The sequence below is a fragment of the Neofelis nebulosa genome, chromosome 18 (assembly GCF_028018385.1).
Source record: "Neofelis nebulosa isolate mNeoNeb1 chromosome 18, mNeoNeb1.pri, whole genome shotgun sequence".
NCBI classification, from domain to species: Eukaryota; Metazoa; Chordata; class Mammalia; order Carnivora; family Felidae; genus Neofelis; species Neofelis nebulosa.
The window spans coordinates 4,441,884-4,512,085 of NC_080799.1; the positions used below are offsets into that span (position 1 = coordinate 4,441,884).

The following is a 70,202-nucleotide window of genomic DNA, read 5'->3' on the forward strand; positions in this document are numbered from 1 at the left end:
CTTTTAAACTAAACTACCTCAAATTTCTTCTGTTGCCATGCAAGCTTACTTGGGGGGGGGAGGGGGGCTCCTGCCAGGCTGGAGGGCTGTCCTGTGGTCCTGAGCTCAGCACTTGCTTTCTTGTCCCACTGGCATCATGTCAGGTGATCGTGTAGAGAAAAGAACACGGTTTTGAAGCTGGGCTCAGCAGGTGCCCCTTCACTGTGTTCCTTCACAGAGAGACCACAACTGCCCTGTCGTCCCTTGGAGGGCTGACATTATTTTCTCCCCATACTCTGCTCACAAGTCCACGATTCAACTAGTTCACCAATTTTGACAGGAGTTCAGGAGTTACAGCAGTTTGATTCCTTTCACGTGACAGGGAATTTACTTTTTTGTCATGATTACCACTGTGGCAACTGAGGGGGCAGGGGGTTACCTACTAGTTGAATTTCTTCATGGCCTCTGTAGCATTTAATTTGGGGAATACTGTAACACTGTTGTGCAATGGGTCACACGTTTGCCCTACATTAAAGGGCCTACCTGGGTGGACAACAAAACTGGGCATGATTTGGGACGGAGTAAGGGGCAGTGGGTGGAGTTTAGCCCTCAGGTGTAAGTGAGCTCGCGTTAATGTCTCTGGCATATTTAAGAGACTTTAGGGAAAAAATCTGAAAAGTTAACTGACCCCAAGCTGAGCAGCAGTAAATGTGGGGATGGTGCGGGGGGGGGGGGGCAACCCCCTGATGAAAGAGGCAGGCTCTGGCTGGCATGGGAGGGGGGTCACGGCCTTGCCTGACCGCATGCCTAGTGGCTAAGCCCGACAGACTGGAGAGAACCGGCAGCTGCCATGGGGGACCGCACCACCGAGCCCCAACTTTCTGATGACTGCACGTTACGCAAGGCGTTCATCTGTTTACACTGCAAGCTTTGCCTGGTAGGTTAAATGGGAAATCAAATCACGTGCACATAGTCTGCTCCATCCAATGTCATTACTCATCCCCTCTGTGCCACTGAGCTCAACCAGCCCTCTTCCCTCCCCACACCAAGTCCTCATCCTTTTTATGATGCAAAATTGGGCTGTTTCTTTCACAGGCACTCATTTGTGCTGTTAACAACAGAGTATCTGTAAAAAAAAAAAAAAATTTTTTTTTAACATTCATCTTTGAGAGACAAAGAGAGACAGAGCGTGAGTGGGAGAGGGGTAGAGAGAGAGAGGGAGACACAGAATCTGAAGCAGGCTCCAGGCTCTGAGCTGCCAGCACAGAGCCCGACCCGGGGCTCGAACTCAGAATGCGAGATCATGACCTGAGCTGAAGTCGGATGCTTACCCGACAGCCACCCAGGCGCCCCAACAATGGAGTATCTTACATTTGCTGAAAGGAAACCTTCTAAATACGATTTCCCATCAAGTCAAACTCACCGTTTTATGTATTTACCTCCAAGTAAGATCACCTCTATGACAGTAATGCAGAAGACGCATCCCGAATTCAGAACGTGAAAAACAACTTGAGAAAATAGGAAATGTTTACACACATTAGTTCTTTATTGGAAGAGGCGGTTCGGACCCATTTATATATGCAAAAGGGAAGGATGACAAAATATGTAATGGCTCTGTCACCTCTTCAAATATTTTACTTAAAATATACTTTATATTAAGCTTTAAGGTCACAGTGTAGGAAATCTCTGTAGTTGCCATTAAAACTACTCTAAGGAGTATTTCCTGCTCAAAATTATGCAGGACTTCAAGATAATATACATGCAGAAAAATACACATATCTTAAGTGCACAGAACACTCAAGATATTGAGCACCCAGATTTAGAAACAGTATTACCAGCACCAGATAAATACCATTTTCAGCCTTGCCTGAGGCTAACGGATATCCTGATTTCTAACTGCATAGAAAGTTTTTCTGTTCTTATACTTTATGTAGGTGGAGTCATACAGTATGTTTGCTCCTGTGTCTGGATTCCCTCGTTCAGCTCTGTGAAACTGAGCTATTATTGCAAGTACTTCTAGGTCACTTGTTCCTAATGTTCTAGTCTTCTGCAGTGAATTATACCACTTGGGTTCGCTCATTCCACTGCACGCATGCCTTCAGAGAATTGTTTCTTGCAGTTTTATGCCAAGAATACTCTAGTATGTCCTTTGGTTGTCATGAATGCACAGATCTGCGAGGTTTGGGTTAAAAGGGTACATGCATGTTCAAAAGTGACAGCTTTCCAAAACGGTCATACCAGTTGGCAATACCTCCAGCAGGGCACGCTTCCCACGGCTCACATCCTTGCCAAAACTTGATCCTTTTTCATGCTTTTCATTTTAACCATCTCAGAAGGTGGGTGGTAGTTCCACATGGCATTTTAAATGTGCGTTTTCCTGATTACTAATAACGTAACTGTTAATGATTATCCTCTGGATATCCTCTTAACTGATGTCCCCAATCTTTTTGCCCATTTTCTATTTTTTTCTTGTTGATTTGTAAACGCTCCTTTTAAACTTTTTTTTTTTTTTAAGTTTTATTTATTTTGAGAGAATGTGGGAAGGACAAAGACAGAGAATCTCAAGCACTCCCTGCACTATCAGCATGGTGCCCTATGCAGGGCTCGAACTCACCAAACACGAGATCATTACCATGTTCACAGAGGCTGTCCAGCCCACAAAGCCCCAAGTACTTATTATCTGGCCGCTTCCAAAAACATTCACCAACCCCTCCCGTATGCTCAAGTCTGCTGTCGTATGTTGTATATATAAGTATCTTTTCCCTCTGTTTCTTGCCTATTTGCTTTCTTAGTGGGGTCCTTTTGATAAACAGAAGTTTCAAAAAATTAATATATCCAAATTAACTGATTTTATTTTATAGTTCAGTGACTTTGGGATCTTCTTTCTAAAAAAAGTTTTTTTAATGTTTATTTTTGAGAGAGAGCACAAGTAGGAGAGGGGCAGAGAGAGAGGGGGAGACACAGAATCAGAAGCAGGCTCCAGGCTCTGAGCTGTCAGCACAGAGCCGGATGCGGGGCTCGAACTCACGAGCCGTGAGATCATGACCTGAGCCAAAGTCAGACGTTTAACCAACTGAGTCATCCAGGTATCCCCAGTGACTTTGGGATCGTAAGAAAAATTTTGCTTGCTATAAGGTTACATATAGTCTACTAAGTTTTCTTCTTAGAGCTTTATTATTTTACATTTCATATTTAGATCTGCAATCCACCTCAATCCACATTTCTATTTTCTATTAAGTTATTAAACGCAATGGCAACACATTTATGAGAAAGAACATCTCTTCTATTACACTGGATTATCATTTTCATCAAAAACCAAGTGACTGTATTATGTATGGGTGTTTCTGGAGCCTTTATTGTCCCAATGGTCAATTTGTTTATGTATGTGCCAATACTACACAATTCTAATATAATCTCTATGGCTTTATGACAGGTCTTCTTTGATATCAAGCAATGTAAGTTCTTCTGTTCCATCTATTCCAGAAGATATCCTTGACTATTACTGGCCTTCTGAATTTTCATTTGAATTTGAGAATTAGTTTAATTTTGATAAAAAAATTTACTAGGACTTTTAAGATTGCATTGAACTTATGAATTAATTTGGGGATAATTGAGATCTTTTTTTTTTTTAATTTTTTTATTTCAACATTTTTTATTTATTTTTGGGACAGAGAGAGACAGAGCATGAACGGGGGAAGGGCAGAGAGAGAGGGAGACACAGAATCGGAAACAGGCTCCAGGCTCTGAGCCATCAGCCCAGAGCCTGACGCGGGGCTCGAACTCACGGACCGCGAGATCGTGACCTGGCTGAAGTCGGACGCTTAACCGACTGCGCCACCCAGGCGCCCCAAGAGATCTTTTTAAGACTGTCCTGGAATCCATGAATCGTATAAGTCCCTCTCAAGTTTTTTTTTTTTTTTTTCCTGGATATAGTTTTTGAAAATATGGTGTTGGGTAATTTTCCCTCTAGGCACTTGAGGATTTTTGATGCTATTGTTGAGTGGTATTGCTTTTAAGTTTTTCACTTTTTATGTTCACTGCTGGTATGTTAAAACATTTTTTGCATCATGACCTTGTATGCACGGACCTTGCTAAACTTACTCATGTGTTTCCTCAGAATTTTCCATGTACAGAATTATGTCATCTGCAAATAAAAGTGTTAATTCTTTCTAATCCTTATGCTCTCTGATTACTTTTATTCCCTTACTCTCTTGGCTAGGTCTTTCTGAATACAATTAGTGACAGGAAATAACCTTTTTTTTTTTTAATCTTGGGAGAAAACTTCGCATATTTCAGCACTAGGCATGCTGCCGTTTTGTAGTTTTAGACACTCTTCATCCAAGGAAGGAAGTTCCTCTCAAATCCATAGTTTGTGAAGCACATAAACGAATGTTGACTTTACCACCACATGACTTTTCTGCATCCTAGATTACTTCTTTCCATGTGATGTAGTCCAGGAATTAATTTTTGATTATTAAATGACCCCCTTTGTGTTCCTGGAGTAGTAAAACCCATTGATCGATGTTTTATCCTTTTGCCAACATCCATCTATTCTGTTGGCCCAGAACTGGGTCATGTGACCACTAGAAACAAGTTACTGGCGGTCCGAATAGAGTTCTCGTGACTGGTTTACACGAATCAGGATTCACACTCTATGTCATGTGAAGAAACGGCGGATACCCAAACTCTCCCAGCAAGGAATGAGGGGAGAAAGGACACTGAGTTCATCAACTAAAGCTGTCTGACAGAAACCTGCATTTGTCCCAAAATACTGGGAATAAGCAGTGCAGAGAAGAATGGCATAGTATTCAAATCAAATCAAAGTAGAGATGAAATTTCTGAATCACGTGGTATCGCCACATGGCTCGCTCAAACCCATGCAGGATGGCATGAGACTTGTGTGTATCTTACAGACTACACAGTGCAAGGCCCTCTTTCACTGACACAGACTTAACTCCAAATCATCTATGCATAGTTTATGAAAATAGTACTTTAAACTTTTTTTGCTCAAACGTAGTTGAAAACGTTATAAAAATCACGGGCTTACAATTTATTGATGGGCATTCATGAAAAACCCATTTGTAAATACCTTCAAACAAATAGAAAATTATGTATTTAACTATCTGGTACTTATCAAATGTTTCACCAACAATATACAATCCCGTGTTAGTACATTTTGCCACCTTAATACTCAAATTAGAATACTGCCTTTTCCCAAATAATTCAAATCCAAGTTTGCATAGAATTACTGATAGAACACATTTTTAAAACATGATAGAAACTGCCATATATGTACTGTCCTCATTATAAGCTCCTGATGATTTTATACAATGGTTTATTCAGAGCTGATAGCTTCTGGTATCTTCCCTATAAACATGTGAATTTACATCAGAAATATGGCTTTCAGTATAACAATTTCCAAGACAACAGATTTTCCCACATTCATTACTTAGATCTCGCCTTGGTGTGATTCCCTGATATGTAAATACAATTTGAATCCCAAAATAAATATTAAATAGTTATCAAGTTTCATGCTTGTATAAATTATCTAGTGTCCAATGAGTTGTAGGGTCTTGCTTTGAAGGCTCTGTTTCTTCTTGCATCCTTAGGGACTCTTCTCTGTGAAAAACATTAGGTGAAGATGAATCCAGTGCCTGAAGAATTTTCCCCATTCAGAAGCACGAACTCTCAGACACTGATCTTGGACTCCTTGTTAGATCTCGATATACTCAGAGGGCTCTGACTTCACAGGAGATCCCCCACAGCCAGTACGTTCACACTCCCTCTCCTGTGAATTCTCTGATGGCTATTGAAGGCTGACCTGTGGTGGAATTTTTTCCCACACTCGTTACATTCGTAGGGCTTCTCTCCGGAATGAGTCCTGTAGTGCACGGTGAGGTAGGACTTCTGAGAAAAGACTTTTCCACATTCGTTACATTCGTAGGGCTTCTCTCCCGAATGGCTTCTATAGTGTACAGTGAGGTTCGACATCCGAGAGAAGACTTTCCCACACTTACTACATTCATAGGGCTTCTCTCCCGAGTGGATCCGATGGTGGATAGTGAGATAGGACTTCTGGGAGAAGAACTTCCCACATTCATAACACTCATAGGGCTTCTCGCCCGTGTGCACTCTTTGATGTCTAAAGAGGGAAGAGTTATGGGAGAAGGTTTTCCCACATTCGCTACAACCATAGGGTTTCTCTTCCGAATGACTTCTATAATGTATAGTGTAGTAGGACAACTCAGAGAACAATTTCCCACATATGTTACATTCATAGGATTTCTCCCCTTTCGGAAGTGACTGGTGCCCACTGAAGGCTGAACCGTCAAGGAAGATTTTCCCACATTCGTTACATTCATAGGGTTTCTCTCCTAAAGGAGCCGGAGGATGGTCGGTGAGATAGGAGAACTGAGAGAACTTTCCGCATTCACTACATTCGTGGGGTTTCTCATCTGTGTGTACCTTCCGATGTCTAATGAAGGCTGAATTTAAATTGAAGGTTTTGCCACACTCATTACATTCATAGGGTTTCTCTTCTAAATGACTTCTGTAATGGATGGTGAGGTACGACACCCGAGAGAAGAACTTGCCACACTCACTGCACTGATAGGGTTTCTCTCCTGTGTGTGTCCTCTGATGGGTAATGAGTGTAGATTTTCGGTAGTAGGATTTCCCACACTCGTTACATTTGTAAAGTTTCTCTCCAGTATGCGTTCTCTGGTGGTCACTGAGGGCAGACTTGCGGGAGAAGGATTTCCCACATTCATTACAGGGGTAGGGTCTCTCTCCTGAATGATTCCTCTGGTGCAAGGTCAGATGGGTCTTTTGGCAGAAGGTTTTCCCACATTCATTACATTCATAGGGCTTCTCGCCTGAATGAGTCCTCAGGTGTTGGGTGAGATGTAGCTTCTGACAGAAGGTTTTCCCACACTCATTGCATTTATAGGGCTTCTCCTCCAAGTGGGATCTCCGATGGACGGTGAGGGTTCCCTTTTGGCTGAAGGACTTCCCACATACATTACATTCATAAGGTTTCTCTCCCGTGTGGGCCCTCTGATGTATGATTAACTTTGACTTTTTACAGAAGGATTTCCCACACTCGCTGCACTCAAAGGGCTTCAATTCCATCTGTGATCTCTGGTAAACATTAAAATTTGACATCTGGATGAAGTCTGACCCGGAGTCATTCCATTCATAGGGCTTCTCCCCCATATAAGCTCTCTTATGAGTAAGGAAAACAGCTTCGTTGTCTAAGGCTTCCATGCATTCACTGTATTCAAAGGGTTTCTCCAAAAGATTAACGTTCTGAAGAATACTTTCTGCGTTTTGAAAATAGCCTTCCCCATTTTGGTTACACTCATAGGGTTTGTCTCTGTGGTCCATCTTTCCGCACTCGCTACATTCACTGGGTTTCTTTCTCGCATAGCTGCCGTCACTGATGATTAATTCTGAAGTCGATTCTAAATTCTTTCCACATGAGACACAAGTGTGAGATAGGACGCTTGAAGGAACAAGGCTTGTTTCCACATTATGTGTTGTATCAAATGCATCCTCTCTCTCCTCATTTGGGGTTTTGCTGTTGGTAGAAACAGCCTGCCTTGAAATGTCATCTCCATTTTCTGGGATTCTCTCTATCAGGTCATCAACTTTCCAGACTTCTAAAAAGGAATAAAATTAAACAAACCTTGTGAATCTGAACACAACAGGTACAGAACGGGCTGACTCTGGCTGTATGGCCAATCTCTGCAATAAAATAGTCACAAGTGTACAATCGTCTGTTCCCCTTTGTTTGTCCTACAAGACAGGCACACACACACATACACACACACACAAATACGCACACATATGGGGATGGGGTAGACACAGGAAAGGGACAAGTGGGATAGGACTGAGAACTATAGACAAAAGGGAGAATAAATTCACACCGAATAAAGTACCTTTATTACTTCACAAACTATGTTCAAAACTTTGGTAGAAAAGGTGAAATAAACCTTTCACCGACATTTGATGAGCAGAGGGCAATGTCACTGAAAGAGCACTAGATTAGGGCGGACATGGGGGGAATCTGGAGCACATCGGTCAGGCGGCAGAAGAAGAGTAATTGATGTACGAACACTCAAAGAAAATAATCAAGTATGGTCTACGTTTGGAAGCAAGAGATCACCATTTACGCTAAACTGTAACATACTGCTTCACACTTAGATTACCATGGTGACGTTCTCACTAGCCCAGACCCTTCCAAAATTTTTGCCTTTCTACTCTGTACATAAATCCAAATAATCATTCTAAAAATTCCAATCTCCTCATCTTTAGAGACAGTCCCCCACCCCTGTCCCCCAGTCCCTCTCCCCTGGGAGTCTCCGACTCCCCAGCCCTGGTTCACCTTCACCTGGAAGGAGAGTTCCTTCCAGGCACAAAACTGCCTGAAAGAAATGCAAGATGGACCCGATGGCAAGAGACCCGGCCGCTCAGATCGGCTCTCTGAAGTGTTCTGACGGGCTTACGTAAGCCTAACTGCACTTGTTTGCACAACAGAGCGTGGCGGCTAAGAGGACAGAGATGAGGCTACCTTGATTCAAATCCACCACTACTGGCTGGGACTTGAGCAAGGTATTTAACTGTGATGCGGCTTCACACAGCTGAAATATGCCCAGACCACCGGGCTGGGAAAGGACCAACTTAGTGCGTGCAAATCGCTCAAAATAGTATATGAAACAAATGCCCATCAATTTCCTTTCAACTTGCCGACCTCAATTTCCTAAAACCAGTCATGTCCCTGACGTAACACCAAATGAATCCGGAGAACAAAGAGTTTCCATACACGCAGGTTTCATTTTGTACAAAACCTTGAATGTCAGATTTCTAAAGTGGCCCCCACAGTATTAACTTTTATTTCTGCGTATCTTACAAGTTTTTGGAGCCTCTTGAGCTATTATCATTAGCGGCTCTCATCCACAATCAGTGCAATGGCCGACAGTTCTGTGCTCAGAAATCTACACCATCCCTGGCCCCAAAGCCCCAAATACCAATAGGAAAAAACAGAGAATTTATCATTCACCAGTAAGATTTTGCAATTACCTGGATTCACAAATATACTCAAAGTAGCAATTTGCTAGTCTTCCAAAAATACCTCCTGCTCCAGGAAGCCAGGCTATGCCCACTTATTCCCAACCACCAGCCTGTGCTCATGCCCTTGTTCATTCAATGTGGCTTTCAGCGCTGGCTACACTCAAAACCTATCTATGCTTCAGGGAAAGCTCTAAAATATTTATTAAATCTTGGGGCACCTGGTGGCTCAGTCAGTTTAAGTGTCTGACTTCAGCTCAGGTCGTATCTCACAGTTTGTGGGTTCAAGCCCCACGTCGGGCTCTGCGTGGACAGCGTGGAGCCTGCGTGGGTTTCTCTTTCTCTCTGCCCCTCCCTCACCCATGCTTTCTCTCTCTCTCTCAAAATAAATAGTAAGTATAAAGTTGAACAAAGATCAAAATGGCTGCAGTCGGGGCGCCTGGGTGGCGCAGTCGGTTAAGCGTCCGACTTCAGCCAGGTCACGATCTCGCGGTCCGTGAGTTCGAGCCCCGCGTCAGGCTCTGGGCCGATGGCTCGGAGCCTGGAGCCTGCTTCCGATTCTGTGTCTCCCTCTCTCTCTGCCCCTCCCCCGTTCATGCTCTGTCTCTCTCTGTCCCAAAAATAAATAAAAAACGTTGAAAAAAAAAATTAAAAAAAAAAAAAAAGGCTGCAGTAATGCCTCCATGAAGCTCAATTTTTTTTTTTTTTTTTAGATTTTATTTTTAAGTGATCTCTATACCCAGTGTGGGGCTCAAACCCACAACCCTGAGATCAAGAGTTGTGTGCTCCTCTGACTGAGCCAGCCAGGTGCCCTGAAGCTTCATTTTAATTTTTTTTTTAATTTTATTTTTTAAACATTTATTTTTGAGACAGAGAGAGACAGAGCATGAATGGGGGAGGGTCAGAGAGAGAGGGAGACACAGAATCCAAAACAGGCTCCAGGTCCTGAGCGGTCAGCACACAGCCCGACGCGGGGCTCGAACTCACGGACCATGAGATCATGACCTAAGCTGAAGTCGGACGCTTAACCGACTGAGCCACCCAGATGCCCCATTAATTTTTTTTTTTAATGTTTACTTGTTTTTGAAGGAAAGACAGAGAGTGAGCAGGGGAGGAGCAGAGAGAGAGAGGGGGAGACAGAATCCGAAGGAGGTTCCAGGCTCTGAGCTGTCAGCACAGAGCCTGATGTGGGACTTGAACTCACAAACTGTGAGATCACGACTTGAGCCGAAGTCAGATGCTCAACCAACTGAGCCACCCCCCGAAACTCAATTTTAAAGTAACCTTCTTCCTGTCTTCCTCTCCTTTCTTCTCAGCCCATTCGGGAACCTGTCACCCCCCCCCGAAGACTAGCGATGCTGGCAGCATGTACAGTTCTGTCCAGACCCGCTAGATCCTGTATTTCCCTATAAAACCGCCAGTGCCCTGCTCCTGGCGGGCTTGGAGTTTTGAAGGCCACAGCGTGCTGCAGCCTCCTTTGGCCGGCAAAGCGACGCAACTACTGTTCCTCTTTACCCCGAACTCTGTGTCTTTGTTGTATTTTGGCTGCAAAGCACAGAGGTCCGTTTTCAACAATTTAGGGCCTGCATTCAGCACCACCAAACAGAGCACAGGTGCACCCTCGGCGGAGCAGCTCAGGGAGGGGACAGGTTTTGGTGGCTGAGTGCACAGAGGAGGGAGTGAAATGGGCAGAAAACCAGCCCAAGGCATTTCATAGCAAGGAAGGAAAGACAGAAAGAATGAACGTGAGAGTCTCAAGCTAATTTTTCTCCTAGACTTCTGAACGCCAGAAAACAAAGGAATTCTGTGCTACTGGGGGGAGGCTAAGTTACTAGGGGGGAGACGGAGGTAGGAGGAAGGCACCGGATCCTTAGCACAGGCTCACGCGGAGGTTCCCCACAAGTGCAAATCAAATGCAAAAGGAAAGCAGCCTGCACGGGCGCCTGGGCTCAGAGCTGCCTTCAGTGACTCCCAGGGGTCTGGGGCCACCATGTTTAAAACCGTAACATGCTCCTGACGTACCTGGACGACTCCGACACGGCAGGTCACCTTCCACTACCCACGGCTCCTCTCCCTGCTCCAGCTTGAGGATCACTTTCGGTTTGGTGCTGTCGTACCCTGTGAGTGAGGAATGGAGGCAGGCTGGGACCAGCTGCACACCTTTCAGGTCTCTGAGTCCAAGATGCTGCCTCGGAGGCTGCCTGATCGAGTGCTCGGTTTTGCACCTTAGCAAAATCCAGACGTTTCGATGGAGGATTAAACAGACAAATAGCCTCCCGGGAGCCCAAAGAGAGTTAAATGGTCCTATCATTTATTTCTTCAAACTTGAGGGAAGAAAATCACTAAATTGGCAGGCCCCCGACCCCGCCCCCCAAAGCAGCAACCGGACAGCAGGCTCTCCTCACCCACGGAGACAAGGTGGCTGTAGTTCTCCAGCATCACGTCCCGGTAAGTGGTCTTCTCCTCCGGCTCCAGCTGCTGCCACTCCTCCTGGGTGAAGTCCACGGCCACATCCCTGAATGACACCGGTCCCTGTAATGAGACGGTGATCGAAACCGGTAACACGGAGGAGATGTGTGGGCACAGGAGCTGACCAAGTTCGCCAGTAAAATGAACTATGAACACTGAAAATCTGACTTTATGTCACGGATTGTACAATAAAACAAACCATACTGGAAATATACTGTCTTTGGGTCCTTTTTATTAAGTGTTTGTTTATTTTTGAGAGAGAGAGAGAGAGAGAGGGAGAGAGAGAGAACAAGCGGGGGAGGGACAGAGAAGGAGACACAGAACCCGAAGCAGCGTCCAGGCTCCGAGCTGTCAGCACAGAGCCTAACTTGGGGCTTGAATCCACAGACCGTGAGATCATGACCTGAGCCGAAGTCAGACGCTTAGCCGACTGAGCCACCCAGGTGCCCCTGTCTTTGGTTCCTTTAACTGCCCCCCTAAAAACCAAACCCCCAAACCAGAAAACCAATGGAGTTCCCATTCTGCCAGTGGGCTGAGTTTTGGGGGACGTGAGGTGAGTAAAGCTCCTGACAGGGCAACACCACACAAATGGACAAGCATTGGATTCCCTGGCCTTCTCTCCGGCCACCTTTCCTAGCGGGGCCTCCGGCCCCCTCTTCACAGGGTGCGCATAGGGCCCGTCCACGGTCTCCTCCTTCCTGCCTGACGCACCTCCTGCTTCAGCTCTTTCATCTTGGACTTTGACCCTCACGGGGGCTACCTGGGGCCACCCGTGTGGCTAAGTGTTCTACTTCCTCCCTGTGTTGGTCCAAGCAGCGCATCTCAAATACCCCTCTCTTGCAGCGACACGGTTGGTTGTGCTGACGAACGCCCGAGACGTCAAGGTGAGGTCTATCGCAGGGAGAGTGCCTTAACAAACCTTGAATGTTGGGGCACCTGGGTGGCTCAGTCGGTTAAGCGGCCGACTTCCGCTCAGGTCCGTGGTCCGTGAGTTCGAGCCCCACATGGGGCTCTGTGCTGACAGCTCAGAGCCTGGAGCCTGCTTCGGATTCTGTGTCTCCCTCTCTCTCTGCCCCTCCCCTGTTCATGCTCTGTCTCTCTGTCTCAAAAATAAATAAATGTTAAAGAAAAATTAAAACAACAACAACAACAAACTTTGAATGTTATGCTGCCAGGCTTGGCGTCACAGGTGTGGTGGGGTACTGCACGGGGTTCAGGGGGAAAGATGCGGACATGAAAAAGGACCAATGCCTATGGGGCGCCTTGGTGGCGCAGTCGGTTAAGCGTCCGACTTCAGCCAGGTCACGATCTCGCGGTCTGTGAGTTCGAGCCCCGCGTCAGGCTCTGGGCTGATGGCTCGGAGCCTGGAGCCTGTTTCCGATTCTGTGTCTCCCTCTCTCTCTGCCCCTCCCCCGTTCATGCTCTGTCTCTCTCTGTCCCAAAAACTAAATAAAAAAAAAAAAAAAAAAAAAAAGTTGAAGAAAAAAAAAAAAGAAAAAGGACCAATGCCTGAAAACAGACAGCATCAGTACTGAACAGGTTGGCAGGGAAGAACAGGGCAAATAGACCAAGACCCTTCTCCAGGACCACTTTTCCTTTTTTAATGTTCATTTATTTATTTTGAGAGAAAACGCAAGCAGGGGAGGCACACAGAGAGAGGGAGAGAGAGAGAATTCCAAGCAGGCTCCACACAGCACAAGGCCCGACATGGGGCTCGAACTCACGAGCCGTGAGGTCATGAACTGAGCCAAGATCAAAAGTCAGACACTTAACCGACTGAGCCACTCGGGTGCCCCAAGGACAGCTTTCTGACGATAAGAGTTGATTCCAATTCAGGAGAGGACGCCGAAGGTACACAGTCACTTTCCAGCCTCGAAAAGAAAACGAAATCCTCTCAAAGTCCAGTTCAAAGCAACATAAAAACAGAGACTGTTACCTAGAGCAGGCGTCTCTGAGGAGACTCCGGAGATGTGGGGTCGAGAAGAGGAGAACTGAGAGCTGCGGAACACAGAGCTGCACGCAGGGCACAAGTTGGGCACCACAAGAGAGGACGGTGGACTCTAATGGAGCCCTGGAGCATCCCCAGGCCCATCGGGAGGGCCCGGGGTTTCCTGTCGGCAGCGGAAGTGAAGGGAAATTAACCACAGGCCTACCTGAGCAGCCTGGGTGGCTCCCGGTGTTCAGTGCACACAGCAGCCAGATGAGGGTCGGATGGTAAGAACGCTCTGGCCGCGGGCACTGCGGCCACACACACTTCAGAGCCTCTGTAATTAGGGTGGCCACACGCTCACCGTCCAAACCAAAAACTTCCGTGTGGGGTAAATGTTAAACCAGAAGGAATACAGGTGCAACAAGACGGTCTCAGGCAAACCAGGACAAACGTGAGCTCCATCCGTGTTGGACACGGATGATTTTCCTGAGGGCAGTGTCTGTCAGCACAGAGCCTGATGCAGGGAAGGCGCGGCCTGGAGCCTGCTTCTGATTCTGTGTTTCTCTCTTTCTCTGCCTCTCTCTCTCTCAAAAATGAATAAACATTTAAAAAAAAAATTCTTTTCTAAATAGCATTACCAGGGGCGCCTGGGTGGCTCAGTTGGCTATAAGTATCCAACTCTTGATCTTGGCTCGGGTCATGATGTCATAGTTCGTGAATTCAAGCCCCATGTCAGGCTCTGAGCTGACAGCGTGGAGCCTGCTTGGGATTCTCTCTCTGCCCCTCCAACTCTCTCTCTCAAAATTAACTAAACAAATAGAATTACCATAGGATCCAGCAATTCTTTTGAGTGTACGCTTGTAAGAACTGAAAGCAGGGCCTTCAAAGAGCTACTTATATGTTCACAGCAGCATTACGTACCGTCGCTAAAACATACAAGTAACCCAAGCGTCCACCGACAGGCGAAGAGATAAGCAAGATGTGGTCCATATGTACAACGGAGTCATCCTCAGCCTTAAAAAGAAAGGAAATCCTGGCACCTGCTCCAACATGGATGAACTCTGAGGACACTATGCTCGTTGAAAATAAACCAGTTACAAAACGACGAACAGTGTGCGAATCTACTTAAATGAGCAATCACACTCAGAGACAGAAAGGAGAATGGCTGAAGGGGCTGGGAGAGAAGGGGAGTTATTATCTGATGCGGAACAGAGTTTCAGTTTTGCAAGATGAGAAGTATTCTTGAGATGGTTGATGGTGATGGTTGCCTAACAATATGAATGTACTTAATGCCAACGAACTGGGTATCTTAAAATGGTTAAAACAGTGAATGAATTTCATGTCGTGTGTAATTTACCACAATAAAAACACTGGAAGAAAAAAATGAAGTGATATCTACCTAAAACACGTATTGCTAATCCACTAACTTCTAGAGCTCCGCAGACTTCCCCTCCACAAGGGAAAGCGCAAAATGGGGTCATTAGGTGAATATATTCACGTTAGCTATTAGGAATTTTTCTCTCAAAAATTGAAATTAAAAAAATCAAGAATTCTCACCAATTGAGGAAAAGCGAGTAAGTAAAAGCTAAGCATCAAGGTGAGCTGGTCAGCAATAATGGAATCAATTTCATAAAGGAAACGACTTACAATTTTTCCACTGATTTATATTTTTTAACAAATTAAGCAGGATATTGCTTCCATAACATGAGAACATTCTCCTAAAAACAGCCATCACAAAATGCTTAGAGATTAAAGACCAAATTGTTGAATTTTTTTAAATCCTGAAGGAACAGGCTTAAAAAACAAATGGGACACAAAATATATAATCTAGGAAATCTCTCCAATAACTAGAAATAGAAATGATGAGATAAAGCTTGCAATATGAAAGCCAAATCTGACAGATTTGACATTTTCACAACGAACGAGAAAAAAAAAAACAAAAAACAACTGAAAATGATACCTGAGCTGAAGAATCAAGTAAGCCTTCGCATCAAAAGGGGCCATCCAATTCGCAAACAGGACTACTGGGAGGAAAATACAGATCTAGAAATTTCCTGACAAAATACCCAAAGTGGAAAAATTAAGGAAAAAAAATCCTAAAAAGTTACAAGGGTGGAAAAAATACCCTTAGGTACCCCTGGGAACTGCCATTCTACTTCTCACCTGAGAAAAACCCACAGAGAACTGCCCACTGCTTGCGAAGGAAAAAGGATTTCGAACCCAGAACCATATATGAAGCCAAGCTATCACTGAGGCGTGCAGACATTATAAAGGTATTTGCAGCGAAGCAGAACAACTGATTTATCAAAGGGAACACTTTTTTTTAAACACTCGAGATACCCTTCCACCCCAGCCCGAACAGGGGGTACAGAAGCCCCAACGGAGGAGGGAAGAAGGTTTCCAGAGTTGCTGCCAGGAGTAGTTCGGGCGACCGTGAACACTGAACTCGTATTTCAGAAGAGAAGCGCTCAGCAAATGTGCCCCACGGCCCTGCTACTTACAAAGTCTTCATCAACAAGGGTTTTTTTTTTTTTTTTTTTTTTTTTTTTAATTTTTTTTTTTTTTTCAACGGTTTTTATTTATTTTTGGGACAGAGAGAGACAGAGCATGAACGGGGGAGGGGCACAGAGAGAGGGAGACACAGAATCGGAAACAGGCTCCAGGCTCCGAGCCATCAGCCCAGAGCCTGACGCGGGGCTCGAACTCACGGACCGCGAGATCGTGACCTGGCTGAAGTCGGACGCTTAACCGACTGCGCCACCCAGGCGCCCCCAACAAGGGGTTTATATCACTTACAAAGTGTGCATCAACAAGGGTTCAAACCACACTGATCCGGATGCCACGGCTGAGACTGCCCAAGACTGCAGAGTTGAGCTGACTGGCCACCCAGAGCAGGGCGTCCCAGCTGGTCCAGGCCGAGTGAGCCTGTGAACTGCCATGGAGAGTAAGAACCTTCTGGGTCCTCAGTCCACACGGCAAGGAGTACCAGGATCAGAAGACCGATCGATCAATAAATAGGATAGATAAAATTACACGGTATCTCTTACATCAACACAAACATCCACAACGAAATATCAGCAAACAGAATCCAACACCAGACTGAAACGGTAACATATAATATCTAAGCAGCACTTACTCCAAAAATACAGACCTGTTTAATCTTTGAAAATCCACTGACATAACATGCCATTATAATACAGCTAAGAAAAGACTGATCTCCACAAAGATGCTGCAAACACCTGACAATATTTGAACTACATACGTGATTAAAAAATTCCTCACGAAAACAGAAATGGATACTTCACTAGCACGGACTTGCATACACGCACACACTCTTGTACCCTGATGCGCAAAGTACGTGTGATATGTGCATACACGTACCCATCTCAATCACACACAAGCACATGTATGCTTTTTAAGTTTACACAGATGAGGACACGCACACACATGTGTATTTATGGAGACTTCTCACTTCTAAAATCGGGGTTTTACTTAATGGACAAACACTAGACTCATTCTCAGTAAGATCGGGAATGGGGCAAAGTGCTACCTCCGATTGGAGAAAAACAATCAGAGGCATAACAATCAACAGAGAAAAAGTGAAACTATTATTTGCAGGTGATACACTACACTTAGAAAACTCAGAGTCGGGGCGCCTGGGTGGCGCAGTCGGTTAAGCGTCCGACTTCAGCCAGGTCACGATCTCGCGGTCCGTGAGTTCGAGCCCCGCGTCAGGCTCTGGGCTGATGGCTCGGAGCCTGGAGCCTGTTTCTGATTCTGTGTCTCCCTCTCTCTCTGCCCCTCCCTGTTCATGCTCTGTCTCTCTCTGTCCCAAAAATAAATAAAAAACGTTGAAAAAAAAAATTAAAAAAAAAAAAAAAAAAAAAGAAAACTCAGAGTCAAAAGCAAAACCAACTCAATGAAAGAATTCTGTTAGATGACAGGATATAAAATCAACACACAGAAAGCAACAGCCCTCAGGGTGCCTGGCTGGCTCAATGGGAGGAGCTGGCGACTCTTTATCTTGGGGTTGTGAGTTTGAGCCCCAGGCTGGGTGTAAGGATTACTTAAATAAACTTAAAAAAGAAAAAAAAAGAAAGAAAAAAGAAAATCTCAAAAAAACAAAACAAAGCCAAAAACCCTCGTTCCGTAAAAAGAAGCGTACAGTTTACAGAGCAACAGAAAAGATAAAACTGTTAGTAAGAAATGTATAGAGTGTTATGCTAAGTGAAATAAGTCATACAGAGAAAGACCGATACCATATGTTTTCACTCTTATGTGGATCCTGAGAAACTTAACAGAAGACCATGGGGGGAAAAAAAAGTTAGAGAGGGAGGGAGGCGAACTATAAGAGATTCTTAAAAACTGAGAATAAACTGAAGGTTGGCGGGGGGTGGGGGAAAGGGGCAAGTGGGTGATGGGCATTGAGGAGGGCACCTGTTGGGATGAGCACTGGGTGTTGTAGGGAAACCAATTTGACAATAAATTTCATATATTAAAAAAAAAAAATGTGTAAAATCTATAGCAGGAAAACTTGAAAAACAGTCCCGAAAGACACAGAGGTACGCTTGAACAAATGGCATGACGCTTTGTTCCTGCACAGGTCAACTCAGCAACACAAAGATGCAAGTTACCCCCAATTACTTTACAGATGTGTGATCCCAACAAAAAGATCAAGAAACTTTTTTCGTGTGGGGCCTGGGTGGCTCGGTCGGTTGAGTGTCTAACTTCTACTGAGGTCGTGATCTTGCGGCTCGTGTTTTTGAGCCCTGAATTGGGCTGTATGCGGTCAGCACAGAGCCCACTTCTGATCCTCTGTCTGCCTCACTCTGAACTTCCCCAACTTGCACTCTCTCAAAAATAAACAAACATTTAAAAAAAAAAAAAAAAAAAAGCTTTTGCCTGGAACTAGGCAAGCTGGCACTAAAGTTCACATGAGGGGAAGAAATCAAGAACAATTAGGAAAATCTCCAAAGAAAGCAGCAGTTTAGGGGGCCTAACCCTACCAGTTTTAAAACACAACCTTCATGGGGCGCCTGGCTGGCTCAGTCAGAAGAGCATGAGACTCTTGATCTTGGGGTTGTGAGTCCAAGCCCCACATTACTTAAATAAATATTAAAAAAAAAAACAACAAAACACCCCAACCTTTATGAATGAAATGGTGTGGTTCAGCACGAGAATGGAGCCGTGTCTGTGACGTAGAGCACCAAGTCTAAAAACAGACTTTACAATGATCCACGGAACTGACTGCAATGAACAGTGTTGGAGTGACGGTGGACAAAACAGCATCCGTATCTTACACCATAAAAGAAAAAAGTCCAACTGATCAGTGATCTAAATGTAAAATATTCAGCAACACAGAAAACAAACACAAACTATGGGTGAATTTCCCCATAACCAGTGCGGGGAAAGGTTCCTAACTATGACTCAAGATACTGGGACTGCTTCCAGCCAAGATGAAGAAGGACTGGCTTTACCCTCCCTCCTGAAAGGACACCAAAAAACAGAATATACAAAGCTGTGGTCTCCAAGACGCTGATCTTGAAGCAACGATCTTGGACAGTAATCAGAGACAGGAAATAAACAAGGTGAGGCCTGTGGTTACTGCCTTGAGAGTTTCCAGCCCTGCAGCAGGGAGGGAGAACCCAAACAGAGGTGAGGATAGTTGACACACTGGGGAAACAGGTAGGAAAGTATAGCCCGTACAGAAAATCATCAATCAACCAAAGTGGGCCCAGAGCGGACACAGATGTTATAAGCGCCAGAGCACAACAAAACAGTTTATAACGGATTCCTTATGTTCAAAATATCTGAGTAGGAGCAGGGAGGATATAAACAAAGACTCAGACTGAACTTCTGCACATAAAAGCTACATGTCTGAGATGAAAAGTACAGCGGACTAGATGAACACACTGCCGGAAAAAAAGATCAGTCAACTCAAAGCACAGCAACAGAAGCTTCTATAAGATGAAGCACCCAGAGAGAACAGAGTTTGAAGAGAATGAAGAGTGTGAGTGAGCTGTGGGACAACTTCAAGTGGCGGAACATACAGGTAAGAGGAATCCATGCAGGGCGGATGGACGGGGAGACGGGGGGCATAGCTGAAGAAATACGATCAAAAATTTCTCACAGTTGCCGAAAATCATAAACACACAGATCCAAGAAGTTCAAGGAGATCCCCAAGCACAGAGACATGAAGAAAACAATACCAAGACCTCTCACAATCAAACTGCTCAAAACCAGAAACAAAGAGAAAAGTTTAGGGGTGCCTGGGTAACTCAGTCAGTCAAGCGTCTGACTCTTGATCTCAGCTCGGGTCATGATCTCCCAGTTCGTGAGTTCGAGCCCCGCCTCGGGCTCTGTGCTGACAGTGTAGAGCCTGCTTGGGATCCTGTTTCTGCCTCTCTCTCTGACCCTTCCACCCCTTCCTCTAAAAATAAGTAAATAAAACTTAAAAACTTAAACGCAGCAAGAGGAAGGAAAACAAATAAAAACCAGGTTATATAAAGAGAAGGGAGGTGAGGAGGACATCATATTTCTCTTGGAAACAACGTAAGCGAGAAGACAGCAGAGGAACAGGTTTGAAGCACAGGAGAAAAACCAGCATAGCTCCCTTGACATAAAAGCCAACGCAAAAATAAAGGCGTTTTCAGACATACAAGGCCTGAAGGAATTCATCATCAACTAGAAGAAGAGGTGACGGAAGTCCTTCAGGCAGAAGGAAAATGACAGAAAATAAGAATCTGGATTTTTTCAGAAAAAATAGTAACTATGCTATTCTCCCTTATTCTTTAAAAGATAACTGTTTACATAACAATCACAATGTACTGCGGGGTTGATCCTGCCTGTAAAAGCAAAATGCAACAACAGTTTAAGGACCCAGAAGGGACAAATGGAAGGGACCATAAGCTTCCTGCATGCTAAGCAAAAGAGAACATCACTTCAAGAGAAACTGTGATGAATTAAAGCTGCATACTACAAACCCTAAAACACCCACTGAAATAAAAACCGTGCTATAGCTAACAACCCCACAAAGGATGTGAAATGGAATCATAAAAAAAATTCAATTAGTCGAAAGGAAGGGAGACAAGGAAGAAAGAGGAGACAAAGCTGATGGGACAACTAGAAATCAGAGACAATGGACTACAACCTAGCCAGTTATGCCAATAATTGTATTAGGTGTAAATGGCCGAAGCAGCCCAATTAATAGAAACTGTCAGACTGGATTAAAAAAAAAAAAAAAAAGCAAGACCCCACTATGTGCTGTCTACAGAAAATGCACTTGTTAAAAAACTGTTTATTTATTTATTTTGAGAGAGGGAGTATGTGTGCATGAGCGGTGGAGGGACAGAGAGAGAGAGAGGGAGAGAGAGAGAGAGAGAGAGAGAGAGAGGGGGGGGGGGGGGGGAGAAAATCCCAAGCAGGTTCCACAATGTCATCACAGAGCCAGACAGGGGGCTCGAATTCAGAAACTGCAAGATCACGATCTGAGCCAAAATCAAGAGCAGACGCTTAACTGGAAATAAAAAAATTGCTATAAAGGAAATTACTGGGAAAACTTGTTAAATCAGAAGGTGAACTATAGATTCGATAAAAATATTATATCAAAGTTACATTTCCTGAATTCAGTATCTTTGATCTCAGGAGGCACAATCTGAAAAGGGACATGACAGATGACATCCGCTCTCAAATGGTTCAGAAAAAAAATACATATATACACAGAGATAATAAAGCAAATGTGGGAACATGTCAAAATCTGGAGTATCTGGGCAAAAGGAACACGGGAGTTCTTTGTACGATCCTTGCAACTATTGTGCAATTTGAAGTTTTTTCAAAATAAAATGCTGAATAAAAGCGAAAGCTATTAAATATATAGGGGATGTTTCAAAAGACTCAGAAACCAATCTGAAGAGATTCCTCTGGTCAAAGACAGATCCACCTAGACACCAAATAGAGTGACAACTTCAGTGTACTGAAAAACTTAAAACCCGTCTAAACCCGTGAGCTAATGATAACAAAACGAAACACGCAAACAAAATTCCTGTTGCACAGGAGCCTACTCAATATTGTGGAAATTATCTTTTCTGTGTGAACCACAGAACGATTTGAGAGATGCTTTCCTTTAGAAAAGTATTCTAGCTAGTAAATGAAGAAGAAATGGTAAAGCGGCATGTATCACCTTGTCTCCCCTGAAGAATTGGCAATGAACATCAGCCAATGGAGGTTAACATCACACACACAAAAAAGACAGGCTTAGAACATGGCCTCCAGGAGAAAGTAGACAAGGGTCATGAGGAACAAAGTCTTGCCAAAAGAACTGAACGTAAGTGGGTAAACTTCCCAAGCTAACTACCAATTTTACAAGACTTACTGGGAATTAAAAAAAAAAAAAAAAAGCGTGAAAGTTAAAATGACAGCAACGTGATACAGACCATGGGAAACTAAGGATAAACCCGATTTCTTCAAAACATAAATTACAAAGTAACACAAGAGACACACGGGGAGCTACTATTGAAAGATTTAAAAGACAGGGCGCCTGGGTGGCTCTGTCAGTTGAACGTCTGACTCCTGGTCTTGGCTCAGGTCACCATCTCGATCGTGGGATCTCGTGAAATCGAGTCCCATGTGGGGCTCTACAATGACAGCATGGAGCCTGCTTGGGATTCTCTCTCTCCCCCCACCCCTCTCTCTGACGCTTCCCCACTCAAGATCTCTCTCTTTCTCTCTCTCTCAAAAATAAATGGATAAACATGAAAAAAAAATTTTAGGGGCACCTGGTGGCTCAGTCAGTTAAGCATCCGACTTCGGCTCAGGCCATGATCTCACAGTTCATGAGTCTGAGCCCCATGTTGGGCTCTGTGCTGACAGCTCAGAGGATTCTGAGGCATTCACACAGAGGATTCTGTGTCTCCCTCTCTCTGCCCCTCCCCGCTCACACTCGTGTCTCTCTCCCTGTCAAAAATAAATACACATTTAAAAAAAAATTTAAAAGACTTATCGGCCAGCCACAACATGTGGACTCTTACGCGTATCCTGATTGAAAAAAACAAACCCAAAACATTCAGAAAACTGTGAACCTCTGAACACCAGATATTATATATTAAAAAAGAGAGATAATGTGGGCTATCTCCACCCCCTCTTTCAAAGACTCCTCATCAGCTCAAGGTATTTACAGAAATACTTCAAGTGACTTGTTTTAGAGGCCAAGAACCAAGAGACACCAGGAGAAAGTATCCGTTTGTAAGTAACAGGTCAACAGCAAACACATCGTGATGTGAGGTAAGGGCTGGAAAACGCCCAACGGATTTGACTGTAATGAGGTCAATGCTAATCTTTACCACCACATTCAGGAGAGTGGTGAGGACAAAACCCAAACGCTGAGGATTGAAATGGAAACAGACGTGAGGACACATTTACTAGAGAATACCTTCCTGTACCATTTACGGCACAACCCGAATAAACAGTAACAGAAGCATCTGAAGGATGAACAGGCCAGGGGCGCCTGGGTGGCGCAGTCGGTTAAGCGTCCGACTTCAGCCAGGTCACGATCTCGCGGTCCGTGAGTTCGAGCCCCGCATCAGGCTCTGGGCTGATGGCTCGGAGCCTGGAGCCTGTTTCCGATTCTGTGTCTCCCTCTCTCTGACCCTCCCCCGTTCATGCTCTGTCTCTCTCTGTCCCAAAAATAAATAAAAAACGTTGAAAAAAAATTTAAAAAAAAAAAAAGGATGAACAGGCCATTTCCTCAGGACTTCGCTTTTACCCCTGGATTAAACAGTAGCAGGGAAAATATGTCTGGCTGGATCACAGCATTTTGGTGCATGTCATTTCTCCCTGGGCAGGCCCTCAGCTCAGATAAGCTACAAGTATAAGCCACGTGTTGCAATGACATTAAAGGTTGTTACTGGGAAAGCTATCCCTGGTTATTTCAATTTTAACAAGAAAATTTTTTTCAAGTCTTGGGAAATCTTTAAAACCCACAAGTAACAAACTGGGTTCTTCTTACAGTCAATACAAGTCACGTAATGGGCAGTACTCTTCCTTTTCTGTAACTGTCAGGAACATCAGTTACATTTGTAGCTATAGGGGCACGAGGACGGTCCAGTCAGTTAAGCCTCTTCCGCTCAGGTCATCATCTTCCCGATCTCGCCGTTCGTGGGTTCGAGCGCCATGTCGGGCTCTGTGCTGACAACATGGAGCCTGGGGCCTACTTTGGATTCTCTATCTCCTTCTCTCTCTGCCCTTCCCCTGCTCAAGCTCTGTCTCTCTGTCTCTCAAAAGTAAACATTAAAAAAAAAAAAAAATTAAAAAAAATATTTGTAGCTCTACCCCCACAGCCCTGAAGTAGCCCACCATCTACACTCATAAACTCAACAAGGACTCTGGGTGCCGATCCAAATCCTAACAACTTTATTTTACACGATGATGTCTTTTATTTATTTCTACATTCCCACTGTAAAATCTGGAACCATATAAACCTCCTAAAATGCATTAAAAAAACAAGTAAGAGAACATATACAGACATAGGAGAGCTCACCTGGGACTCATTCATTTTCTACTGCTCTTGGAAATGCGTACAGACTGTTAACAGTGGACCTAGGGAAGGAGAAAGAAATAACAGAAGTCATGGGTAATCTGGCCTGCCCAGGCAGGAACATCCTGCGTAGTAACCGCCAAAGAAAAGCTCATAAAATGACACCCTGTGAACACTTACAAGGAGCTAAAGACGTGATAAAGGTGAAACACAAAGCATACCTGTTACTCCCACATATCAGGAGATGTTTGGTTTTAAGTTTTTTAATGTTTGTTTATTTTTCAGAGACACAGCGTGAGCAGGGGAGGGGCAGAGAGAGAGGGAAACACAGAATCCAAAGCAGGCTCCAGGCTCCGAGCTGTCAGCACAGACCCTGATGCAAGGCTCGGATTCACAGACCATGAGATCAAGATCTGAGTTGAAGTTGGACCCTTAACCAATGGAGCCACCCAGGCACCCCACAGGAGATGTTTAGATGGGTTACCCTCGTTGGTTAATATAAATATTCACTTTTTCAAATAGTTTGCCTTCATTAATGTTGCCAAAAAAAAAAAAAAATCTCCCCTTACACCGTTTACAAATTTTCTTACTGTGTCTTCAAACTGTTTAAAATCAAAGTATCCAGAGGGACAGAGAATATTAGCTCTCCAAAACGGGGCAGATGGGCATCGTCAAGGCACGATTTTGTTTTTAAATTATCTAACTTAACTAGGTTATCACTGCACGTAAGAAGAAAACTTTAACAGAGTGGAAGCACATTGGCGCAGGAGTTGAGTCGCATCCACAATCCCACCCATAGACTCGGTCACCCTGCAAGAGCCACCTCCCTTCTCAGGCCCAACCTCCTCCTCTGTCACCCCAGCGGCCGCGGCGGCAGCAGCAGCAAACCCTCGCAGGCTTGTCCTGCACTACACTGGCGGATGCCACAGGGCAGAGCCCAGCGCGGTCGGCACACACTTAGATCACACAGCACAGGTGCTCAGGGACGCTTAGAGACCCGCTTGGAAGCCAGAGAGGGCGGCACGGGAGCAAGGGGTATCACAGAACGGACACAGAACGTCCGCAGACCACGCGGGGACCCCCTGCGCTCCCAGGAAACCTGGGCCCCACGAGTCCCGGGGAGAGCCCATCCCTCCCTGGCCGCCGCTCGCGCCCTCGGTTTGCGGCGCGGCCCACAAGATGCACAACCGCCTGGAGACCCGAAAGCCCACGACCTACCTCGTCGGGACCTGCCGAGCTGCCCCGAGGCTCCCGAGGGCTCCGGAGCTGGCGCGGCGCCTCCCGGGGCCGCCGTTCCCGAGGAGCCGGATCTGGGCCTCCGGGACAAATTCACTTCGGGCCGACGACCGTCCCGGGGCCCGAATCGGCCGCCTGGGGCCTCGCCGTCCCGCGAGCCTCGGCCGAACCGCCGCGGGTGCAAACGGGCCGGGCCCGGGCCCCGCCGCCCTGCACCGCCGGTGCCGCCGCCCGGCCCCTCCGGCCCAGCCCGCGGGCTCCGGGGCTCGCGCTTGGGGGGTCTCCGCTCGAGACTCCGCCCGGCCCGCACAGCTCTGCGCCCGCTGGGTGCCGGCCCGGACGGACGGCGCGCAGCCCCGCAGGCCCCGGGGTCCTTGCCCGCCTGAGGCCGAAGCCTGGGAAGCACGGCCAGCGGTGACCTGGGCACGGACAGGAAGCGAGAGCGGCGCGGCGGCACGGCGCGTGCGCGAACACGCACACAGGGCGAGTCGCACATGCGCAGGACGACGCCGGCGGTGCGCCTGACGGGAGTCCGGCTCGGGAGCGGGACCAATACCCGGACTCTGTTTCCCATAAGTCTAAGCGCCCACGTGTTAGGGGACGTCTCGAATGTCTCCACCCTACCTGGTGCTTAAGAGGGCGCTGTGTGGAGGGGATTGACCGCCTGGACCTGGGACCCAATTTTCCATTTGTCTTCGCTTCTGTTAGGGATTAAGGGAAGGTGTAGCCTAGAGTAGCGGGCTGTGTTTACGTCCTGGATCCCTGGTCCTTTGCTTGCCCTGAGATCTTTCGTGTTGGCACTGAGATTCCCCACGAACAGGAGGGGACAAGGAAAGGGTGTACCATGTGCACGTCACTGAAATATTAGAAGTTTCACTGAAACGCTGGGATACAATTAATACCCAGCCATGACATAAAGTAATAGTATCTATGGGCACATGGTTTTTCCAAGAGGGAGAAGAAAATAGAAGATGTAGCTTGTCCAGATTGCACAACTAATGCGTAAAGACTGTAAAACAATCAGGAAATACACACAAACCGAAAAAGAAGAAGAAGAAGAAGAAGAAGAAGAAGAAGAAGAAGAAGAAGAAGAAGAAGAAGAAGAAAGATACCTGAGATCTTACCTGTCAAAGAGAATTAAGTTTATGTTAGGTTAAAACGTCATTTTTCAAAAATTGGATAAGGACGATGATTTATCATTATTATTATTATTATTATTATTATTGTGAAATTATATAACCATGTTCTTGGCCAGTTGTTTCTTAATGTTTCATAGTTCATCCTAAATTCACCTGGTGATCTGGGTGCCCATCCGTGCTAGTTGTCTCTGTTCAAAGGATAAAGCAAACTATTCACATTTCTCCAACAACAAGGTAGTTACAGCTCAAAGCAAGGTGCCTAGAGCCCATGCTTAACGACCTCCCTGCCCCCTGTGGTGACAGAGAGGGACAATATCTTCCTAGAGGTTTACATTTCAAAGAAATGTCTCCCAGGTCCTTAAGAAAAACCTTCCTGGGTTGTAATGCTGGCAAGATAATTATTTAGCTTCTAAAGATACTTAGATACATATGCAATCGACAGAGGTATTTATATTTCAAGTTTTCTCAAGGCAATGCTCTTTTAAATGGTAGTAATAGGTACTGATGCATGCAAATGAGTGGTCACATAACCCATTCCTGATTTCTCTAGCTGAGCTGTTGCATCAAACTAATCCCGCACAAAATGCGTGCTTCTCCCAAAGCTTCTCTTGGCAGTGACTACTTAGCCAGGGACAGTCTTTCCCAGCTCTTGTTGCTATTAAATGTGGCCTGTGCCTGAATTCTCACGAACTGAATGCTGGAGTTTGAGTGAGGTGACCACACCTCACCTGGGCCTGAGCCAGGAGAACCTCCAGACACATTTCTTCCATGTTCTTTTCCACTTTCACCAGGTAAAGGATGGAAGCTTCGCTGAGCTTCTTGGAGAAGACAGGCAGAGTGCCCATCCGCCTGGCCCAGCCTCCAGCTCTTGCCTCCCCTACACGCACTGACTGGCTCAGTCTTCAGCCGAAGACTGGGATGCCCTCCTGCCTCTCTCCACTCTGGTTCTCTGCCTGTGAACCCTGGCTGCCATGGGCGCCCCAACACGCAACTCTGTCCCTGCAACTCAGAGACCCACTGGGCTCCCCCACTCCCCCTCCCCTGTACCTTGGCCTGGACACTCTCTGGGTGGCAAACTGGACACTCTCAAGGCTCACCCCTCTCTCCAAATGGCTAAAACCTGTCATTTCATATACCATATATTTCCGCCTTCTAAAAATGTATGTAAGCTGGGAGGGCAAATCTGGACCCTATGTTTCCACCTGGGCCAGAAGCAGCAGAACCCTGCCTTTCAATGTGGCTTCACTTATTAGTGTTGACAATATAAAGCTTTCTATTTTGGGGTGGAGACACCTGGGTGGCTCAGTTGGTTAAGTGTCCGACTCTTGATTTCGGCTCAGGTCATGATCTCACAGTTCATGGGATCAAGCCCCACGTGGGGCTCTGTGCTGACAGTGCACAGCCTGCTTGGGATTCGCTCTCTCTCCCTCTCTCTCTGCCCTTCACACATTCTCTCTCTCAAAATAAATAAACATTAAAAAAAATAAAGCCTTCTCTTTCTGTATTTGTATAAAATACAAATATTTTCCCAATTCATCATCAATCTTCCTAACTTAATCTTTTACTTTCATTTTCTATCACACGGACATTATTTTTTTGTGTTCAAATCATTCAGGCTCTCCTCACATTTCTCATGTGTTGACATTGTACTTGAAGAAGCCCTTCCCACCCTTAATTTTCTAAGTTGTGGCCTGTGTTTGCTCCTGTTTGTTTTCTTTTCTCTGCAATGTGTCAATTTTATTAAGATACCAGCACCCATCTTCAAGATTTCCAAACCATTCTTGAAGTCTTTCACCCACTTTTTCCCGAAACTAACATATTCACCGTGACCAGGAAATGTGAGAGGCTAAGAAAAAAGTTCAAGTTTCTCATTTGTTTGAAAGAACTTGTTCTTCTTTGAAGCCTCGGGACATGCCTTGCTTTAATGGAATGGTCGCCAGAAGTGTCAGGACAGTAACTGTCAAATCTGAATTCCCTCTTATTCAAAATACGGGTTGGATCAGTTTACAGGGAAGCTGTAATGAAGTAAGACCGACCAGGTGGCTTTAACCACAGAAGTGCATTGTCTCCGGTTCTGGAGGCTGGGAGTCTGAGATCCAGGCGTGGACAGGGCTGGTTCCCTCTGAGGGCGGTGGGGGCGGGTGTGCTCCATCTTCTTTCCTTGGCTTGGAGGTGACCATCTTCTCTCCATGTGTCATCACATTGTCTTACCTCTACTTCAGTGTCTCTGCGTCCAAATTTCCCCTTTTTATAAGGACGCCACCCATACTGAATTAGTGCCCATCCTAATGGCCTCATTTTTTTAGACTTGATTTCCTCCGTAAAGACCTAACCACCAAATAAGATCACATTCTGAAGTACTAGGGGGTTAGGACCTCAACACATGAACAGGGTGGTGGGGATAGGGGCACACAATTCACCCACAGCATTCGTGTACCCGGTCACATCAAATTCACTACAAGTGCTTTCTCACTGCTTTGCTTATGCTGTGGGAAAGGCCCTTAAAGATCATCTTATCTACACCTTTTATTTTATAGATGAAGAAATGGGGGCTTGGAAGGAGGAAGGATTTGCCCAAGGGCACATACTAGTTTATAATAGAACCACTACTTTCCCATTCCCCATCCCCACCTCCATCTTTTGATAGGCACATCATACTAACTGGCTTATGTCCTCCAGATTGTCTGGGCAGATGGAGAAGAGAATGGGATGAACGGGATATAGGACTTGAATCAGAGCAGTCGAGGTGAAACCTGGGATCCTGCTTCAGTCTTTTGAGTTTCACATCCTTTGTCTCTCAAAGACAAAACTCAGGGGCGCCTGGGTGGCTCAGCTGGTTAAGCACCTGACTCTTGATTTCAGCTCAGGTCATGATCTCATGGTTTGTGAGTTCGAACCCTGTGTTGGGCTCTGTGCTGACAGCATGAAGCCTGCTGGGTATTCTCTTTCTCCTCTCTCTCTGCCCCTCCCCCAATGTCTGTCTGTCTCTTTCTCTCTCAAATAAATTAATTTTTAAAAAAGACAAATCCCAGAACCCTGTCTTCTCAACTCAACAAAGAAAATGAGACAATCCTCCTGAAAATGCCTTATAAAGGATAACTCTTTATCTCAAAACAAGATTTGAAACCATAAACGGGCACATTGGTGTGTAGATAACATTTTATAGCACTTAAGAGAGGCAATGATATCAGACTACAACTAACATGATTTTAGGACCCACTGAGAGCGTGTCAGACATGGTGGAGGGGAGCATAAAAGTTAAAGACCAAGGGGCGCCTGGGTGGCTCAGTCAGTTGAGTGTCTGACTTTGGCTCAGGTTATGATCTCCCGGTTCATGGGTTCGAGCCCTGCATCAGGCTCTGTGCTGACAGTTCAGCTTCAGATCTGTGTCTCCCTCTCTCTCTCTGACCCTCTCCCATTTGCACTCTGTCTCTCTCTCAAAAAGAAATAAACATTAAAAATCTGTAAATAAATTTAACACAGTGTTTAAAACTTGACATGTAATTGTTTAAAAAAAAAAAAAGTTAAAGACTTTAATGATTAGCTTCTGACACCAGATCTTAGAGGTCAGTATCAAGAATCTCATCCCATCTCCCCATCCCAGACACTCTGTGTCGTCTTCCTAGGGGTTTCTCTAGGTCTTACAGGTCACAGGAGGGAAGTACAGAGACCATCACTCACTAGAGAATGACAGGCCAGGGTGAGCAGCCCCTGACGAGACAGGACTTCCTAGTGGAGAGAGCAGTTTTTCACCAATACATGCACAGTCACTCAGGATGAACTCTGCTCATGGGTCTATGTATCCAAATCGGCACCCAGGCTGCTGGACAGGTTGTCACCAATAAACTGGCCAGAGGATTGAAGGCTGGTTCCAAAGGACCCCTCAGCCTTGGACTCAAGGCCTGGCCGTGGTCTTGGCATGTCAGGTATAGATCATGGCTTATTTCATGCAAGTGTGGCTTTGCTTTCTTTAGGACACCCATTGCCCTGGGGCGCCTGGGTGGCTCAGTCAGTTAAACATCTGACTCTGGATATTGTGATCTCACTGTCACGGGATCAAGCCCCATGTTGGGCTCTGTGCTGAGCGTGGAGTCTGCTTGAGATTCTCTCTTTGTCTGCCCCTCCCCCACTCACTCTCTCTCTCAAAATAAATAAACTTAAAAAAAAATAAAAAAAGGATCCCTATTACCCTGACCTGGGTGGCATGTCCCACAGAGAGATTTCCAAATCTGAATGTGCATCAGTAAATAAGTTAGGGGCGCCTGGATGGCTGAGTCAGTTAAGTGGCTGACTCTTGATTTCAGCTCAGGTCATGATCTCAAGGTTCGTGAGTTTGAGCCCTGTACTGGGCTCCGTACTGATGGTGTGGAGCCTGCTTGGGATCCTGTTTCTTCCTCCCTCTCTGCCCCTCCCCAGCTTGCTCCTTCTCTCTCAAAATAAATAAATAAACTTTAAAAAGTAAAATAAAAAACAGGGGCGCCTGGGTGGCGCAGTCGGTTAAGCGTCCAACTTCAGCCAGGTCACGATCTCACGGTCCGTGAGTTCGAGCCCCGCGTCAGGCTCTGGGCTGATGGCTCGGAGCCTGGAGCCTGTTTCCGATTCTGTGTCTCCCTCTCTCTGTGCCCCTCCCCCGTTCATGCTCTGTCTCTCTCTGTCCCAAAAAAAAAAAAAAAAAAAAAATGTTAAAAAATAAATAAATAAATAAATAAAGTAAAATAAAAAACAATAAGTTAAAGTGGGCCCTACCCCAGTTCTGTTGAACTAGAACCAATGAGGCTGGATCCGGTATCCGTATCTCAGTTACTTTCCCCATGTGGTCCTCACGCCAGAAGGACTGCATTTGCAAAGCACTTCTGTTTCATCCTGCCAGTATTTCTGCAGTAGCTACAGCCACTGTTATATTAAACTGCCTCCACGGGGGGAAGAGACAGAGAAGAAGTAACAGTTTGCTCTTCCCCATCTGAGCTGTTTAGCCCATTTTTGGGCAATGTACCAACAGTGTATCTTAGGATGGGAACTGCCTAACTGTGGAACATCCAGACAAGGTGGTGGGGGAGAAAGGACTACGCAAACTGTCTTGAAGAATCCCCTTCTTCAAAGTAATCCAGGCTTTCATGGCACAGAAGAGAAACCTGAATAGGGACAGAGTATCTGCCTTCTAGTATTGGGAAGCTAGCTTCATCAGGAGGAAGAGTGGCCTTCCATTTTGTTATGGAAGGACCCAACCAGCTATGATGGCTGAAAGCATCATGAATGAAATTTAAGTGCAAACTGGCTTCCTAGGAGTTGAACTTCTCCAGGGATGAGTCATGTGTCCTTCACACAGCAGTGCCTCTTCCACCAGTGGGGAGCTGTGGGAGGGCCCCAGGCCCAAGGATACTGTGCAGGAACCCCAAGGCTGTCTGCATGTTCTCTGAGACCTCGTCCGAGTCTGAAAGTTGATGATCGCAAACAAAGGAGACGCTCAGTCCCTGTGCCTTGGATCAACTACTTTCTAACGATCTCGGCCTTATTCAGGTAAAACCGACAAAAAGTGGAAAGATATTTAAAGTGTGCATCCAGGTGATTTGATATATGTATCCACCATGAAAGGATTCTTCCCATCCAGTTAATTAACATATCGATCACCTCACATGCTCACCTTTTTTGGGGTTAGAACACTTAAGTTCTTAGCAAATTTCACTTATACAACACAGTGTTATCAACTGTGGTTCCCATGTTTTATTTGAGATCCTTAGACCTCATTCATCTTATCACTGAAAGTCTGCACCCTGGCAAACCTCTCTTTTACCTTCTGTTTCTATGAGTTTGACCTTTTTTTTTTTTTTTTTAAGATTCCACACATAAAGGATACCACGCAGTATTTCTCTTTCTCTGTCTAGCTTATTTCACTCAGCACAATGCCCTCGAGGTCCATCCGTGTTGTCACAAATGGCAGGATATCCCTCAGATCTCCATGCATGTACCTTACACCTTCTTTAGCCATCCATCCGTTGATGGACACAGGTTATCTTGGCTATTGTGAATAATGCTGCAGTGAACACAGGAGGGCAGACATCTCTTTAATATCCTGCTTTCATTTTCTCTCGGTATATACCCAGAAGTGGGGTTGTGGGATCATATGGTAGTTCTGTGTTGAGAACCCTCCACGTTGTTTTCTGGGTGAACTGATTTGACTTCACTTATGCCTGGGTGGGGCTAATTAGAAATACGTAAGTGATGAAAATACAAAATAAAACTCTAGGCCCATCCTGAATAACAGATGTGCTTCTCATCAAAGTTCAAACAGCGGATGGAAAGCAGGACTCAGAGCCAAGATGTGGAAACGACCCAGGTGTCCATCAACAGATGGATGAACTAAATGCGGTATGTAAATACATATGTGTATCATATTGTTATCATATTATTATGAAAGGAACACGCAAAAACATGTAGACACACGATGGCTATTACGCATCCTTAAGAGGAAGGGAACTGTGACATGCTATAACATGGATGAGGCTTGAGGACATTTTGCTGAATGAAATAAGTCAGAAACGAATGGACAAACACTGCATGCTTCCATGATGGGGGGTACCTGGAAGTGGCCGTGTCCATAGAGACAGAAAGTAGGATGGTGGTTGCCAGGGGCTGGGGCGGGGTGGGGGAAGGTGGGGAGGTGGTCCTTACCGGGTGCAGAGTTGCAGCTTCAGGCAAGATAAAAAAGTTCTGGAGACGGATGGTGCTGAGGGCAGCGCAATAGCACAATAATGTATGTGTGCCTCATGCCACTGAATTATACCATTAAAAATGGTTAAAATGATGAATTTTATGTTATGTTATTTTACCAAAGAAAGAAAGAAAGAAAGAGGAAGGAAGGAAGGAAAGAAAGAAAGAAAGAAAGAAAGGAAGGAAGGAAGGAAGGAAGAAAGAAAGAAAGAAAGAAAGAAAGAAAGAAAGAAAGAAAGAAAAAGGAAGGAAGGAAGGAAAGAAGGAAGGAAGGAAAGGAAGGAAAGAAGAAAGAAAAGAAAGAAAGAAGAAAGAAAAAGAAAAAAAGAAAGAAAGAAAGAAAAGGAAGGAAGGAAGGAAGGAAGGAAAGAAAGGAAGGAAAGAAGAAAGAAAAGAGAAAGAAAGAAAGAAAGAAAGAAAGAAAGAAAGAAAGAAAGAAAGAAAGAAAGAAAGAGGAAGGAAGGAAGGAAGAAAAGAAAGAAAGAAAGAAAGAAAGAAAGAAAGAAAGAAAGAAAGAAGAAAGAAAAAGAAAAAAGAAAGAAAGAAAGAAAAGGAAGGAAGGAAGGAAGGAAGAAAGAAAGGAAAAGGAAGGAAAGGGAAGGGAAGGGACAGGAGGGAAGGAGAGGGGAGAGAGGGTAGGTGAGAGAAGGGAGAGGAGGGGAGGGGAGGGGAAGGGAGGGGAGGGAAAGGAAAGGAAAGGAAAGGAAAGGAAAGGAAAGGAAAGGAAAGGAAAGGAAAGGAAGAAAGGGCAAGTCTCAGATGCCCGGGTGAGAAGCAGAGGTAGGAGGTAGGTAGGAGGAAGGAGGTTCAGACGACGCTTCCTCTGATACCACAGGGACAACCAGTTGGCCATCCGCATTACTACATCCACACTTTCATGCGTCTCCCCACTTCAATAAAACAGATTCTGTCCTGGCGATTTTTCCATTTAGTCTTCTTGTGCGTGTGCCATTTTCTTCTTAGGATACACAAATGGTAGTGAAATTTCTGGGTCAGGAGTGATACACATGCTCACAAACTTTAGCTGCAGACCGGAGCTGATTAATGGCAACTGACAGGCAGGTTTGGAGCGACCCATAGACTTCAGAAACTGTAGACACCATTTGAAGCGTGTGTGAGCACGCTTCAAACAGTCTCCCCAAAAAGTCTCTTGGGCTTGGTAGAGCATGAGTGTCCCTCCAGCCCAGAATCGCATCAGTAAACATAGTGTCAGTAAACATCGAGCACAGGAGCTCTGTCAAATTCGGCATTTTGAACTAGCTTTTAACCCAACAAATCAATGTCCCTGGGACCTTCTTTACATACTGATTTCACTCTCACAAGGTCTTACCTTCCTGCTAAATTTCCTTGTTGGCTTCCTCCCTCTCCCGCCAGACTGCGCCTTGAAATAGGAGTAGAGGGGTGGAGAGAGTCTGACATGGTTCAAGTTCAGCATGGAGGGAGCCTGGCATCTGCTGGAGAGTGGTCCAGACTCTGGAGGACAGTTCTGGAGGACGGTCCAAGGCTGGGTTGGTGGCAGGAGATATCCTTTACCCCGATCTCCAAAGTGGACACCTGTCTGGCAGTTACGCGTGTTTTCCTTCAAACTGGTTGCCAGGCTGGAATGACCGATGACATCAGAGGCTTCTGACCTTCCTGATTGGAAGGATCAAACTCCATACTGCTTAGCAGCGGAGGTGGACAACAGCATCTTCTCAGAGCTTTTCTTCACTTCCAGCTTTTCCCCAGCTTAGAGAAGTGATAACGGGCTTGTGTTCAGCCAGAATCCAGAAGAGGAGTTTGAGCAGAACACAATCTAAGTTTTCTGGAAGGGAAGAAAGAGTTTGGGAGAAATCATGGCCGGTTGTCAACCGTGTTCCCAGTCTGAGGACCAGAGCCCACAGCCCAGCTGCTCAGGGTACCCCCTGGAGGCAGTAAGGGGTGAAGAAATCCCAGGACCATCAGGTGAGGAAGCAGGAGGAAGAAGGGACTTGAGAGTGTTGACTAGGAAGGAGGAAGGGGTACAGAAGTCAGAAAGGAGCATGTGAGTAGGGTTTGTGTGACAGGAGAGATTCAGAGAGCCAGGACCTAAGGACAAGGATATCCCCATGGAAGGAAAACCTGGGGGGCAAGGAAGGAGGGTCAGAAGATGAGATCCTCAAATGAGATAAAGGAGGAGAGGAAATTATTCCACTATTCCATTATTCCAATGGGAGAAATTAACTATAATGAGGAAGAGTTTCGAGGACAGGGGATGGAACAGTGGCAAAGATGAATGGGGGCAGGTGGATATCAACAAGGCAGAAAGATGGAAAGATGGTTTGGGAGAGGCCAATAGTCTCTGAGGTCGGAGAGAATGAGGGGAGGTTTGGGTTGCGGAGGGGCTTGGGTGACCAATGGCTGAATCCCAAAGACAGAAGCTTTATATTGGAGCCTGGTTTGTTCACTCAGCCCCCTGGGTAGACCCCCATCCCCCGCCTCCCTCCCGTGGTTGGAAGAGGAGAAGGGAGGAGTCAGAGGAGGAGACAGCCCCAGGGGCTGAGGACATCTGGGTCGTGGAGACGCTGTGTGGACTCAAGATGAAGTTGAAGAGACAGCGGTTGTCTTCAGTGCTGCCTGAGCACCATGAGGTTTTCAACAGGCTGCTGGGTAAGCAGAGCACCCTCCAATCCTATCCTTTCTTTTTTTTCCTTAAAAAACAAGAAACTTCCAATGCCTACACTTTTCCAATGGAAAAGAATTCTCTGCTAGCTGCTGAGCTCTCTCTCCATCCTTGGAGGACCCCATATTGATCCTCATTAGGGACACTTAAAAACGACAGAGGATTAGGTGACACTTGGAGAAAGGTCTGTCTTTGGGACAAGAAACCTTGGTTCTGGTCATGCCCCTGGGACATCTCAGCTCTTAGTGGCCTTTTGAAACTAAATGCCATCATCTGTGTGAAGGGGGATGACAGGCCATCTTTGTACCCTGAGGTCACTGTCAAATGAGAAAATGATGGTGAATGACTCTATGGTCTCTATGGTCCCTGCAGCAGTACGTGATAATGACAGAGCACCACTGTTTACTTAAGATCTGAATCCTTCCTCTCTCTTGGCCACCCCACAAGGATACCACCATATTTTCTTAGCCAGGGAGTGGTGGTCTCTCACCTCTGCCCATCAGCCTCACCCTTGGCCACATCCTACAAGCTCCCTCAGGGGAAGCATCATTCTCCTCTTCACTCTGGAATGTTCCCACACTAACCCAGTTCTGGTTCCCAACCTAACACATGCCTTCTTCCACAGAAGATCCTGTCGTTAAAAGATTCCTGGCCTGGGACAAAAACCTGAGGGTATCTGACAAGGTATCGTCTGTCACTCTCCACTAAGATGTACTCCTGCTCGCTCCAACGTCTGTCCCGGGGCAGGCGGATGCCTTCTGAACCCTCAGCTCTCCTTCTCTCTCCAACCTGATGCTGCCTACACTTCCTTCCAGGCGCCTCATGGTTTCTTGCAGGTCCTCTGGGATCTGAACCCTTGTTGTGGCTCTCTGGCTGTTATCACCTTAAGTCCCCTCTCCTCTCAGCTCCTGGGAGCTCCCCTTTGCTCCAGCTTATCAAAGACCCTCCTGAGGCTGGCTATCCTAAAGACAAGCCCCCAAAACAGCAGAGCGAGCCACCCTGGGAGCACCAGAAACTCTCCCCTTGACTTCCTGGGTTTGCAGCCAACCTTCTGATACCAAATAAGCAGGTTCAGCCGACATGTGGGAGCATGAGCACCTGCTGAGGCCTTCCACGTCCTGCCCCCACTCTTCTCCCTCCCCTAGGATGTGATCCCTGTCTTATGGCTTTTTTCCTCTCCCCATCAGTATCTCCTGTCTATGGTCATAGCTTACTTCAGCCGTGCTGGCCTCTTCTCCTGGCAGTTCCAGCGAATCCACTTCTTCCTAGCACTGTGAGTATTTTGCCTCGGCCATCAGTGCTACTCAACACCCTGTGACGATGGAGGGGAGAAGTGGGACTCTGGCCTTCATCTGTTGTTTTCAAACTTATTTATTTATTTTGAGGGGGGAGAGCCAGAGAGGGAGAGAGAGAGAGAGAATCCCAAGCAGGCTCCACGCTGTGGGCACAGAGCCCATCGCGGGGCACAAACTCACAAACCACGAGATCACGACCTGAGCCAAAATCAAGAGTCAGATGCTTAACTGACTGAGCCACCCAGGCGCCCCTCATCTATTTTTTTTAAACCTGTTTGTAACTGATTAGTTTTTTAATCTGTTTTTTTTAAACTGTTTATTCTGTGTATGAAAACGATAGGATTATAGCATAGCGTTTTTTATACTTTTCTTTCTAAACACAAATAACCCTAACATCAGTTAAGAGACTGAAGAATAGAAAACATAAAGCCATCCGAAGGGGAGAGAAGGAAGGAAGTGTACTGCCCTGCCCCAAGCCAAGAGCGAAGCCCAAGTGACATCCATCATTGTCTTCCTCTCCGCATTCCCTGCACAAATGCTTCAGTTCAGGCCCTCAGCACTCAGCACAGACCTACCGTAAACACTCCTGCTGGTGTCTTACAAGGCTGTCCCCAAGCCAGCGGGTGTTATGTGCCTCAAGTCCTTCCAAAGCACCCTTCTCTTGCTTCATCTTCCAACTTCGCCGGCCAGTGGCGCTCTTGGGCAAGGCCAGAGCTCCCAGTTTGGATCCAACCCTCTCCACCCAACCTGCCAAGTACCTTTCCCTCTGTTTCTATATTGCGTTTTCTGTCTAGCTGATTTTACACATGCACCTGAAGAAAATGACCTGTCCTCAAGGTTGATTCCAACTCCCAAATCTTCAGATGCTCCCCTGACCTGACTTTTGTACCTGAGTAGCGCTTCTGTTAAAATCTTAGCCTCATAGGGCACTGAGGTGACTCAGTCAGTTGAGCATTTGGCTCAGGTCATGATCTCATGGTTCAGTTGTTTGAGCCCCACATCCGGCTCTGTGCTGTCCCCACAGAGCCTGCTTGGGATCCTCTGTACCCCCATCTCTCTGCCCTTGCCCCACTCACATTTTCTTTCTCTCTCTCTCTCAGAAATAAATGAACATTAAAAAAACATTTTCAGGGAGCTTGTGTGGCTCAGTTGGTTAAGCGTCTGACTTCGGGTCACATCATGATCTCGTAGTATGTGAGTCCAAGACCCATGTCATGCTCTGTGCTGACAGCTCAGAGCCTGGAGCCTGCAGCCTCCTTCAGATTCCATGTTTCCCTCTCCCTCTGCCCCTCCCCCACTCATTCTCTCTCTCACTCCCCGCCCCCTGTCTGTCTCTCTCTCTCTCAAAAATACACATTAAAAAACATTTTCAAAAAATAATGCTAGTCTTATGGATATTTTGGACTATAGTTATTTAAAAAATATATTTAATGTTTATTTTTGAGAGAGAGAGAGAGAGAGAGAGAGCATGAGCAGGGGAGGGGCAGAGAGAGACAGAGGCAGAATCTGAAACAGGTTCCAGGCTCTGAGCTGTCAGCACAGAGCCTGACGCGGGGCTCTATCTCACAAGGTGAGCTGTGAGATCGTGACCTGAGCCAAAGTCTGATGCTTAACTGACTGAGCCACCCAGGTGCCCCTGGACTATAGTTATTTCTTATCCAGCCCCCACACCCCCTTCCCCAGTCCCATTAGACTAGACACCTGTTGAAGGCAGGTCTTGTCAAAATACCTCCACACTCTCCTCTCCAAACACTCAACACAATCCCTTCCATTCTGCAAATGTTTAAGTTATTTTAAACCAATGAGGTAATCAGTATTGCACTTGACCATGAGAGAAAGCATTCATTCATTCACTCATTCACTCATTCACTGAACAAAAACTCCCCAAGTGTATCTTATGTGCCAAGGACCATGAGGCGATGAGAAGAAGGATGGGGAGAATGCATGTTGAACTAATGCATCCACATGAACCAAGTCCTACATTAGTCATTTGGTAGGAAAGCCACTTTCTGCAGAAATAGAGTGGACTCAGCTCCTGGCCGCAGGAACTGTGTATGTCCCCAGTCCACACAGGGAGACAGGTGTGTGCACAGACACGGTGAAGGGCAAGGGGCGGGCATGGGGTTGGGAACACAGGGCAGGACGTGCCCACCGGCTTCCCTGCTGAGTTCTGTCTTGTCATCACGGTGGGAGACGTCTCTGCCCAGCAGTGCCTTCCTGGTGACTGGGTGGCATCTGGAGACATTGGGTAGTGAGCAGCCTGTGTCCTTTCTGGGAAGCTGAGCTTGTGTGTGTGTGTGTGTGTGTGTGTGTGTGGTGGGGGGGTCCTGCCTGTCCTGCTCCTGACCAGCAACCTGACATCTCTCTCCAGCTACGTGGCCAATGATATGGAAGAAGATAACCAGGCCCCCAAACAGGCCATCTTTTCATTCCTGTACGGGAAGAACCGCTCCCAGCGTCCCTTGTTTCACAAACTGCGGTTTCAATTCATCCGATCCATGGGCTGGAAGACCAGGGTGTCCCGGGAAGAGTGTGAGGAGGTGGGTGGGATGTGGGGACTTGGGGGGGTGGTGCCCAGTGGGAGACAGAGGGGAATACGGAGGGACACGGGATTCGGGATGAGAAAGAATGAAAGCCTGGACGGTGGCAGGGAGGGGAGCCTACCTGGAGGTTGTCTGCTCAGGGGGCCGTCTGTCTTCCAGATCCAGGCTTTTGATCCAGAGCTGTGGGTGTGGGGGCGAGATCGCACCCTCATGCCCTAGAGTTCCCGGGACCACGGAGGCCTGAGGTCATCGGCCTGAGAGAAGGTAGGTCTGTGTCCTCAAGGGTACAGGCAGAATGATTTATTGTCCCCTTAGGAACTCGGAGGAGTCTAATTGCTGGACGCATGCTCATTGCCCCCCATCCCACACATCAGCCTTCCACACGCTGTGAAGTGGGGGCGGCCACACAGCCAGACGCTGACTCACGTCCCAGCCACGAGCTGACAACCACACACCAGGCACGACCTCAGGGAGATATGTGGGTGCCAGACCTCAGGAAAACCAGTTTGTCACAGAGGCATGGACTTGGCTGAAATAACTGCATCCAAAGCAATTGGGCCTGGATGAGAGTTTTGACGACATGTTGATTTTTTGTGTCAAATAGGAAAGTTTCTAATTTTTCTGTATATTATGTTTTGACTTTCTCGTTTTTTTTTTTTTATTTTTTTTTTCAACGTTTTTAATTTATTTTTGGGACAGAGAGAGACAGAGCATGAATGGGGGAGGGGCAGAGAGAGAGGGAGACACAGAATCGGAAACAGGCTCCAGGCTCCGAGCCATCAGCCCAGAGCCTGACGCGGGGCTCGAACTCACGGACCGCGAGATCGTGACCAGGCTGAAGTCGGACGCTTAACCGACTGCGCCACCCAGGCGCCCCATTGACTTTCTCGTTTTAACTCATTTTTGGCCTTTAATCCCTGAGAGACTATTAACTCTAGGGATTTACTTACAACAAAATAAATGTCTAACAATACGATATTTGATGGAAACAGCCTACCTGTCCAGTAATAAAAGATAAATTATGACTAGCTATGTCTTCATCCAAATTTGCTTTCGAGCAAGTTGCTTATGGCCAGACCACATATGTGTTCTTCACCTCACCTGGCCCACTTCCAGAACAGTCTCTTATCTTGTTCAATCACACGTTTCCCCTCAGGTTTATGGTCAAGGAAGTTTGTCAGAACGAGTGAAGGTTAAGGAATACCAGTTTCAGCATGGCTTATTGTGATCGACACATAGTGACAGATTTGGGCAGAGGATTAAGTAAAGATGTGGTCCGAATTGTGCGAACTGGCTCTCTTAGTCTGTTCAGGCTCCTATAACAAAGTACCACAGACTTACGAACAGCAGACACTTCTTTCTCACAGTTGGGAGACTGGGAGGCTGAGAGCAAGATGCCAGACCGTTTTCTGGGCTGCAGACTGCCACCTTCTCACTGTGTCCTCACCACCTTTTCGCTGCGTCTTCACAGAGCGGAAAGGGAGAGCTAGCTCACTGGGGTCTCTTTTATCAGGGCACTAGTCTCATTTATGAGGCCTCCACTCATGACCTAATCATCTCCCAAACGTGCCACGTTCTAACACCATCACCTTTTGGGTTAGGATCTCAACATGTTAATTTGGCGGGGGAGGGTGGACACAGGCACTCGGGCCATATAGCACTGACCAAATTTAGGACTAACTGCTTTGGTTAAACATTAGGATTCAGGGTTCAAATGGGAGGTTAGGCATCTGGTCTCATGGTTCATGATGTTGTTGTGTTGGTGATGTTTGTAGTATGGTTATTAGTTCAGACCGTAAGAAGCACAAAAGGACCAAGGTGAGCATTGAGTCTAAAGCAACATTCTCTCCTGTTTGTATTACTCCCTGAGAAGAATCACCTAGAGTCCTGGCTACAGCGCATGTAGATAACTGGGCCTGACCTTCACCATAGTAAGACATTTTTGGAGGCAGGGTCCCCAAAGACCAAGGATCAAAATTGAAAATGAACTGAGGTTTAGAATGAAGGATTAAAGATAAAAATGGATTTATAAATCAGCCTAAACTCTGATTACAATTGACTGGGAATGTGAATAATCTTTTCTAACTGGAGACTTGCCTCCTTGCAATCAATCGGACATCCTCTTTTTCTCTCAATTTCAGAGCCCAGGGGAGATGCAGGTTTTCAGCAGGAAGTCCATCCGGATGCTAATGACAGGCCTGAGGAAGGAAGAGAGGAGTCTCTTGTACAGATAATCTGGAAGAACCTAGAACCTTCTAGAATGAGCTGAATAGAGTTATCACACTGTACTCCTAGGAGTTGGGGGCACGTCTAGGAGTCCATGGAAGGACAATGAGAAACCGGGGTTTTGTTCAGGGTCTGTCCCTTCCCAGGGCACCACCAAATATTTCAGATTGTTTTAATTCAAATCTCCTCTGAGGTAGAAGTTGGAGGGCCCGTTTTTTATGCACTGGGACGCAGATTAGGAGGGAAGTACTTCAAAAATGTAAAATTAGAGCCAAAGGATTGTTTGTGATAGATAGCCTAACAATATGCCATAAATTTCATTGGTTTATTTTGAAAGTCTTGCCCTTAGAATGATTATATTTATTTTTATACTCTATGTTTATGTATTTATTTTAAATAGTTCTGAAATAGTCATACGTTTCAAAACATGCTGTTCCTACAAAGTTTGTGATGAGATTACAGGTGTTACATATATGTAAATATAATTTTCTTTACATTTTCAGGATAGGTCTTGTGTTATTATATTTATATAATATATCAATTATAAGCAGATGGATAGTTCTCTCAAGTTCTTGTAACTACATTTTTAATTGACATTTACTCTTCATTATTCAACTGTGAGAATTCAGTTGTAATTTTTTAACTTGCCTTGATGACATATTTGTATGTTATTTTAGATTATTAAAGAGGATACCACAGTGTGTATCTTGGGGAAACATAATAAAGATAAAAAGTCTTCTTACCTTCATGATGTTCATAGTCATCCCAAGTCTGCCCTACCTGTTTGCTGTCAAATGATAATGTTGCTTAATGGGGTTGTGATCACTCAACCACATTTCGTAACTCTGAAAAATAATTCTGAGTTATTTTTCACATGGAAAAAAGCAATAGAAGACAAGGCAAATCCTGAGCTAGAGTTCTAAAGCCGGAAAACAAGGAGAAGATACTGAGGGAGGAAATGGGGAAGAAAGAAGGAAGATAGTACTATGGGGACCTAGATCTGAAAGTCACAATGAAGGCAAGGTGACTCAGCAAGATATGCATTCCCAGAGATGGTCCATGGCAAACACACTCACAGGTGCAAGGGAACACACGCAGTGTTCATTATTTTAATCATAAGGGGAGTCCTTTTCACAACCTACAATTCCAGTTTACTGTGGTAGAAGGAAGATCCTTTGTGATGAAAAAGGAACAACTGAAAAGAAGTGAAAGTTTTGGAGAACTTTCTGAGAAGCATGAGAAGGTAAGAGGGGCTAAAGCTGACAAATCAGATAGGCATGGAGAAGAAAGAGCTAATAACACGAATCCTGAATATTGGAGGAAACCATCTAGGGACGTGGTAGCACCAGAGAATACTGGGACTGTCCAAAATACCAAGCTTCAGTGTCCCCAGGGCACACCACCCTCCTGGCACATAGATGTATATCACCAGTCAGGAAGCTCACCTGAGCCTTGGTGACCAGAGTTTGTATTGGGGTTTCATTATGCAAAGTATGATTAATTCTATCACTGGCCATACATTGAACTCAATCTCCAGCCCCCTGCCTTCCCCCAGAGACTGAGCTGATATCATGTGGTTCAAAGCCCCAACCTTGTTGGTCTTCCTGGCATGGCTGGCTCCTATCCTGAGTCACCTTGTGAGCATAAACTCAGTTTTGGTCCAAGAGGCCCATGATGAGTAACAGACACTGCTAGCATTCAGGAAATTCCAAAGATTTAGAGGCTCTCTCCCAGGAACCAGGGACAGGGACAAGATAAATTCTTTTTTTTATTTTTAATTTTTTAATTTACATCCATGTTATTAGCATATAGTGCAACAATGATTTCAGGAGCAGATTCCTTAATGCCCCTTGCCCATTTAGCCCATCCCCCCTCCCACAAGCCCTCCAGTAACCCTCTGTTTGTTCTCCATATGTAAGAGTCTCTTATGTTTTTTTCCCCCTCCCTGTTTTTATATTATTTTTGCTTCCCTTCCCTTGTGTTCACCAGATAAGTTCTTTATACAACACGCTGGCCATGGTCAGGGGTCTGGCAGAACTCAGGTGGTCAGGGAAGGTAAACATTTTAGGACAGATATATCATGGGAGATATTTGAGACACTGAAGAAATAAGGATTGAAATAATGGGGTACTCAGGGATTTGGGATATCTTAGGAGACATGAGAAATTAGGAGATGAATGTAGTTGTCTATATAGGAGCAGCTAATGACAGTGAGCAACTGAATAAAGAGAGGCCAAAGAAAAAATGTGTGGGGTGGGGGTGCAGTGCTGGTAAATGAGATCAGCTAATAAGCATGGAGCAATTTCAGAAAGTGAAACCACCAAGGCAAGAAGAGCCACAAGGACAACAGCATCAAATTACAGCAGCTCTAGGAGAGGGACAGCATTCAGACGTCGGATGCAGTTGATGGACTGAGGGCAGCAGAAAGACTAGATTCACCAGACATGGAAACAAAGAGGAGAAACAGTCTGACAGGAACAGCTTGGAAACAGATATAACTTATGAGACACCTAGGAATTAAAACATATATTTAAGAAGCTCTAGGTCTCTGCAGGATGGTAGGTGAGGGCAGATTAGGAAATCGCTAAAATGAAACAGCTGAATGAAGAGACACAAGAAACAGGACAATGGATTCAAACAATAAAGCAATAACAAACAGGCAAGAAAACAGATGGTCAGGTAACTGATGACAGGGTGAGATTCGGGAGTGTTTGGGAAACAGAGAGCATGGTGCAGAGCACCATGGTTTCAGCCAAGACACCTAAAGAACCTGGGATCAGGACTGATCCAGTTGAAGAGGGGTGGGGGGTGGGAGGGGCAATGCCGCTGAGAAGGGGGTGAGGCTTAAGAAATTTGGAGGACAAAGAGGTGGACCAGCTGAGAAAGTGGGAGATGCTGGAGGCAACCGAAGGCTGAGAAGGACTAAGAATCTGGAAGCTGCTTCGGAAATGTGAGCTGATGTCACAAGAATGTGTGGCTCTCAATGGTGGGAAAGTCAGGAACAGGTAGAAAAAGAAGAACGAAGAGTCAGAGCAGCTAGGCTACGGTGGCTGTGGCAAAAGGAACTGTCTCCGGGGTCTGAAAGGACTGACTCAGTGACAAACAAGGGGTGGTCGCTTTGTAAAGACAAAACACTGAGAAAACTATAAAAGAAAAAGGTAGGAGTGACACAGGGAGGGTCCAGCAGGCAACTCAAGGGCCCCTGTCTCTTCAGCTACTCCCATCCTCTCAGCTTTTCCGGTAACATGCAGCCACATATCCTTTACAGCGACTTACATGCTAGATGAGGTGGGGATTTCTGAGACGTCCCCTAACGTGTGGGCGCTTAGACTTACGGGAAAAAGAGTCCGGGTATTGGTCCCGCTCCCGAGGTGGGCTCTGTCAGGCGCACCGCCGGCGTCGTCCTGCGCATGTGCAGCTCGTCCAGTGTGCGTGTTCGCGCACGCGCCGTGCCGCCGCGCCGCTCTCGCTTCCTGTCCGTGCCCAGGTCACCGCTGGCCGTGCTTCCCAGGCTTCGGCCTCAGGCGGGCAAGGAACCCGGGGCCTGCGGGGCTGCACGCCGTCCGTCCGGGCCGGCACCCAGCGGGCGCAGAGCTGTGCGGGCCGGGCGGAGTCTCGAGCGGAGACCCCCAAGCGCGAGCCCCGGAGCCCGCGGGCTGGGCCGGAGTGGCCGGGCGGGCGGCGGCGGCGGCGCAGAGCGTTGAGATCGGGCCCGGCCCGTTTGCACCCGCGGCGGCCCGGCCGAGGCTCGCGGGACGGCGAGGCCCCAGGCGGCCGATTTGGGCCCCGAGAGGGTCTTCGGCCCGAAGTGAACTTGTCCCGGAGGCCCAGATCCGGCTCCTCGGGAACGGCGGCCCCGGGAGGCGCCGCGCCAGCTCCGGAGCCCTCGGGAGCCTCGGGGCAGCTCGGCAGGTCCCGACGAGGTAGGTCGTGGGCTTTCGGGTCTCCAGGCGGTTGTGCATCTTGTGGGCCGCGCCGCAAACCGAGGGCGCGAGCGGCGGCCAGGGAGGGATGGGCTCTCCCCGGGACTCGTGGGGCCCAGGTTTCCTGGGAGCGCAGGGGGTCCCCGCGTGGTCTGCGGACGTTCTGTGTCCGCTCCTTTCTCCAGTCCCAGTACCCCTTGCTCCCCGTGCCTCCGTCTCCGGCTTCCAAGCGGGTCTCTAAGCGTCCCTGAGCACCTGTGCTGTGTGCTCTAAGTGTGTGCCGACCGCGCTGGGCTCTGCCCTGTGGCATCCGCCAGTGTAGTGCAGGACAAGCCTGCGAGGGTTTGCTGCTGCTGCCGCCGCGGCCGCTGGGGTGACAGAGGAGGAGGTTGGGCCTGAGAAGGGAGGTGGCTCTTGCAGGGTGACCGAGTCTATGGGTGGGATTGTGGATGCGACTCAACTCCTCGGCCAGTGTGCTGTCCACTCTGTTACATTTTAAGTCAAAGTAAGTTTCTTAACAAAAGATCCTTTTGAGTAGCACGTTCAAGTGTCTACAAATGATTTAAAGACAGCCATGCCGGTGCACATCTTTTTACTCAGACCATCCTGCATCCTGTTCTGATCTTAAGTAGTTAAAAGCATGGCTAGAAAATAGATGACTGTAACAGAATTTCTTTTTGTATCTTCTTTTGAATGATGGAGGTTTATCTCAATAGGATAGTGTTCATTCTCTAATGAGAAACACATCCACTCAGTGACCATATAGTCAGGTGCCAGTTGCAGACAGGTGGGTGCTCCCTCCTTATTCTTCCAGTTAACTTCTGAAGATTTAAAGGGACAGTTCCCCCACAGGTTTCTTCCATGGAACTTTCCAGGAGAGCACTTTCTTGGCAGTGGAGATCACATACACCTTCATCGCTTCTCTTTTCTTTCCCCAGGTCTGCCCCTACTTTCACTGTTGCCCATGTTTTTACAAGAGGAGCAGAAGATGAGTAGATCTGTGGTAAGTGTTTCTGTTTAATGTATTTATTCCCCACTTCCTTTTGTAATATCCCCTAGGAGATGAATAGTTTAGACTTTAAAGGGGAAGGTAGAGATAGAAAAGAGATATGATTGGTCAGACACAGAGTACCAGAGTGGCAGCAAGCATTTCTGTCGTGTTCACATGTGTAGATAGCATGATCCTTCAGAGCCTTGAAAGCCAAAATGCAGGGCCTCCTTGGTCTGCTTGACATTCATTGAAAAAAATGACAAATGCCATTCGTTACTGGACTGACACTGACCTGTTGAGAAACAGGTTTGTTTTCTCAAGGGTTTTGCAGTTTCTTTGACCATCTCACTTTAATTGTGACCAGTCTCCCTAAATGGCAGCCCCTAAACCATGGCTGTTGGTGCCTTATTTGTGCCTCCTGTAAGCTGAGACATACTGGTCCAGGGATCACCTAGTGCATATAATTTTTCTGGAAACTACAACATCATTCCACAGATACATTGTTTTTACTGCTTGATCCAGGGGTAAAATGAGGATACTCTGGAGGAATGGCCTTCTCACCCTCCAGTAAGTCTTGCTAAATATTTTTCTATGCTAGCCTATCTGGTGTGCATCTCAGACTGTGCTGTCATGTCTCTGTCAAAGATTGCTTAGTTCCTATTCATGTTTTCTCCTGCAGTCTTGGTTCTGTCCCTGCCTGTCCCCAGAACCTGCCCCAGTAAAGGTTACCCATGAGCTAATGTACAAAGCCAGCGATTTGCCAGTCCTTGCCTTGGACTGCTCTGCTGGCTTTCCATCTGCAGGGTCTGCTCTGTTGGTTCTATGACAAACCTCTTCTACTCTCTTCCTGACTGATCTGCCCTGTTCATGTGCTGTTTTTTCCATCCCTGGCTCACGACCTTCATACCTGTCTGACTTAACCCTCCTGTGCTCTGAACTGCCCACTCTGTTCATTCTTCCACATGGACCAGATGCCTCTGCCCAGCCACCTACCAGCGTTTCCATGGAGGTTGTCCAAAGGACACCTCAGGTTAATAGTAATTATTTGTAGCCCCCACCTATGCCTTCTGCTCTCGTCCCTGTTGGCTTTTTGTTCTACTGAGCAGCCTGTCACTGAATCCAGAAAAATGGGATTCTTTCTAATCTTTCTTCATTCTCTGTTACCGCATTTGCTTGTTCATATTATTCTTGTTATATTATTTTTTTGTTTGTTTTAGAGAGAGAGAGAGAGAGCGAGCGAGCAAGGGAGCTCTAGCAGGGGAGAGGGGTAAAGAGAGAGAAAGAGAGAGAGAGAATCTCTAGCAGGCTCCACATTGAGCCCCGACATGGGGCTCAATCCCATGACCCTGGGGTCATGACCTGAGCTGAAATCAAGAGTCGGACGTTCAACCAAGTGAGCCACCAGGCGTCCCACAGTAGGTCATTTTTAGAGCAGTTTAGGTTCATCTGAAAATTAAGCAGACAGTACAGAGATCCCATCACTCCTCCATGTCTCAGATTCCCTTGTTATTAACATCTTACATTAGTGTGGTACACTGTTTCAGTGGATGGGCCAGTGTTGATACATTATTATCTGAAGTCCAGAGTTGATGTTAGTTTGCTCCTTGTATGGTTCAGGTTTTGATGTCTGTAAGATGGCGTATGTCCACTGTGACAATATCATACAGAACAGGTTTACTGCCCTGAAAGTTCCCTGGGCACCACATGTTCATTCTTTCCTCCCCCAGTCTCTGGCAATTACGAGCCTCTACGCTGTGTGTATGGTTTTGCCCTTCTCAGGATTTCACATACAGGTGACCTTTGCACAACACGGGTCTGAACTGTTTGGGTTTGCTTATCCATGGATATTTTTCAATAGATACAGCATGGGACCATAAAGGTATCTTCCTCATGATTTTCTTGATATTTTCTGTATTTTTTTGTTGTAAAACTGCAGTCTGGCATTCACATAATGTACAAAACACGTGTTAATCGACTGTTGAGGTTATCAGTAAGGCTTCTGGTCAGCAGCATGCTATTAGTAGTTAGTTTGGCAGAAGTCCAAAGTTATATGTGGACTTTCAACTGTGGGGGGGGGTGGTCAGTGTCCCTCACCCCCGCATCATTCAGTGGTCAGCTACTGTTGGGAGTCATACAGCCTGCAGCTTTTTCAGACTGGCCTGTTTCTGGTTTTATGTGTCTCTCTGTCCCTATACTATCTTGTTTGTTGTGCTTTTCTTCTTGACTTACAAAGGAGTCTTAATTGTTTCACATTTTGTCTGTTTGGATCATGTTAGTAAACATTTTCTTCCGAGCTTATTTGTCTTTTTACTTTATTTTCCAGCCTTACTATATAGTCCTCTAATGTTTTCATTTTGACGAGTTGAATACTGTACATTTTTTAAATTTCTCAAAATTTGTGTGGGTAGGACTCCTAGTTCCAGAGCGCTCTCAGCAGTCAGCACTGGAGCTGCCACTTCGTTAGTAGACGGTCCACGGTGGTGAGTGGGGAGGACTTCATGGTGTTTCCCTCTTATTTCTGTGCGTTCTTGGTTTTCCCCTCCTGGCTCTGGATGACGGCCACAGTTGCTGTCCTTGGACGGGCCGCGGACTGGTGTACTGACTTCCTGACTCTGCAGGCCTCACATGTCTGAGAATGTCTTTTTCCTGGATGTTCAAGAGGAGTCTGGCTCAGTGGGGACCCTTGGACTGCAGTCTTCCCACCCCAGTAGGCTCTCGCTGTTCTCTGTTGTTTGGGCCCCAGCAAGGCATGTGAGCTCTGTGACACACGGAGGTGGCTGTGACACACAAGGGCCCCTTGTAAAGTCATTTTGCACTTGGGTCTTTGTCTGCAATCCTCTGAGGGGGTCTCTTTCTCTGTCAGTCTTTACTGATGGAATGCCAGTGCTGTGCCCTTCTAGCCACTGCTGAAAGGAGTCTCAGAAAGGTAAAGAAAACCTGTTCTCGCTCCCCCACACCAGGGGAGAGAGCAGCGCTGTCTGCATCAGAAACCTTCTGACAACATAGCAGCTTGAGATGTTCACAGGGTGTTCTTACCCTCATGTCTGATGGTCTGGCTTGTGTGAAACTCTGTAGCCAGCCCTGCATTCTTGATTTACAAAGCCATCTCTGGAATATGAGCTGTACTGAGTGTTAAGACAGCAAAGGTTGTTCCCTTTTGAAACTGACCTAAAATCCCTAAATGCAGTTCTGACTGGTTTCTTAATTTGTTAACCAGGTTTTCTGAAACCCATTTTCCTTGAGTTTAAAATGCTTTTGTAAAGCTGCTTGCTTGAAGCTGGGGAAACAACAGTGTAGTTTTCTCCCTTTTCCTTTGCACATAAACGTGAACTTGGGCAAACTACTCAAACCCGTCACAAAGAAAAAATTCAGTTTGGAACATTCACGATAATGCTCTTTTTAAGGGGCATCACTGCAGTTATTTTACGTGCATTACAAACAACAAAAATTGTAATTTTTTTCTTAGTGTGCTTTCCCCCCCAATAAGACCAAAATGCAAGCATTAAAAAAGTCCGCGCAAATTGCACGTTTTGTGAAATTACGCATGCAAAGCCAGAAGTTAGAATAAGATGTACATTGTTCTATTTATTCATTGAAATGAAACTACGTCCTGTTTCAATCCCTTGCTCTTTTGCTTTTGGTAATAACTTTTGACACGTGAACTTCTGGATGCCGATCTTCATGAGGGCGGCTGCAGTTGTGGCTGGAGGTGTCTGAATGAAGGCCGGGCAGAGCTTCTGGAATACCTCCTTACTGTATCTCCAGGACTGTCTCCTCACAGACCGGGCCTGGGCAGTTCTGCACACAGATTAGTCTGGCCTGGGTGGGAACCACCTCTTACAGCACCCAGTGCCCTGTCAGCAGTTGGTGCTCGGACCTGAACACCTTTACCTGGTCCCTGGTGTCCCCGTACCTGGAGCCTGGGAGAATAACAGGTTCAGGTGACCAGGTGTCTCAGGGAATCTTGCCAACAGGATGCGTCCTGCACTCTTTGATCGTTACATGTTAAATATTTTAGATTTTCAGTCAATGTCAGGAGTTTGTCATTCTCTCAAATGGCCCCTGAGCAGGACACAGCCTTCTCCTTCCACACCACTCCTTACATGCCTTGTCAGATCACTGGAGCCTTTTTGCTTTTAATGTACTGGCACTGTTTTATAATCCCTCCTTGGCAACTGCATAAGTCTGACAGCCTCATTGGCTTTAGTTGTTTAAATTTATTTCTGTGTTTTCTGGTTAATTTTTGTCCTTATTTGGAAAGAGTGATAAGATACATAATGGATAATCAACAGTAACCTGAGGTGTCATTATGTCCAGAGAACTTAGTTCAGGGCTTTCCATGGATTAGCCCTTTTGATGCTGGTATTATGATACTTGACAGGTACCATTGTTACCTTTATTTCAGAATTAGTGATACTGAGGGATGGTTGTAATGACTGGTGTATTTGAGTGGGAACAGTTTATTCAGAAGATCCATATTTAAAGGTTTGGCTTGGGCAGTCTCTGGGTCTGTTTGCCCCTCCTTGGGACCAAGCTCCGGCTCCCCTGGAATGTGTAAATGGGCAGAAAGGGGATGCCTTCCGAGCTTCCCAGCTAGGAATTAGGGACAGTTGAACAAGCTATCACTGACAGTTTACGTGGCAGCCATGGTCAGGCCTGCTAGACATACCTTGCGATAAAATACACAACTCACAGGGTGCCTGCGAGGCTCAGTTGGTTGAGCGTATGACTCTTGATTTCGGCTCAGGTCAAGATCTCACAGTTTGTGAGATTGAGTCCCATGTCGGGCTCTGCGCTGACAGCGTGGAGCCTGCTTGGGATTCTCTCTCCCTCTCCCCTTCCCCTGCTCATTTACTTTCTCTCTCTCTGAAAATAAATAAAAAACATTTTTAAAAATAAAAATTAAAAAAAAAAAAAAAAACCACACACACAACAAGGATGTGTGTTGCCTGGCTTCTTCCTTTGCCAGTTGTGGCAAATATCACAGATCAGCTCCTTCCATGCACAGGAGGATCAGGTTGACTGAGAACAGTAGTTGAATTTCAGGCTGTTGAGTTTGGATCTGGGACACGTGTCTGGAGTTTAGGAGAGAGGTCTGGCCTGGTGGTAAAGGTTTGCTAAACGCTGACATACTCACAGCAGGTTGCAGATAGCAAAGTGTGAAAGACCAAAAACGGAGCCCCAGGCCCTCCAACTTCAGGATGTCTTAGAGAACAGGGGAGCCAGCAAAGGAGACAGAAGGGAGTCAGCAGGGGAGATCAAAGGAGAGCCAACATCAGTAATGTTCTGGAAGCAAAAAGGAGGAGCAAAGCGCACCCTGCATTTCTCTGAGTGCCTCTCAGGCCTGTGCCCCTTGGCACAGGGGCTGTATCTGCTGGTCTTCGTGTTCCCAGCAGCCAGGACTGTCCATGGCTCACAGTGCAAGATGGTATTTTCTTTTTTTGGTGACTACCGAATGAGTTCATCCTAGTGTATTTCTGATTTATTTTCTTTCCATGATAAAGGAGATAACCGTGTTTGTAGTTCACTTGACCAGTGAGTTTGGTAAGCTCTTATCCCATATGCCTTCTCTACCTCATCTGGTTCCGATCACGGTACCATTACAGGGGCCAGTGTCATTCAGGGACGTGGCCGTGGACTTCACCCAGGAGGAGTGGCAGTATCTGGACCCTGAGCAGAAGACCACCTACCGGGATGTGATGCTGGAGAACTACAGCCACCTCGTCTCTGTGGGTGAGGAGAGCCCGCTCTCTCGATTGCTAAGATATATGGGATTTCCCTCAGATGTACCGACTGTAACTTTGAATTTGATGGGACAAATGTGAGTGGTCTGTTTTGGGCACCAGGCAGGGCCTTTGGTCTTCACCTCCCCAGTGCAAGGCTCTGATTGCGGTGCAGCTCATAAGGCAGCACCGTTCTCAGACGATGAGAGACCCGGCAGCCCAGCAGTGAGGCTCAAGTTCTCTCTCATTTCTATTAACAGGCTGTCACATTATCAAACCGGAAGTTATCATCAAGTTGGAACAAGGAGAAGAGCCATGGATAGTAGAAGGAGAATTCCTACCACACAGTTACCCAGGTGTGTTAGTGCAGGCAGTGCGGAGACTGGTAACTCAGAAGTGTTTTTCCCCAGGAATCTCTCAAGGTCCTGAGCCTGTAGAAGGGACTACAGACAGTTGTGTGTGTGCTCTAGCTACCCACGCCTCACTCCCGGAGCCTTCCTCCTTCCCCGTGAGAACCTGTGTTTGCAGAGCTTTTCCGTGCTTTGCCTCTCCCCGGAGCCCAGACCCTGTGGCTCCCTTCTCCCTGCTGAGCCTCGGGTCTTGCTTGCTCCATGGCATTTGCAGTCGCCCGTTATCATGGCTTCTTTCAGGTTTTAGGCATTCGTGTCTGTCATGAAAAAGTAACTGACAGGACTCGTAGGTTTCTTGCCACCTTCCTTACTTCTTCCTCTTTTCTGTTGAGATGCCTCAGACAGGTCTCTGTCCCCAGTTTCGTGTCTCCCTTTACTGAGGTCAGATTCCAAACCCCTATCCTGTGCCTGAGCCAGTGACTTTGGTGCACCTGTGCCGTTGGTGCGCCTGTGTGCTGCTCATCTGTCCCGAGATCCAACCCTTCTTGAGCTGGGTGACAGCAGTGTCTGGGCCTCCTGTCTGCCCCAGACACGCATGTCCATCTTGTCCCTTACTCACTGTGCTGTCCTGTCCTAGTGGGTGCTCAGTGAGTGTGGTGCACGGGAATGAGTTATGATTCCTTTCCCTCCATGCTCCAGAAATGTCTCTGAAGGCTCTGCTTCCCCCTTTGCTGGGTTCTGCTTCCTGAGTTCTTCAAAGGGCTTCTCCTCCTGCCATTAGGGTTGTTGTTTGCCTGTTTGTTTTATCCTTTACCATCCCTGTCCTCCTGTCCAGTCTCCTGTGGTAGCAGCCCAGTGGTCCCTCGTGCTACGTGCACTTGCAAGATGCACTCCTGGAAATTTCCAGTTGATCTTATCACTGGTCTTCCAGGATGAGCCTTCAGGGGTTTCCCTGCTGCTACTGAAAGGAAGTGTAAATTCCTCGTCTTCCCTGTGGTGCCTGGAAAATTAATTTTCTGTCGTTTCCCAGAACTCTTGCTAAATCCACTGGGTCCTCCTAAATGTCTTCTATTCGTGTGGTTTTTGTCCCTTTTGCTTTAATTCAGAGGGGAGTGCTCTGTTTGCCAGATAACAGCACATTCTTCCAGGTAACTGAGCACAGGGCCCAGGTTTTCTGCCCCTCCTTGAAGCTTTTCCTTCCAGCTCTTATTATTATTTCGGTCTCTTCCTTGTCTCAAGGTGATTCTGCCTCAGGGCCATACCTTGAAAAAAGTTAGGTCTGATCAAGTAATCTTACTTGATGTTATATATATTTTGCTTGACTTCTTTCTTTCCCAAATTATAATCCTATAAAGAAAAGGGCATGTTCTCCTTGCCAAAGTATGTAACATGTAGTCCACATTGAATATGTGTGGAGTCCAGTAGGTGAAAGAACTTTCTTGTCCATCTATTGAGAAGTAATTGATAAGCGGTGCTAAATATTCATACCTGGGTCACATCCCCATTTATTCTGCAGGTGCTTGAAAGATACCCAGAGGTTTCAGATCAAAAGCAACAGCTCTGATTTCAGTTCAGGGGTTCAAAGGAAATAGTAAGTAGTCATACTTTCTAAGAGACAGGATTTGGTTAAGAAAAAAAGAGTTGCTTGGTATAATTTACAACTCAGCATTTCAGGGGCGCTTGGCTGACTCAGTCGGTAGAGCACACGACTCTTAATCTCAGGTTCATGAGTTCAAGCCCCACACTGGGCACAGAGCCTACTAAAAAGAAACAAAGAGACCCTCAGCGTTTCACATGGAATGTTGATGTTCCAGGCTGAACCACCGTGCTTAAGCCCTTCTATGGGGAGTAGTTATTTTCAACTTTAAGGGGAAATGGATCTAATTGAGGTGAGAAAGGACTTGAGAAGATTTTGTTTGTTTTATTAAAAAAAATTTTTTTTTAGTGTTTATTCATTTTTGAGAGACAGAGACAGCCTGAGCGACACAGGGTCAGAGAGAGGGAGACACAGAATCGGAAGCAGGCTCCAGGCTCTGAGCCGTCAGCACAGAGCCCGACGTGGGGCTCGAACCCACCAACCACGAGATCATGACCTGAGCTGAAGTCGGATGCTTAACCGACTGAGCCACCCAGGGGCCCCGTTGTTTGTTTTTTTAAAGCATGGAACTCTCTGAAAGACAGGTCTTGAGTAGATCAAGGCTGGAAGCCAAGCAGACTGAATAAAGCAATAGAAGCTGAGACTTGTGGTTGAAAGGAGCTGGGCACTGTTGGCACACCATAGCTGTCTCAGAAGCACATGGTGCCTGGGATGGAGGGTCAGGCCCCCTCCCCCACACCTAACCGCCCTGGGATGGGTCAGCTGCCACCTCTTGTCTAGCAAATAGCTTGGTTTCCCTGGGGCAGAAATTCTTCTTCGTAGGCTGGTATAAACCCAGGGTGGAATGACACTGTGAATCTGGGCAAAAAGTATTCTCTGTCAGACTTTTTCCCTCGTTTTACCTGTTGATGTTTTGGCAGTGCACTCAGGGAATTGTAGGTTTTGGAGGACAAGGCTGGTACGGTTTCATCTGATGTAGATGACAGCAAGCACGGCCGTCAAGTTCATCCAAAAACTTGTTAAGATAAGTAAAAATAAAGGTCACTGTTTGAGGAACAGTTTGGGGAATCTGATTTTTAAGGTTTGTAAATGAAACCAAATGAAAGTCACGAGTGGCGAAGCCTATTCACATTCAGAATTAAGGGACAGTGTGGTATGTCAGAGGCAAGGCTAGTTTAAGGGAATCGCCAGGAGTCTGAAAATGGGAAAAATAGTTGCGAAACTCACAGAGCATGTGTTTTGTGCCAGATGCTGTTCTGAGCACTTTACGAGTTTATGTATGTAATCTCACGGCAGCCTGATAAAGTAGGTACCGTTGTCTCCGTCTCACCCCTGGATGATCCTGAATCATAGGTGACTTAAGTACTTGCTGGTTGCCCAGCCACAGTGCATGCTGCACCATCCAAATAAGAACAAATAGAGTTTCATGGTCAGAATCAGTTCAGTGTAAATCATAGTATCAATAGAGTGTTCACGAAATCTTAAACTTCTGAAGGGCTGGCATGCTCCGAGTTCCTGGGACTCGCCTTTCAAGTGAAACAGAACCAGAGGGATGTTACTCTAAACACAAGGAGGTTTGGGCGCACGCTGATTTGGCCCCACTGTGCAGAAGCTGAAACGAAGGAAAGTAGTGTGGAAGGATCTAGGCTGGTCAAAATGCTGTCACAGAAATCTCAGTAAAAAGCGATGGTGCCTGAGCCTGTGATCATCTCCCCCCAACTTGATGGGAAACGGTGTGGCACAAAGTGCTGGGCTCCTCCCCTCCCCCACTGCTTCCTGAGGCATCTGTGCACCCCAGCTTGCCTGGTAGCACTCCTCATTCATCCCCGTTTGCTGTGAGTCCTTTCATATCTGCCTGTCAGCTGCTCATCCACCATCCCTTGTCTTCCCATCCCTGCTCTGTGTTTACATTTCACCTTCTCTACCCAGTTTTGAACAAATCCTTATAAAGCAGCAAAGATCAAAGGTGCTTGAGCTTTTCCCCTTTCCTGACCTCAGAGGTATGTGTGTATGTGCGCATGCATGCGTTTACCCCAAACCATGAGGGTAGGGAAAAGAAGTACACTTGGAAATATTTACATCTGCCCATGGAGCTGGCATCTACACCACGATGAAATGCTTACATGTAAGTCACATTCCATGTCTTAATGTAGGAGATACATGAAATGTTGTTAATTTTGCCTCTTTTTAGAAGAAGTCTGGAAAGCCGATGACCTGGTTGAAAGGGTCCAGGAGAATGAAGGCAAACATTCAAGGCAAGCTGTGTCCGTCAACAAAACCCTGACTGAAGAGAGAGGTAATGTTCTCGGTAAGACTTTAAATGTGGAAACGAACCCCATTCCTTCAAGGAAAATGTCCTATAAGTGTGGCTCATGTGAAAAGAGTTTGAAGTCCATTTCAGAATATATCAGTAGTGATGGCAGCTATGCAAGAAGGAAGCCTGACGAATGTGGTGTGTGTGGGAAACCGTTTCCCCGTGTGAAGCTTGAGAAAACTCATCCAGGAGACCAATCTTACGAATTTAATCAAAGTGGGGGAGCTTATAGTCTAAACGAAGAAAGTATTTATCAGAACATTCATATTTTGGGGAAACCCTTCGAATATATTGAATGCCAGAAAGCCTTTCAGAAGGATCCAGGTTTTGCTAATCATATGGAGGAGAAGCCCTATAAGTGGAATGAATCCGAAATAGCCTTCCTTCAAATGTCCAACCTCAGTGTCCACCAGAGGTCTCACATGGAAATGAAGCCCTACGAATGCAGTGCATGTGGGAAATCCTTCTGTAAAAAGTCAAAGTTTATCATACACCAGAGGACTCACACAGGAGAGAAACCTTATGAATGTAATCAGTGTGGGAAATCCTTCTGCCAGAAGGGAACCCTCACCGTCCATCAGCGCACACACACAGGGGAGAAGCCCTACGAATGTAATGAATGTGGGAAAACCTTCTACCAGAAGTTGCACCTCATTCAGCATCAGAGAACTCACTCAGGAGAGAAGCCCTACGAATGTAGTTACTGTGGGAAATCCTTCTGCCAGAAGACCCACCTCACACAGCACCAGAGAACACATTCAGGAGAGAGACCCTATGTCTGTCACGACTGTGGGAAAACCTTCTCCCAGAAGTCAGCACTGAACGACCACCAGAAGATTCACACGGGCGTGAAACTCTATAAGTGTAACGAGTGCGGGAAGTGCTTCTGCCGCAAGTCTACTCTCACCACACACCAGCGCACGCACACCGGGGAGAAGCCCTATGAATGTAACGAGTGCGGGAAGTTCTTCTCTCGGCTGTCCTATCTCACCGTGCACTACAGGACTCACTCGGGAGAGAAGCCCTACGAATGTAATGAGTGCGGGAAGACCTTTTACCTGAACTCCGCCCTCATGCGGCATCAACGAGTGCACACCGGGGAGAAGCCCTACGAATGTAACGAGTGCGGGAAGCTCTTCTCTCAGCTGTCGTACCTCACCATCCACCACAGGACTCATTCAGGAGTGAAGCCCTACGAATGTAACGAGTGTGGGAAGACCTTCTACCAGAACTCGGCCCTTTGCAGGCACCGGAGAATCCATAAAGGAGAGAAGCCCTACGAGTGTTACATATGTGGGAAGTTCTTCTCTCAGATGTCGTACCTCACCATCCACCATCGGATCCATTCAGGAGAGAAACCGTATGAATGTAACGAGTGTGGGAAAACCTTCTGCCAGAATTCAGCCCTTAATAGACATCAGAGGACACACACGGGAGAGAAAGCCTATGAGTGTTACGAATGTGGGAAGTTCTTCTCCCAGATGTCCTATCTCACCATCCACCATCGCATCCACTCGGGAGAAAAGCCCTTTGAATGTAACGAATGTGGAAAAGCCTTCTCTCGGATGTCCTACCTCACCGTGCACTACAGGACTCATTCTGGAGAGAAGCCCTACGAATGTAACGAGTGTGGGAAAAAATTCTACCACAAGTCAGCCTTCAATAGCCATCAGAGAATTCACAGGAGAGGGAGTGTGAACGTACTGGATGTGGGAAGGCTTCTCTGAAGTCCAAGAACCCTCTCAGCGTGGTGAGCAGGCAGCTCCTGCCGTCGTCCCTCAGAGTTCACACGGGTGATGCACACGAATGAGCCTTTGTGTTAGTCAGACTTGAAATCTGAGAGTTCACAGGGTAGAGACCACAGTTGTAACATAGACTCGTCGGATACCAGACTGTACAGAAGTAAATGTTTATAAATATGTAGGATGTGTATGAACTTCACCGTGGACTCAAACTGTTTCACATATCAGGGAATTCATACCAAGGGAAAATCTCTCAATTTAACGAAGGTGGAAAACATACTCCTTTGGAAATTATTACTATTAAATGTTTGTGATGTAGTAACAAGCTTCTTGGAACTTGAATAACTGTTGTGAGTAAAGATACTTGTGCAAACAGAAGCTGTCAAATCAGCAGGTAGTGATCAAGACTGTAGCATCGCAACTGACGCTCGTACGTGAGTGTTCCTGGGAATGTAGGACTTACGTTTTTGAGGAGTTTTTAAGTTTGTCCACTTGTTTTTAGGATGCTCCATTACAGGAATTGTATGTTCATTTGAATCATGTTTGAAAAGCCATTGTAACCTTAGTAGAATAATTTGTAAGACATGGTAAGATTATCCATTTGAAACTGCTCCACCACGTCAGTACCCTAATACTGTCACTGAACTCGTATCTGATCGTGTATGAAGTACACTGCTTCTCCCACTCTTCCCTGTCAATGAACTAAATCGTCTATAAAGAAGCTAATGTTTTTGTAATGTGTTCAACTTTATCTGAGTCAGCAAGAGATAGAAATCTATGCATAAAATAGAAAACCATATAGATAATTTTGTTAATGCCAGAAGTTTCCAGTAGTAAGTCTCCTATAGCACTCATTGCATTCTCTACAGTTAAACAGAAAGACTTAAAGTATTTCCATTTGTACTAATTTTTTTTTCGGTCTGTTTTCTTATTTTTTTAGTTCGGATGCCTACATATGTGTAAGTGTGCAGAGCACACATACTGTGTAACTTAGTAATTATCCGTATTTTTACTTGATATAATAATGTTTTTAAATATTGTGCTCTACTCCTTCCTGAATGAATGAAGAACTCTTCATACGGGTTTGTGGCAGACGTTGGTGAATGACCCTCACTCACTTCTTACTCACTTCTTACTGTTTGCTGGCGGAGTTTGGGTATCCATTCCTCCTCATGGAATGAGGGATAGATCCTGACTAGTTTCAGTTAATAATGGTAATCCTTTTCTCATTGCCAGCCATTGGTTTAGAGTGGTCACAGGACCCAGTTCTGTGCAGATGAACAAAGGAGAGATCTGACAGGTTACCTCTGGAAAACATTCCTTCAAAGATTCGAGGGATGAATCATGCAGGGTGAGGTAGAGTCTTCTGTCGAACGTTGCCTTCTCTGCATGGGATGCCTGGTTGTGTCTTTCAAATACGGATTATAATTTAAGCATGGCCAAGCAGAAATATCGGGAGAACCTGGGACCTAGATGATGACGTTGAGCCACTGAACCAACCAGCCATGTAGCTGGGCCACCTCTGGACTGTCTCTTCTGTAGTAGACTAACTTTACTTTTATGCCAGTTGATTTTGGTTGCTCTGTTAGCCATAACTGAAGATACAAAGTTATACCTTTGTAGGAATTATGCAATTGAGAAGTGGACTTTAGGTAAATCCTCTATTTAGAAGTAAGTACTGATAGAGAGCTTTATCTTAACTTTCTGTAAATCTGGATGTAAATAGTTTGAGCACTACAAATCAACTTGAAACAATTAAATGTATGTTTCCTTGAATTGTTACATCATTGACCTAAGAACCTTTAGAGCCTGATAAAGTGTCAGGTATACCTTCCTCTTTACAATGCATGATAAATTTTGTTTAGGTTAATTTATGTTATCCATGGATCATTGCTATAGTGTGAGTTGACAACATAGGTGTGGAGGGTAAGGACCTTTGCTTTCCAGTGATTAGCCGAATAGCCTCTATTTGAATAATTGACCCCTTACGGCTGAGATGAAATGCCATATTTTCTGTGTATTTCAGTCACTTGTGCCACCTGTTTTTGTTGCTTAGCACTTTCCCTCCACATTCTTCTAGATAATCGTGAGTATGCTACATAGCAGGAATGAAAAGTCTGGTAGGTTGTATAGTTTTGTGTAGGAAAATATACTCATGGTGTATTTGTGGAAATGATACCTACAAAGATTCCCACCGTAATTTGTCATTATAGCTTTAAACACACAGTATGCATTTTAAGTAAAATACTCAAAAAGTTTCAATGGTTCACCACATTCTTCTTACCAAGTGCCTGCGCACGAAAGAGCCTGGTACACATAAGTGGTCCCGGACTGCCTCCCTGATGAGGGAGCAGTGTGATCTGTTCAGTTTCAAACATGTCCGTGCTCTCATGTTATTACATCTCTGAAAGTAAGATCAGTGGCATGTTCTTTAATGCCACTGTTTTTCTTCTCTAGAGGCACGTAAAATAATGGTTTTAGACTTGATGGTATACAATATATGAAAAGTTTTTAACTGTCCCTGGCAAGTGTGTAAGGTAACACAGGCCCGAGTTCATAAAGAAAGCACTAGAGGGACTTGAGCCTCCCTGTCCTGCAGTAAGGACTGAAGGGGGGGGACTGAAGGACTTGGGGGTGAGTTGGGGGGCAGGAGCTCCTGGGTGTTGTACCAGTGACCTCATAATTTGGGGTGTGAGCAGATCATGAACTCTGAGAGGGGCTTCCAGGGGCTGAGCAGAAGGCAGACCCTTCCTGGCCGTGGACACGTGAGATCCCCCAATATTCTGTATCCTCCTCGAGTTAGTGAAGCGATGGCTTACTGACTCCTTCTCACGTGGATCAAAATGAAGACGTAGTTTTAACACCAAGGCCCTATCCCCTCGGAGGCCCCCGAGTCACCCGCTTCTTTGTTCCAGGTCAGTGAGCTTGGTGGCACTGTCCATCCAGGCTCTCCAGAGAAGACTGTACAGTCTTGTGCAGATGTGGCCCAGCTAACTGCCAGCTTTGCAGGCTGCCTGCAGTGAAACAAAACAAGGAAATTCCTTTTCCTTCTCACAGAGATGACATCACAAACCAACGGTGTTTCCCTTCCCTGAATTCAAAGTCCGTGATTCCTGCCAAACTGATGAAGTAGCATGGGCTGCCGACTTGTTTCCCAAGCCCAACTCTGGGGTGCCAGAGAACCCCAAGCAGTTCACACGTCCAGGGACTGCAGGGGTGCCCTGGGGGCAGATGTGGCTCTCGGCAGGGAGGTGTGAGCAGCCAGAGACAGTAGGGAGGCCGGTGCCAAGGGGAACTCGGGGACTACACGACATTGCTCTCCACTGTAGTGTCCCAAGCACATCGCTGCCCACCACGGTCCTTTGTGAGACCGAATGCAGGTGCATCAGCCCCATCCAGCTGAGATGAGGGGTGGACATGACAGACACAGTGTGAGCTGCATCGTCCCCTCCTCATTCCACAGCCATGTCATTACCATAAGTAGGCACGTTTTTCCGGATGAAGGAGGACCTTCTGGTGATCATGTAATGTGCCAAGAAGGGGTTCCTCCTAGCTGGGGGTGGGCTTTCTCTTCTGTAACACATACGTCTGCTGAGGCCACCCTGAGGAACAGCAATAGGGGTTAGGCCTTTGCCCAGCTCCTTCCATTAGCCGAGATCTCCAGACACCTCAGCAAGAATAAATGCCGGGAGAAGACAAGGAGTTTACCAAGAGCACACCATATGTCTCCACCACTAGTGGGATGTAGAAATCCAGATTTCAAAATGGTCTTACTAGACATCCCTTGAGAAAAGTGTATTGGTTATATGAAGCAGGAACATTTACCCCAAAAGAGGTGGGGGAAAGGGGAAAGGGCATCAATAAATGGCATGAAGCAAATGCTTCACTAGATGAGTTTAACTGCAGAGTGGATGCAGCCAAAAAGCCAGTTAGTGGGCTGAAGGACAACGGCAAATGATTTCGCCCTCGACGCAAGAAGAAAGAGGTACAATGTGAAAAATAAAACAGAGAGGATGGTAGAACACCCATATCCTGGGGTTCTCAAAAAGACAAGATGGGAAGAATTAAAGAATGAAATTAAGAGAGGCTCTTGTGATGCCAGAGGGAAAGATCCAGAAAATCTCAGGTCTGTAAAGCAAAACACTGTCTTAACCGGTAACTAGAACAAGTGAGATCCAGTAAAGTGGCAAGAAAAGGGCAGCACATCCACAAGAAGGGATACGACGGTGCTTGGAGTCATCAGTCATTAGAATGCACAAGTTAAAACAAGTCACACAGATCAGAATGGAAAAAATGACAGTGACGTACGATAAATACTGGTAAGGATGTGAATGGTGATTGGTAATATTTGTATACTGTGACCTGGAAGTACCTTTTAAAATTCATGTGTGTGGGGCACTTGGGCAGCTCAGTCAGTTGAGCGTCCCACTCTTGGTTTCAGCTCAGCTCATGATCTCATGGTTCAGGAGTTCCAGCTCCGCATCGGGCTCTGCACCGACAGCACGGAATCTGCTCGGGATTCTCTCTCTCCCGCTCTCTCTCTGCCCCTCTCCCGCTTGCACACACACTCTCTGTGCAGCTAACAAAGTTATGGAACTTTCTCTGTCAAAATAAACATTTAATAAAAATAAAAAATCTTTAAAATTCATGGATGTGCCTTCTCATGCAGTGGCACTGCTAACACATTTATCCATCCCCAAGAAATTCTGTACACGCGTGGATGTGTACACAGGGAATTCTGTCAACAGGATGTTTGAGATGTCCGGGTCACCAGAAGAGGTAATAAAACACTGATCAAGCAGTGGCGTGCATAACACATTTGATAAAACATGGATATGAACTTTAAAAATGAAAAGGGATTTCCGCAACTAAATATTTGTATCCGTTAACATCACACACACACCCCCATCCATATACGTTACAATGGAATGTGGTTAAGGTCATAAACCGACCAGCATGAATGGCTGTGAGAAGGGAACAGAATCAGAGTTTGAAATGAAGAGAAAAATCGGGCACAGAATGGCCTCCATGCAGAAACCAACATTGAATATAAACGTTCTGAACCCACTGGTATGAGTAACACTGTTCCCCAGGACTCCTCCAGAAACATTAAAACAAAAATTAAAGGACCTGAGAAGTAAAACTCCTCATCGTTTTATGCTGTTTAGTTTTAGCCAGAGTTTCACGGCTCGGGTGCCTAAATGATGTCTGTGTCTTTTCTGGCAATTTCAACCCAACCCAGCTTCCAATAAAATTGTCGTGGCTGCTCCATTTGTTGGTTCCTCCATACTTTTTTTTTTTTTTTTTTAGGTAGACTCCATGCCCAACGTGGGGCTTGAACTCACAACCCTGAGATCAAGAGTTGCACACTTTACTGAGCAGCTGGTGTCCCCGTCACTCTGTACTTTTAAATGTTCTTGCTAGGATGAAGGAGCCCCCAGCTGGGAGTACCTGCACCGCGTTGCAGAGGTCATTTTGTGGGAGAGACTGCGTTGCTCAGTGCACCACGGTGCCCCCTTGTACCCAGTTTCAGCTGTGCGCCTCCCTGCAGAGCTGAGTCCCCGGCTTCAGCCAGCAGTGGCCAGGTGACTAAGTTTAGGTCCACGGAATTCGAGCTGGGGGATATGTCATCTTCTGAGTCATATTCGAAGAGGGCTGTTGTTCCCCACTGCCTCCTCCTCCCTCCATGGGCTGTGACAGCACCATGGTGACAAGGGTAATACCTGAGGACAGGGCTTGGCCAACTGGGCCTGGGAAGGGCCGGGTGGAAACACTTCAGGCTTTGTGGGTACAGCCCCTCACAGCTGCTCAGCCCCGCCTCCACATGTGACAGCACCTACACAGCCAATGGGGATGGCCTGGCTGTGTCCCAGTAAACCTTTATGTATGGACACAAATTTCAATTTTGTAGAATTTCACATGCCATAAAATATTTGATTTTTTTAAAAAAACTGACAAATGTAAAACCCAATCTTGGCTTACGGGATGCACCAAAAGGCAGCAGGCCAAATGTGGCCCATGAACTGTACCTTGCTGACTCCCTTTTAGGGGATGGAAAAGTAACAAGATAAAGGGGACCCTTTCTCTAGAGAACATCCTGGACCGGAGCTATCCTATTTCCCTGGACCGCCTGCCTGGTAGTTTAGAATTGTACATGAGATCGCCATCTTCTCTCTTACCAACTAATCCAACACTGATACAGAATTAGCCAACAAAAAAATGAACCACAGTCATTTCTTCTAAACTGCAACATATATATTCTTCCCAAACCTAGTGGTATGCTAATGACTTAAGAGTAAGTCACAGGAAGAAAATAAAGGGCAGCCCATTCAAAACCTCTGTAATATAACAAGAGTTCTAGCACAATCAGTAGCAATCCTAATAAAAGATGTGGTTTTAAAATATTAAGTTCCGAATAAAATATGCAGTATTTCTCTCTTTAGAAAAATGTGTGCTCACATCTTGATTTCTAAATATCACACTTTAGAGTAACAGTTTACTCCAAGGCTGATCAGGAAAAATAAGACCACGGAACATTTATCTGTACTAGTAAACAGGAAGTGCTCAGGAACTGATCAGAAGGTATGGCAGAGAGGAGGAAAATGGGGCTCTGCCCATGCCACCCCCCCCCCCCCGCCCCTGCCCCCCAAGTAGGAACAACTAATGAGCTGGCATCTTCTGCAGAACTCTAGAACCTGGTCCAAAATTTCTAAGTATCAGGCGAGGCTTGATGAGGCAGGGGCACAGCTGTGCAGCCAGATAGATGACTCTCCCGCCCACCTACCACCTCCACCCCTGCCCCCACACCTCAGATCAGCTACCAAATGGGTGACAGCCTGCATTCCAGGCCAGTGGGTTGTTCTCAAACAGCTGCAGAGTGGGCTTCACGTGCTGGACAGAGGTCTGTAGGAGGGTTTCGAGGGGCATCCTCTTGTTTCCTGGACCCACATCAGTCATGGGCCTGGGCAGCCTCCCAGATGGCTCATGCCGAAAGCATTTAAAGGCGCAAGTCCAGGGGCGCCTGGGTAGCTCAGTCGGTTGAGCATCGACTTCAGCTCAGGTCATGATCTCACAGTTCGTGAGTTCGAGCCCTGCATCGGGCTCTGTGCTGACAACTTAGAGCCTGAAGCCTACTTCGGATTCTGTGTCTCCCTCTCTCCCTGCCCTTCCCCCACTGGCTCTTTCTCTGCCTCTCAAAAATAAAGAAACTTAATAAAAATAAATAAAGGCAAGAGTCCTGGCTGTAGCCAGCTGGGGCAAGAAATGACAGTCAAGGTGAGCAGCAAACTGAGACACCTGGGAAAGAAGAGGTTGAGAAAGGAGAGATGTGTGGGAATGAGGGCTTCTAGAAGCTTCCGTGCATGCCAGGAAATGACGTGTGCCCTGGGTGGGTCACAGGCTTAGAAAAGGTCAAGAAGTCGCTAGGCTCTCACTATGGATGGGCCTACAGGTTCAACAGAAACGAAGTGAAGGCTGAGGCAGAACCGGAACCAGCTTGGCTGAGCAGTGAAGGCATGCTTGATAAAGAGCCAGTCTGCAAAGACTGGGACAACATTGTTCTTCCTCTTTTTCTTTCTCCCCACCTCTTTTTTTCTGTTTTTTTTTTTTTTTCTTTTTTCAGCTCCAGGTGTTTTAAGCAAAGTGAGAAAATACACCTAACTCTTAAGTTACTGGAACAGAGAACAGTGGCTGCACATGACAAGGAATACATACCTACTGATACGGAAAAGTCAATAAAAAGAGCACACAAGAAACAACACAAACTCTGGGGTGAGGGGAAAATTTGATTCCCAGAGCTGCTGATTATATTTAAAATGCCCAGTTTTGGGGTGCCTGGGTGGCTCAGTCAGTTAAGCATCTGACTTTGGCTCAGGTCATGATCTTGTGATTCATGGGCTCGAGCCCCCACGTCTGGCTCTGTGCTGGAGCCTGCTTGGGATTCTGTGTCTCTCTCTGACCCTCCCATCTGCTCCTGCTCAAAAATGAACATTAAAAAATATGTCCAGTTTTCATCAAGTAATTGTAAAACGTGCAAAGAAACAAAGTATGGTCTACTCACAGGAACGAGAAATTAACAAGCTGTCACCATGAGTCCTACCTCTCTGGTCGCTGGGGATGGATCAAGAGTGTGCCACGCTTGGTGGGCAGCTATTTGAGACTACATTTAAACACAAACTCCAGCAGAACCCCAAAGGCTTGGGAGAAGAGTCTGGTTAAGTCCACTCGGGAGGCTGTCTCTAAGAACTAATGCGGGAAAAGCCAAGAGAGATTTGAAAAACAGAATGAAGAGAGACGTGCTTTTCAATACGTGGCAAAACATTACAGAGACAGAGCAATGAAAACATGGTTTAGCTCATCACAATTCTAAAAGAGGTCTGTAAGACAGAATCAAACAAGCCAGATTCAGAGTACTTACAAGCTATGAGTTAGGACTGACTGCAAATAGGAGAAAACCCAAGATAACCAAGCGGCTAGCAGCTCCATCATCCAAACCAGCCAACCGCTGGCCTGCGATGTCTACCAAAGCCCAAGCAGGAGCCCCCGTCGAGTCTCGCTGGCCTTAGATTAGGCATCCATCCCAGGAACTAAACTGGGCTCACAGGGCGGGCGCTGTGACTGGCCTGCCAGGGAATGTGCTGGCTCTGGGGTATCAGCTTCCCTTTCTAAAAGGATGTGGGGAAGAGCACTGAGCACACAAAAAGGAAAACCACTGCAAATGATCATTTAATCCATGATAAAGACAGTATTTCGAGTCAGGGACAAAAAGATGAGTGGCGTAGACAACTAGCAGTTCATTAGGAAAATAAAAATCAGACACATCAAGCCACATCTTGTCAAGAAAAATGGAAAAGATCAACGAATGACAATTTTTTAAAGGTTGTTTCACATAAAGAGAAAGAATACTTGGTATGTAACTGGGTTACAAAAAGAATTTTCCTGTGCTCCATTTCTTTCAGACAAGAAATAACAGTACTTCATCATTGCATGGAAATTTATAGGGCACAGGGCAGTCACTGAATCATTTTCTCAAAAGAAATCATTCTTGCTCCCAAATTCCTGTATCTAACATATGTGAATTACATAATAAAAATGAAAAAAAAAAGTATACCTCCACAATATTAGGATGCTTTATAGCTCCAAGGAACAGAAAAGTCTCAAGTCCAACAGGTGTAAGGAATGTGAACGACCTTCACCTTCCGGGTACAGAGCGGCTTCCGAGCTGGTGAATTCACCATCCGTGTGCTCCCTGCCTGCGGTTCTGCCCTCCCTCAGCTCACCACCCTGACCTCCAGCCCTGAGTCACAAGACGCAATCAACAGGTATCCAGATGGACAATGCCATTCTGCCCTGATTCATCAATGAAGAATCACCCCAAATACTTCCCTAAACATCCTGTTGGCCAGTGTTTGGTCAGACTCTCAGCCCCAAACAGCCTCTGGTGAGGGAGGAAAACCAGGCCACACCAAGGCACTGCCATGAGGAGGAAGGGCTCAGCAGCTGCCGACCTGCTGTGTGGACACTGAGTGAGGAAGGAGACAAGGACAGGACACTGTCTCTGGCGTCCTGTTATGCACATGGCCCCCAGGTCCCTCACACAAGAACTCTGTCGCTGTACATCTGTAGGCACCCCAAATACTGTCAGGAGCAGGAAAGAGAAGGGTATTTTCTACACACGCCTGTCTTCATTGTAACAAACACTCTGTTTTGTTAACAGAGCTGCACCCTGCCTTTGCACACTTAATGACTGTGTTTTTATTAAATCAGCTAAACCCAAGACAGGCAAACACTTTTTTTTTAAGGTATTGTTTGCCTTCTTTATTAAAGAGCAGATCAGTAACGATGGGCATCACTATTTATAAATGCCAAAAAGAGAGTGAGAGAACAGATAAGTAGTGAGGTACTTCTCCAAAAGGTTTAACGAAATTTCTCAGAGCTCTGTTAAGAAAAGTAGAGTGGACACCCGTGTCCCGACCACTACATTCAACACTAAGATCTTGCTACTTTCTGCTTCATCTACTTATGTACACATAAGCCGCACTTATGTACTTCAAAGCTGCAGACATCATGACAGCCTACCCTTCTGTTCTGCATGGCATCCTAGAAAGATTCCCATCCATAACCACCATTATCACACTTCAGAAGAGTAACTAATTCTGTAATATTACCGAATACCATTCCACATTCAAATTCCTCTCAAGGCCTCCAAAGTACATACGTGGATGTCTTCTTGAGCTGGATGTTTTGGGGATCCGATCAAGGATCACGCACTGCATCTGATTATGTCTCGTTAGTCTCTTTGTATTGAAAGAGTCCCCCTGACCCTTTCTCTCTTTTTAAAAATGACATTGGCTTTTAGAGATCAGGCCAGTTGCCTTGGTGAATGCCCCACAGATTTCGCTGATTGATTTCTCCACTGAAGCTGTTCCTCTCTTCTTATTTTCTGTAAACTAAAAGACTAAACGCTTGATTAAAACCATATTAAATATCCTGCCAAGACTATGCCCCAGTGCAACGTACGTACGTACCTCACACTGCATCTCAGCAAGAGGCACACAATGTCACCCCTGGTGAATGGGGGTGAACAATCATTCCATTGTAAAGGTTACCTTTTACAGGGTCAGTGAGGAAGATGTCTGTGGGAGATTCTCTGGCACTGCACGAACTCCCAGTTTCCTTTGTGTCAAATGATCCTGGCATCCACTGATCATCTTTGCCTAGATGCCCTAGGGGTTACAAATTAGCAATTTTTCAAATTCTATCATTCCTCCTACATTTATTAGTGGACACTTTTCTGTAATAATCAGCCTTTCCACAACTGTGCCCACTAAAAGGGCAGGGTGGAAATTCTTTCCTTCTAATTACAGAGTAAGGCGTTTGGGCAAGATTTGTCTCCGATGGTGGAAATGAGCTCAAGCCCCTTTCTCTTTTTCTGTATTGCTGTGGACAGACTTTTTTGTTTATTCGAATGTTGCCATCAGTCATAGTCAGTCTGTTTGATCATCAAATTACCTCAAATTTGGCCAAGGAGAAACCCTGCAGGCTAGCTTCTGGGACCTCTGACATCTCCCCATTAATCTTTGAGTATTTCCTTGTTTTCTGACACAAGAGGTCCCAGTCTCATCCTGGACACTTCAGGGCCCAGGTCTAGAACCAGCTGTCTCTCTGGGGAGTCCTGGTTCCTTGTGTGGGAAATGCTGGCACCATATCTGCTCATCTGTGGGGGAGTGCCATGGCTTCTGGACCCTCAGTGGACACAGCTAAGAGATAGACAACTTCTAAAAAATAATGAGCAATACTTTCAGTTCATATTTCTCATTATGGCAAGGTTTACACAAATTCTTGTTTTTATGGTCACCTCTTCTCTTAAACTGGGGGTTTGGGCTCTGGTATCTCCAATGGTTTCTTTTTGCCTTATCTTACAATATACAAAAACTGGATCCAAAATAACACCAGGATTACTAATAAAATTAATGAGCCATGTTTATAATTTTTTGCAGGCCTTTGTCCTTAAACATATCCCACTGAAAACATACAGTCATAATTCTGCATTCACAAGTTTCTTGTAAAAATTATTTTCTCTGTGCGGTTACCAATTCGATATAAAGATGATTTCTGTTTTCAATTTCAGAATGCTTTTATTTTCTATTTTTGAATATGTAAATAATTTTACATTTATTCAAAAGTCAAAATTTCATAAAAAGGTGTAACGAAAGAAATGTTGCTTCCATCCCTGACTCTAGCATGTTCACTCTTGCCTCCAATTCATTTTATTAGTTTACGGTTTATCCTTCTAGT

The 70,202-nt window shown here is 46.0% G+C and overlaps 4 protein-coding genes across 7 annotated transcripts in view; 2 read left to right on the forward strand and 2 right to left on the reverse strand.

Annotated features, from left to right (window-relative positions):
• Positions 1-5,297: 5,297 nt before the first annotated feature.
• Positions 5,298-34,738, reverse strand: RBAK (RB associated KRAB zinc finger). 3 transcript variants are annotated; one of them, XM_058711863.1, is made up of 5 exons: positions 34,392-34,738; positions 23,982-24,040; positions 11,454-11,580; positions 11,071-11,166; positions 5,298-7,640 (listed from the first exon to the last, which is right to left on the reverse strand). In XM_058711863.1, exons 2-5 carry the CDS (start codon positions 23,994-23,996, stop codon positions 5,725-5,727), a joined length of 2,154 nt encoding a protein of 717 aa, XP_058567846.1. In that variant the 5' UTR covers positions 23,997-24,040; positions 34,392-34,738; the 3' UTR covers positions 5,298-5,724. The 3 variants fall into 3 exon arrangements, with proteins under 3 accessions (XP_058567846.1, XP_058567845.1, XP_058567847.1); XM_058711862.1 differs by lacking the exon at positions 34,392-34,738 and adding an exon at positions 25,197-25,626; XM_058711864.1 differs by lacking the exons at positions 23,982-24,040; positions 34,392-34,738 and adding an exon at positions 25,197-25,626.
• Positions 34,739-34,858: 120 nt separating this feature from the next.
• LOC131501555 (speedy protein E4-like) lies at positions 34,859-42,060 on the forward strand. Its single transcript, XM_058711875.1, has 7 exons — positions 34,859-35,005; positions 35,492-35,689; positions 36,328-36,386; positions 36,890-36,975; positions 39,369-39,537; positions 39,700-39,804; positions 41,682-42,060. Exons 1-6 carry the CDS (start codon positions 34,897-34,899, stop codon positions 39,757-39,759), a joined length of 681 nt encoding a protein of 226 aa, XP_058567858.1. The 5' UTR covers positions 34,859-34,896; the 3' UTR covers positions 39,760-39,804; positions 41,682-42,060.
• Positions 42,061-45,259: 3,199 nt separating this feature from the next.
• ZNF12 (zinc finger protein 12) lies at positions 45,260-60,664 on the forward strand. Of its 2 annotated transcripts, XM_058711865.1 has the most exons (5): positions 45,260-45,689; positions 46,628-46,692; positions 52,287-52,413; positions 52,664-52,759; positions 56,542-60,664. In XM_058711865.1, the coding sequence occupies exons 2-5, from the start codon at positions 46,654-46,656 to the stop codon at positions 58,389-58,391; spliced, it is 2,112 nt and encodes a 703-aa protein (XP_058567848.1). In that variant the 5' UTR covers positions 45,260-45,689; positions 46,628-46,653; the 3' UTR covers positions 58,392-60,664. The 2 variants fall into 2 exon arrangements, with proteins under 2 accessions (XP_058567848.1, XP_058567849.1); XM_058711866.1 differs by lacking the exons at positions 45,260-45,689; positions 52,287-52,413; positions 52,664-52,759.
• Positions 60,665-67,487: 6,823 nt separating this feature from the next.
• LOC131501554 (zinc finger protein 420-like) overlaps positions 67,488-70,202 on the reverse strand; it is a 23,508-nt gene continuing 20,793 nt past the window's right edge. The window contains 1 exon segment of the mRNA XM_058711874.1: positions 67,488-70,202. This exon segment is cut by the window's right edge and continues 2,806 nt beyond it. The gene's annotated coding sequence lies outside the window, so the exon portion shown is untranslated.

Bases quoted from the DNA above. Each gene is read 5' to 3' on its own strand.
- ZNF12 (XM_058711865.1), top strand. From the start codon at position 46,654: ATGTTTTTACAAGAGGAGCAGAAGATGAGTAGATCTGTG. The intron at 52,414-52,663 runs GTGAGGAGAGCC...TTCTATTAACAG, and splicing joins CAGCCACCTCGTCTCTGTGG to GCTGTCACATTATCAAACCG. The intron at 52,760-56,541 runs GTGTGTTAGTGC...GCCTCTTTTTAG, and splicing joins CCTACCACACAGTTACCCAG to AAGAAGTCTGGAAAGCCGAT.
- LOC131501555 (XM_058711875.1), top strand. From the start codon at position 34,897: ATGGCCGGTTGTCAACCGTGTTCCCAGTCTGAGGACCAGAGCCCACAG. The intron at 35,690-36,327 runs GTAAGCAGAGCA...CTTCTTCCACAG, and splicing joins GGTTTTCAACAGGCTGCTGG to AAGATCCTGTCGTTAAAAGA. The intron at 36,387-36,889 runs GTATCGTCTGTC...TCTCCCCATCAG, and splicing joins ACCTGAGGGTATCTGACAAG to TATCTCCTGTCTATGGTCAT.
- RBAK (XM_058711863.1), bottom strand. The intron at 11,167-11,453 runs GTGAGGAGAGCC...CCTCACTCACAG, and splicing joins CAGCCACCTTGTCTCCGTGG to GGTACGACAGCACCAAACCG. The intron at 7,641-11,070 runs GTACGTCAGGAG...ATTCCTTTTTAG, and splicing joins GCCGTGTCGGAGTCGTCCAG to AAGTCTGGAAAGTTGATGAC.